This window comes from Thamnophis sirtalis, unplaced genomic scaffold (genome assembly GCF_051295495.1).
Source record: "Thamnophis sirtalis isolate CommonGarterSnake01/CBP01778 unplaced genomic scaffold, rThaSir2_p1.2 scaffold_6, whole genome shotgun sequence".
Classification (NCBI taxonomy): Eukaryota; Metazoa; Chordata; class Lepidosauria; order Squamata; family Natricidae; genus Thamnophis; species Thamnophis sirtalis.
Genome location: NW_028261386.1, coordinates 59,881,635 through 59,953,723, shown reverse-complemented (window position 1 = coordinate 59,953,723; position 72,089 = coordinate 59,881,635). Strand labels below are relative to the sequence as shown.

Genomic DNA, 72,089 nt, shown 5'->3' with positions numbered 1-72,089 from the left:
CCACTGGCAAGGATCTTGTAACTTGACAGCTTTAAGACTTGCATGCTTCAATGCCAGAGTTTCTTTAATAGCTACTTGGACCAACCTAAGTACTAATTCATAATTTCATATCTGGTCACATGGGCAGCAAGCCACTCCCATCTGGTCACATGGGTGGCAAGCCACTCCCACAAAGGAGGCCACACCCACAGAGTAGGTTCCAACAATTTTTGAAAGCCACCACTGTACTTGTAGCAGATGGAATTCATAATCAGCAGAAAGAAGTGTTAAAAAAGACCTTTGCAACAATATTTTGGATTGGAAAGCACACTATGTGCTGCACATGCAGGGCCAAACATCACAATGATTTGATTGAATATTTGTACAAGTATCCTTGACTTACAGCAGTTCATTTAGTAACTGAAAAAAGGAACTTATGACCATTTTTCACACTTATGGCCTTTGTAGCAGCCCAGTGATCATGTGATCAAAATTTAGATACTTGGCAACTTGTTCATATTTATGACTGTTGCCGGGCACAAAGGTCACGTCATCCCCTTTTGCAACCATTTGGCAAGCAAAATCAATGGGGAAGCCAGATTCACTTATCAACCGTGTTACTAAATAATTAACTGCAGTGACTCAGTTAAAAAACATGGCAAGATATGTCGTAAAATGGGGCAAATGTCTCACTTAACAACAGAACAACAGAACATTTTGGGCTCAATTATGGTCATAAGTCGAGGACTATCTGTATATAGTAGGTATTCCCCATTTAAACTTGCCTGGTACCAAATGTCTCATCTCTCTATGGATACATCAATGAGAATTTTTACATCAATAGAACTTTAGTATAAGTAAAGAGTTCTGCTTACAAAAAATATTTCTCAGCTGAGCTGGAGAATACAGGGCTGTGACACTCTACTAAATAAAAACATGTCATTACCCTATTATATCTATTCTTCTGCTACTCAAGGGTTATCTGGTGTTAGTAGAAATGGAAAGGACAAGTTGATGAATTGTCACAAGGTCTGGAGAATTGCATAAATGTGTCTGGCTATCCAACTAGAAAAGCAAATTGGCAGGCTTCATGGTCCCAAGAGGCAAGAAGGAATATCAGCTTCTAAGACCAAAGAGCTTTTCCAGTTCACAGATGCTCCTTCCTGGTGTGCAAAAGAGTATCTTCACAGGATGGTTTCATGTAGTCCAGACATAGTTATTGCCAAAGTATATTGTCAGAATGTAGGACTATTAACATGTGCTTCCTTCTAAATTGGATCTGGAAGCCATCTAATGCAGTTTGGACTCTATTGGCCTTCCCCATTGTCCAGATGTATTGGGACTGCAACTCCCAAAATCCCAGTCAGCGTGTCCTTTGGAAAGTCTTTTAAAAAACCTTTTAGCTAAGAACCACACCTTTACAACTAAGCAGCTATGCCTAATGTCTGTAATGTCTACTACAAGGATAGTGTAGGGTGATTTAATTTTCTTTTTTTTAAATAATTTTTTAATTTTTTATTTTCAAAACAAACACAACACATCCTTCTTTACATACTGTAGAAAGTGTAGTAGTTGGTTACAAAAAGACTTTTGTGCATCTCTTCCACACTCAACAAACATAATTCATATCAACTCAAGTATTTTAACTCCGATATTTATACATGTTACCATCATCATACCTCCATTTTCATTTGACTATAATTGCTTAAACATCCTTCATCATAAAATATACCAAGATTTAATACATAACCACATACTGGCATTTCATTCACTATTTCTAAAATCCTCCATTAACACTGAATCCTTATGTCCTATTCTAGCTAAACATCCATAATATTTAATAACAAAATTTTCTAATCCTCCTTTCCAAATCACTGTTTACAATTTACATACAGTTTCCTTATGTTGTACCCATACCTATATATACGTTGTTATCATTATCCTTCCTTTATTTAGCTATATCCTGTATCATAACATTCCCCTCCTGATAATCAAGACTTTAACTATATCTAATTTAGTTCTTTTTTTAATTAACCTTTATATATAATCCAAAAGGATTTCTAACCTTCCTTTCATGGGTACCATTCAATATTGATATCCAATTATTATAACACTACACATTGTATACATTAGTAACATTATCATTTATTTAACTATATCTATTGTTACTAAATTTCACTAACTAGTTTTAAATTATACTCTTCCATCTATCAACCTGTATCTTTCCAGCAGCAAAACAGTCTCATATCTTCTGCCATTTGTGGTGTCAGTCCTCTAATCCTCTAATCATCTCCTTAATCAACTTTGTATGGACTCCTCTTAGCAACTCCTTGCTTATAAAATCTCTCATGTAATTTCGATGCCCATCTTCTGTTTCCTTATTCAGCTTATCTTTGATTGTCAGTAGTGTTATCAAAGATATTGCTAATAAAATTTCTCTCTTTAAATCCATAAATTCTTTTGTTTTTTCTTCTTCTGTATCTTGCCATCTGGTAATTTAATTTTCTCTTTCTGCCTTCATCCCATTCCTCCTCCAAAGAAAATCTATTTAGAATGTTTAAGCCTACCCAATTACCATTTTATATTTTCATTTTTTTCCTCTTAAAGTCTAGAACAGGGGTGCCAAACTCGCAACTGGTGGGCTGGATGCATCATGTGCTGGCCATCCCCACCCCCAATTTAACAAAGGGGAAAAAGTTGTGATACGTCCCATTATGACAGCGAGATGGCGCGGGTTTGACACTGCTGGTCTAGAAAGTAGATAATACAATCTTACAAGGGTCAGTTTAGAAGACAGTCTCAGATTCTCTAATGCAGAGGTGGGTTCCAGCAGGCACTACTGTCGGTTTGCTCGGCAGTGCTATTAAAATTGTGCTGCGCATGCACAGAACTGAAAAACAAGATGGCGGTGCCTATGGTGCCTCCTGGAGAACTGGCTCAGGGGCATGGCAGGCCTGAGTTGCTGCCGGTTCCAGTGACCCAGGCCACCAAACCACCACTGGCTTGGCTGAACCAGTAGGAATCCACCACTGCTCTAATGATACTTATTCTTAGATAAGTCAACATGAAAACCATGAATTCTAAAAAGAGTCATGCTAGATCAAGCTCCAGGGACCAATCAGATGCATTCAAAAGTATCAAAGAAGGTGAAAAAATGGCCCTCTGATGTCCTGGCAGCAGGACACTGGTTTTGCTGCTGATTTGGTTGTTTGTTCGATAATGCTTTTGATGGATGAAGATATAGAAATAATCAGAAGATCTGGGACAAAAGAAGAGATGGTAAATAACTCTCTACATTTGCAAGCAGAAGAAGTGCTTGCTGACAGCCCTAACTTTGAGAGGGAAGTTGCTGCAAAGGGAAATTCAGGACACTTGAAAAATATAATAAAGATGCTCATAAAATAAAAAAATGAGAGAAAGAAAGACTGGCTTGAGGTCAAAAGAGCCCTGGTGGCACAGTGGTTATAATGCAGTATTGCAGGCTAATTTTGCTTACTTCCAGTAGTTTGATCCTGACTGCCTCAAGGTGGACTCAGCCTTCCATCCTTCCGAGGTTGGTAAAATGAGGACCCAGATTGTTGGGAGCAATAAGTTGACATTCTAAACTGCTCATGGAGGGCTGTAAAGGAGTATGAAGTGCTATATAGGTCTAAGTGCTATTGCTGTTGCTAAATACTAACAAAGAGCATCTGTTAGACATAGTACTCAAAAGCCAGGAAATTTAATGTGGCCCATGGAAAAGCATACTCCAAATATGACAACAACCAGTTAATCAAGCAATTATCATGTTGGGGTTCCTCTCCCCCCATTATGCCAATAAAATATGGCCTCACTTCCCATAATGACGAGGTTTGTCCTATGGAAGACAAATACGTAGCAGTATCTATGACATTGGCCCTTGCCTTTATGTGTGACCAATGGAAGAAACTGGGGTGAAATCTCATTCCTCCCCAACCCTGGAGCTAATCCCTTTAGGAATTCTTTTCTGAGAATTAGCCCATCTGGCTTTACAAATACCTTCTCCTCCCACGCCCCCTCCCTCTTTTTGTTTGCAACAGAACAATGTCATAAAAACAAATGGCTTCTCTGCAGAATTGTCTATAAATAATTAAATAACAGGAATGAGTGGGTGGGTGGGTGGGTGGATCTTCAATATGGATCCTGCTCTGGTGAGATAAGGTAGAAGAAGCCTGCCTAGAAAAAAGAGATCCATGAGAAATCCCCCTTCCACTGTCCTTTTCACATGCCTGGTAAAGCAAAGCCTTTGTCTGATTCAGCTGACTTTAATCATACTATGATTAACTATGAGTTTAATTGCCAGGGACTGTGTGATCCTGGGAGGATATTATTTCACCAAGATGGTCTCTCATAGTTAGGGGTTGCCTGGCAAGAGAGCAATTTTCCTTATGGCTGGTTGTAGAATGAAACTTGAAGCACAGATCTTTGGTGAGGGAAAAGACATTATTACACACATACAAAGTGAGCTGAGCTTTTTTATTTTATTTTATTCTGGTCCCTGTGTTTCCCGTTTGCCATTTAGAATAGTGGAGATCAACTTATGGATATCTTTTCACTTGACCCCCAGAAGCTCCTATTTGGAAGCAGATGAGGTTATCTGGTCCACTCATCAGGGATTTTTGTACACAGGGAATAGTGTTTGTTAGTCTAGGGCACATCTTCTTCCTATCTCTAATATCAACAGCTTCTACATTCCATTTTAAGAGGTCATTATAAACAGGACATGGTCAGTTCATGTGGAGACGTGTAACCACTTGTTCCAAGAAAATAACCTACAGGCAAAGATCCTATGTAGACTTGGAGCACTTGCCAAACAAAAATAAACAGGCAAGCCACCACTCCCATTCTAGGACTGGGCTGTACCTATCTCTCCTTCAATTTTTTTTACTTTCTACTTTTAGTCCAGGCAAAACAACAATCAGAAGCATTCATTAAGCCAATGTAGCCCCAAAACTGATAGTGGACCACCCATTTCTTTTCTTTTTCTTATCTTAGGGCAATCAATTTCATAATAGCATGTGAAATTCTATTTTTTAAAAACCTAAAATGGCACTGGTTTCCCTTTATTTTCCCTGGGATTGCTTCTATGTCTCTGTATAAAGGCCAGCCAGAAGCTGTTCCTAAATGGCTCAAAATGATCTTCCTTGCTTTGTTCCCTTCTCATTGTTGATGTACTTCCACAGTAGCCCATCCTAATGTGTATAGTATTAAAGAAATGGGCAATATGATAGAAAGTCACGTATATTATATATATTGTCCCTGGTACATTGGGAGACACTGGTAGAGGGAAAAACAAAGTTGTGTGAATCTCCTGGGTGTTTTTTTTCTTTATTTGTAATAAGATCAGAACAAATCTGGTGACTTGCTCTGAAAAAGTAATTTATTTTGGCAAAAAATATGCCCATTCCAATCTTTTGGTTCTTTTTAAAGCATAATTCTTAATCTAATTTATAATAGTCATATATACTTTTGTACCATACTCATTAGATACTCTTTTTATTAGCAAGATAGATGTTTAGAGCAAAAAGAGAAACCATTATTTCTCAGTATCTTGAGATGCCTTCAACTATTTAATATGCAGACTTGATGTTGTAATTGAGCTGTCAGTCAGTGACTCTGTATAAATGTTCTTCTATTTAAGACCCAGACTCCATTACTCTTAATAGTTTTGATGATCTTCCATCATATAAAGACCCCACAACCTTTTTCTTTTTCAAATTTAAATCTTTCAAGATTTCAGTATTTGCAAATTGACATAGCTGGAGCTTGGCAACCTAGACACTTTTGCAATTGCATTTTCGCAGAGTAGAACTCATAGCAATAGCACTTAGATTTATATACAGCTTCACAGTGCTTTACATCCCTCTCTAAGCGGTTTACAAAGTCAGCATATTGCCCCCAACAATCTGGGTCCTTATTTTACCAACCTCGTGAAGATGGAAGGCTGAGTCAACCTTGAGCCAGTGAGAATCGAACTGCCAAACTACTGGCAGCTGATGATAGCAGTAGTAGCCTGCAGTATTGCATTCTAACCACTGCGCCACCACAGCTCATCCTGTAAGTCAAGGCTATCAAACCTCTGGCCCGCAGGCTGGATGTGTCACGTGCTGGCCACGTCCACGGCTGGTTTAGAGAAGGGGGAAAAAGTCCTGATACATCACCTGATGCCATTGTGACGATGTCAGTTTGACACCCCTGCTGTAAGTGAACTAGTTTCTCTAATAAATGGGACAAATCTGCAAGCTAAGAACATCACATACTGGGATGAACTGGGAAATGTTTCTATTTCAGATATCACATTTTCTGTAGTATTTAAGTACTTTACAGCAGTGGTCCCCAACCTTTTTATCGCCGCGGACCAGGCACCCTTTGATAATTTTACCGTGGCCCGCTGAGGGCGCGCAGGGGTGGGGGGGCGTTGTTCGCGCGCGCTGTAAAATGTAAAATTTTATTGAATATTAACTAGGTTGCTTCTTTTAAGCTATTTTAATGTTTTAAAAAGTAAAATCTGATTTGACAAAATTCTCAAGAGTAGTACATGAAAATTTGGCATAAACCTGTGTTATTCTTAGGTGAACATTCTGAGTAAGTTCTAAATAGCCGAATTTCTCTATTTCCTTTTGAGCCTGTATCCGCAAGACTCCATGCAACACATTCAAGGAACTCATATCCCTCCATGAAGTATGGAGCATTCCCAGAGTTTACAGAATACGCATCTTGACACCATATTTGACTCTTCACAAGGAGTAGAATACACAGCTATAAAACGGGAAGAAGCAGACTCGGTCGGGGGGCGGCAACGGGCGCTTCACCAGGCGGGTCGAAGGAGCCGCAGTCGGCTTGGCATTCGGGGCTGGGCGGAGGGCCTGGCGCACCGAAGCCTTCACCTCTCGGAAGGGTCAGCGAACCGCCTGGCGACACGGGAGGTCGGCCGCCTGCCCCCTCCCCTCCATGGGAAGCACGAGGCTCCGCGTCCTTTCAGCCCGAGCGGCCGCCAGGCCAAGTGCGCGCCTTCGCTTCGGCGACAAAATGACAGCCCTGGAGAGCTACTGTGGTGCCAGGCTGGGCGAAGGGAGCTGCCGGCGGCGGGCGGGCGCCCTCCCCTCCCTCCCGCAGCGGAGCCTCCCTCGGCCTCTTGGAACGGCGAAGCTCCCCAAGTTCCCCCGAAACGGCCGCGCTGCGCCCCTCCCCCCCGCAACCTTAGTTTCTCCTTGGGAGGAAAATGCAGCGCTGCCGCCCCCTCCTGCCCCCCCTCGTCATTCCACGGGGCAGGCGGGCCGGGCGAGTCCGTGGACAAAGTTTCGCCTCCCAGGCAGCCTCCGCCAGCAGCATCCCAAGTTCGGGCCGAGGCCGCCGCCGCCGCCCCCTCCCTCCCAGGGCAAGCAGAGCAAGAGGGCGGGGGGGGGGAGATCGGGCCTCCCCTCGCCCCCCCAGCCCCGCACATCTGGGACGGCGGGGGGGGGCAGAGAAAGGGCGCGTTCATGAGGACTACAAAGTTGCAAATATGGCCCCCGGCCACTGCAGCTATCATGGCCCCCGGCCGCTGCGCGGCCCGGTGCCAGGTACTCCACGGCCCGGCACCGGTCCACGGACCGGGGGTTGGGGACCACTGCTTTACAGCACTGAATCTATAGTAAAATTCAAAGAGCAGATCAGCTTCAAACAACTGCATCGTTTGTAATATAGAATATATTACAACTTTTATCATTTCCAGTGAGTGTTCATTGTTCATTCATCTTTTAGACAACATGAGTTGTTCTTACTATTTAAGGTTATCAGAATGCTACAGAAGAGAGCAAGCTGGCAGACTCAGCTTGCTGAATTTGATGTTCCTGATCAACAGATCACAATGATCTCAGGCTATAAATATTTGCCAACCCATCAGCTTTGTGCCAAAATAAATATCAATTCCACTATGAGAAAGTAAAAAAAGAAAAGAAAGTACATTGCATGCCTCTTCTCTCTTTATCATGATGACATACGTCCTTGATGATTGCCATTTGGAGTTTTTAAATGCAATTATGCCATCTCTGCCATGGCAGGACATCAGGAGATGTTAGGCGGGGTGAGCCAAGCACACCTTCCAATGGCTGTGCAGATCACCCCTATGTTATGAACTTTGCTTGCAGCAAATGTTGAATATGCTGTTTGCCAAAAATCTTATGATTGCAACAAGAAGAAACTGGGCATAGAACTGTAGTAAATGTTCCGTGACGGCATCAACTTAACACTAGGCATCTGAATCTAATTTCATGTTGCAGCTTCTCCTTTGGCAGAATTTGAAGACTATTCTACACTTCATGCAAAATGAAACAAGAACTATGGAATGTACCTACAAAATGTATGCTTGTGTGTTGTGTGTGGAATAACGTATCCTTTACTAAACAATGTTTTATGCTTTGGAGTATCCAAAAAAGATCTTTCCCGTATATGAAAGGGAAGAGATTTAAATCTTTCAAGATTTCAGTATTTGCAAATTGACATAGCTGGAGCTTGGCAACCTAGATACTTGTGCAATTGCATTTTCAGGATATAGTTATAGTTCTAATAATTATAGAATTATAATTACTGTATATTATAATTATAATATGATTCTGCCCAGATTAATTGCATATATTTATCTGTCAAATTATGTTTGTATGGCAATTTAGTAACTGATAAATAACTATATTCACATAGGAACACCATTTGGTCTCATTTCCTTCTGGATTAAAACACACACACACCTGTGTGGTACAATTAGCTGATTTTCTACATCTTTAAGAATTAGTGGAAGCAAATGAGATTTGTTTAAGAAAATGGCACATTTAAAAATAACAGATTCATTATAAGAAATGAACATGAGTAGGATCCAGTTCAACTTTGGGAGCAAGAGGGCAGTATTTACTAAGGGTTTTTTTCCCTAGCCAAATTCTTTCCAAATGCATATTGCCCTTCTCTGAATTTCCAAAAAGCTGTTGTCTCAATTGTCCTCTCTAACCCCTTTAACTTACCACATTTTCATTATCCCAATGAAACATTCAGTCCATATAAATTGTCTCTCTAGTACTCTCCACATCTGTTCTCAGTACACAGGGAATTAGAAATGGCTCCTTCTGGCTATCCAGATGTGTTTTAAAAGGTCAATGACCCGAAGAAATAAGAAGCTAGGAAGATGAAGCAGTTAATAAGAAAGAAAAGAAAAAGAGATTAATTTCCCAGACTTAAAAAGAGCAAACCACTTCACCCCTCCCCCCCAAGAACACTACATCTGTAAATCACCGTTTGGAACAATGGAAAATAAAAGAAATGTCTTTTCTACCTTATTATCAATGAAATTCTTGAAAGATTAAAAAGAAAAAGGTTTAAATTACAACCTGGAACCTCCTCGATGCCATCATCCCCTAAAAGCGGGGTTCTGCCTGACATTCTTATAAGGACAAAGGAATGTTTAAAAATGCAAAGGAATGTTTACAAAGAAGGATTTAAAAGAGAACAGAACCAGCTAGCCTTCCAGTATGGTTGCCATTGGCTCAAACTACCAGATTAACAGATTTAGTATAATGATACCATTGTAAAAGTATGACCAGAAATCTCATCTTGTCTGAAATAGACCCAATGTGCTCTTCCAGGAAGATGTGCTATAGGAAGCAAATTTTCTTATTCAAATCTTTTATAAATATTTTGTGAAAGTGGACTTGTCAGATTCTCTCTGGCAGAGGTTTTGATTAAGATATTTCTACCCCACTACTATTTAGCTCCTTAATAATTTTGAAATGATACCTTGATTGCCCTTGCTGCAGTTAGCTTAATATGTGAAAAAGTCTGGAGAGATGACCATCAAGTCCTCCAACAAATGGAGGGCCCAAAATTTGGTATCCAGTTCGCACCCCATTCCCTACTCCTCATCCTTGGCTTTATCCTCAGCAATTTCAGAAAAACAAAACTGGTTAACATGAGAGTAAGAAGCAAAAGTGTCACCTGTTCAGTTGACCAATGTGAGGATACCAAGTATGAGCTGTAGAGAAACAAAACAATAACAACAAAAAAAGAGGACAAAGGATGTTTTCTCACTGAGAAGAAAATTTTTCACATTTCAAAACTGGCTTTTAAAAGCCAACCCCTAATCCCTATAAAGAAAGTAGTAGAGAAATATATCGCATCTAAAATTAATCTGGAGAGGGGCCAACAAGAGCCTTGGATGGATCTGGATCATGCCTGTGCAGAGTCACTCTGTTTGTGGATGCTGGAAGGCCCCTAGTTGTCAAAGGAACTATGGGAAATGAAGCAGCAAAAGAGACACCTGGAAGGCTGCTGGAAGAGAGAAAAAAAAAAAAAACCTGAGCATGGGTAAAAGCCTTTACTAAGGATTACTCTGGACAGCAAGATGAAAGGCAGAAAAATGCAATTATTTTTCCAACCTTCTCATATCTGCAGATAGCTGGCTGGTGGTCCTGCTTAAGATGATCTGGTGCCTCCAGGGTAGGGAGGGTTCAGAAGAACATCTGTGGCCTGTTATCAATATTATTTGAGATATCTTTTTGATAGGATAAAGTTGGTTGGATCCAATCTGAGCTGGACTCCAGCTGTGGTGCCTCTGGCTTAGTTACTGGGAAGAGTTTAAGATTGTTAGCCCCTTGGTGCTTTCTAAGCTCGGTTGTTTGTTTGCAGATATTTCATTACCCAACTAGGTAACATCTGTAGGTAAACAACTAAGCTCAGAGAGGACAAAAAAACTTCCCAATTCACCCTTGAGCTATATATAGTCTCTTATCATTCTTTTGCAATATGCTCTACACAGAACTTCCAGAAAAGATTATTAAGAGCATCATATCTGAAGATTATTCAGAAGCTGCAACTAATCCAAACTGCAGCAGCATGGAGAATTAGGGGCATACCATTGCAACACTGGTTTCTACTACTAGTAGGCTTCCAGATGCAATTCATGGTTGCCACCTATACAGCCCTTATACACAGGACAGGCTTACTTTATCTGTCCATCCTATGAGATCTGAGAGGATGGGCATGCTCTAGGTCCCTTCTATAAAATAGTGTCATGTAGCGGGACTCAAGGATTTGCCTTGTCTGCCATGGCACATTCTTTCTGAAGCAGCATACCCCCTGATATTTGGATATTCTTGACTTTATTGGTCAACCATAAAACCTCAAAGACCTACCTTTCCTTCTGGGCAATTGGGGGCAGAGTGCTGCATGCCCCTGGCTGCAACACTTGGAATATTTAATTGTGGGTTAGCCACAATCAAAAGTGCAATTTATTACTTGGATGGCCACATACATTGATTAAATAAATAATATAAACCTGGGAGTAGCATCAAAGTTCCATGGGGGAAATGTCATTATCCTTGATGGAAGGTGCCTTCTCTTTGTTAAATTACATTAAATTTTATGATTTTGAGATCACTCTTCTTTAAAATAACTCTGAGCACTTCACAGAAAAATTAAATTAATTAAAATACAATGAAAAATAAACAACAAACTAAAGGAAAAGAATACAATCAAGCAGAAGACTGACCCCAGAACACAAAAGGATAAAAAAAAACACCCAAACCAATTCCTAAAATTAGATTAACACAATCAGAATCACCAGATCTTTAATGATTTGTGAAAAATTAAGGTGGGAGGTTTGGACTCTCGTTTCAGAAAGCTGGAACCACTGTTTCTGAATCTCACAAGATGACATTAGGATTATGAATCTATCCACACATATTTCACCCATTCAATTTCTAATAATTTTATCAAGCTTCTTTGTCACTGCCAGAGGAAAGGCCTCATTCTTCTTGTGCTAAACTAACATTGTTACTTTGAAGAAAATGGAATTTTGACATTTTCTACTTTATTCCTTTTAAAACTTTGCTGTTGTTCTTGTCAACCAGAGAGCAAAGGCCAATAAGATTGTTTTTTCTATAGTATCTTGCCAGTTATGCAGATTCCCAAACCTCTGCCATTATGAGACTGCCCACATTAACTTTTGGCTACCTACATATCTGATTTTTCCTAATTTCAACAAAAAGCAAAAAATATTGAGGAATCAAGGATCACACTGAAAATATTTGAATGCCAATGGAGGACAGAAAACATGATTACCTCACAAGCCCTTCACACATGCAACTAATATAAGAATTGCCACACTGAGTCAAATTGGAATAGTGAATTTCCCATTAGTAGCTCTTTAATTGGTCTGCATTCATGCACCCAAAATAATTGAGCCAAGGAATTGCTTCACATGTTTGGTTTCCTTAATGATTGGATGTTGCAGTCCCCAAACATCTGAAAGTTGCCAAGTTGGAAGAGTGCATCTTACTTCTGAAGGCTCAACTCTTATCCCGGCAATCTGCTTCTAGCAAAGTCCTAGATCTTTGTGTAACTCTTGTTCCATTTCCAGATTTTCTTGCAGGCAGGATCTTAGACATTTAGAATTATGTGGTTTTAATATAACCTTTCACCGATTGGTTAAAAATCTGAAAAATGAAGCAAGCAGGGTTCACCACCTTTAGCTGTGCAAAAAGGGTTTCTTACTTCAAAGATAAACCATCCTTTCCCAACAAAATACCAGATGTTAAACTGGTATAACTGCTTTTGGCAGAAGAGTAAAAGGAGCCATTAATTGTTTCCATATTGTGAAAACAGTTATTCTGGTGTTTGCAAATACAAGTTGCAGAATACCCAGGTCAATCAGAAATGGCTGTCCAATTTTTCAGGGACTTTTGAAAGGTAAATGAATCACTTGCATTATGCTGGTAAGTACCTAACACCCACCACCTTCTTAAAATAAAGTTTGTTGTCATTAGTGCACTTCCTATATGATATTAAAGTAGGTATACTGTGGTTTTATAATTACATTTATACAAGTGTGTTCTACCATATGATTTCAAGGTAGGCAGACACAATTGTTCAACCCAAAACTCTTATGCCTTGGTAAGGCCACACTTGGAATACTGCATTCAGTTTTGGTCACCACGATGTAAAAAAGATGTGGAGAGTCTACAAAGAGTGCTGAGAAGAGCATCATAGATGATTAGGGGGCTGGACACTAAAACATATGAAGAACGGTTGCAGGAACTAGGTATATCTAGTTTAATGAAAAAGACTAAGGGAGACATGATAGCAATGTTCCAATATCTCAGGGATTGCCACAAAGAAGAGAGAGTCAAACTATTCTCCAAGGCACCTGAGGGTAGAACAAGAAGCAATGGGTGGAAACTAATCAAGGAGAGAAGCAACTTAGAACTGAGGAGAAATTTCCTGATAGTTAGAACAATTAATCAGTGGGAAAGCTTGCCTCCAGAAGTTGTGAATGCTCCAACACTGGAAATCTTTAAAAAGATGTTGGATAGCCATTTATCTGAAATGGTATAGGGTTTCCTGCCTAGGCAGGGGGTTGGACTAGAAGACCTCCAAGGTGCCTTCTAACTCTGCTATTGTATTGTATTGTTCAAAAGGAATTACTATCTTAACTACTTAATCGGATGGATTCTACATCCCCCCCCCCAATTCCACTGCAGTATCACATGGGGTTTATATTTGCATGGCATGCTGTTAAAAAGTTAATAAGCATGTGCTTCTATTTTGTCTTCTCTTGTTTGCTGTATTTTAACCAAGGTTTGAGGCTTGCTGAACTGTAGAGTTTTCCTTTAGAACAATGTTTCTCAACTTTGGAAATTTTAAGATGTGTGGACTTCAACTCCAAGGGGCATTTGGGATGATGTTGGCTGGAGATTTTTGGCAGGTGAAACCCACCCATCTTAAAATTGCTGAGTTGAGAAACGCTAGTCTAGAAGGCATGACTTTTCATGCTGCACCAGATTTCAAATAAAATGACAAATAGGGTCATTTATTCAACTTCCCAAAATATATGAGCTGGTATATGAAATAATTTTTACAAGGTTCTGTTTTCTTGGGGATTCTGGGAATTAAAAGTCCAAGTCACATCCCAAAAGTTCCCAGCTAGGGAAAAGTAATCCCACTATGTCAATACATGAGCCAAATTTTAGGAAGAGTAATATGCACCAATACTTATTGATTGAAGTATTCGTAATAAATTTCTTGGGTTCCCTTTGGCCAGAAAAAAAGCAAATGCTTTCTCAGCTCAAAAGGAGATAAAAAGTACTATTTTTTTTTGCCCCTGGGAAAATGCAGCATAGTCTGTGTCTGGTAACATATTACAGTTTCAGCCCAATGGCTCAGAAATAAAAAGGAAGTAAAGATGCAAGTTAAAGCACTACAGTTTCCGAAACCGGGTGACTTGAAAGCAGATACTTCATTGGCACTCTTTAAAATCAAAACAGATGGGCGATCCTTCTTTTTATTAACAGCAGCCTCTGGGCCAAGAGCAAAACAAAATCCTGTAGAGCGCAGTCATTAAAAAAGAATATTAGCAAAAATTATTTCTCAACACAATATAAAACACAACAGGGGAGCCTATTACTTCATCTATAATGTATTTCCCAAGAGACACAAACTCTGTTTTGCTGTAGATTAACAAGGATATAAATCCATTAGCTGTTAAAAATCTTTTTCAGATCTTAAAGCTCTTGTGTGTTCCGCATTATGAGCTAATTGACAGGATTACTTGTATAATCTGAATTAAATGTATATGTCTCCAACCCCCTAATTTGTATCATGTTTGGTGATATTTGTTACTTAAACAAACTAGAAGATAATTTGATGATAGTGGTTGCTTAGGGTATATGTAGTGACAATGCAACATTCAGATCTCTGCTGAAACTTAGAAGTTTCAGGAATGATTGGTAAAATGCTTATTTTCAATCAGGCCTACTTTTGCAGGTTTTTACTTTTATCTCTACTTCATAGCAAGAACAAACTTAAAGCGGTCAAACTAGAGTGGGAATGCAAATTGAGATTTTTTTCCTGTTTTAAATAGATGTTGGCTACTGTAAATGGTGGAATAGACAAGAATTTTAAAGAAGATAAAGTTGAAAGAGATAGTAGCCTAAGAAGAGCTTCATTTTCAGATGCTGTAATTACCTGGTGGTCACATGTATTAGTGATGTTTTTCCTAGATGTTTGACTCCTACAGGGATTTCTTTGATCCCAAAATTATATTCAGGCTTGGCTAAGTACCATAGAATTTTAAGGGTATGAGGTAGATGGTTATAGCCATTAACATGAATAGGACAATCAGTGCTATTCATGGAAAGGCAGATTAAAAAACTGGAAATGGAATGATATGCAGAATAATACAAGGTTTTTGGGGCAGAACATTTTTTGAAAGTATTTGTTACAAGAGAAAAAATTCAACATAAAACATATTTTAGAGGCAAACCTATGAATATATTTATGTTATTTGGTAATAAATTTGCCTGTGTGTATGTGTGTATCCTGTTATATGTATCAACATTCAACTAATGCAAAACATTTTTTTAGTTTGAATTTCATGTCTAACCACTGTCCACAAGTGTGTTTGTATGAAACACTCAGCATCTCAGATTGGCTGAAAGCATATGTGCTAACCCACAGTAAGGAGGATATGTGCTAACACAAAATCCAAAGGATTTATTGCATAATCTTGCACCACCCATATTTCCATTTCCAGTTAAAACAATTGGAATAATATAAAATGTTAATACAAAGCAATACAATAGTACTTTGAGTCTTTAAGGGTACAAATGTAGATTATAACCTTAAGACTTTGCTTAAAAGACCATATGGTAGGCTAGGCTAACTGATCTTGTTAACCTTATGAATGGCTACCTTCCACCTGGATATATCAAGCAAAGTGAGCAAAATATGCTGCTAACCTTGGATTCAGCTTTTAAAGCTGACTTGAATGGCTGTCAAGATTCTTCTTATCAGATATGTCCACGGTCATCCAAAGATCATCTTGGGTCATTCCTAGTTGCTCCCATTTGAATTTGGGAGTGTGCCACCAAACAAACAGCTTTGGTGGCAAAATCATCTGTTTGTTGGCAGGAGAAAAAGATCAATGTGCCATTCAGCACCTCATTTTCAGAGGACTCCTCCCATTGTTTTGATTAGTAACAGAGACATATTGCATTACCAGCATTCCAAATGACATCTTCCAAATCTCTTTGAAGTATGGCTGTCCTATATTTAATACTTTCTAAATCATGGGCAGCATGTGTATTGGTTGGTGTGAAGCAACCAGTATTATGTAAAGCCCTTAGCTAAACATTTGAGCTTCCCAAATACATCCTGTTGGTGATTCTGTTTTATATTCATTTCCAATAAGTTCCGGAAATAGTTCTTCTAGGAATAATATTGCTCACGCTAAACATGTAATTTTTTTATTCCACCTTTATTGCTTTATAAGTAACTTAAGGTGGTGGACATACATACTTCTTCCTCCTCCTCCTTTCAAATGCATAACATCATTGCAATATTTCTGTTACTTCTAAATATGTCAGTAGATAATGAAAAGACAAAATATAAGGCTTCAGCCACATGTGTTTCCAACAGCTTTGTGTACAGATGTCAGAGTCCCTCCAAAATTTACCTCTAACTTATAATTCTTGTTGAGATTAAAGGGAAGAATCCAGAAAATGAAATCAAATATTGTTTGTGTCCTTATTCTGCCTTTCTTGTCTGAGTTCCAGAAAGGCATTCAACTACTGTCTGCCAAATTCATATTCATGTCAAACTACATGGTAATAGCAATAGCAATAGCAGTTAGACTTATATACCGCTTCATAGGGCTTTCAGCCCTCTCTAAGCGGTTTACAGAGTCAACATATCACCCCCACAGTCTGGGTCCTCATTTCAGCAGCTAAGACATAATGTATGGGAATCTATAAGGCTTCAACATTATGCCAGGAAAAATAGACTTTTATAACTGCAACTGTACAGTTTAAATGGAAGGAGAATTACAAAGTTCACCAACAAATACACAATTCTTCCTACCAAGTTAACTGTGTTGTAGTCATCAACTGGCAAGTTTATTCCAATAACACAATCCTACCATCTACTTGGATTTATAACATGGTAGGCAAGGTTCTCCAACTGTTGCCATTTAGCTAGGTTTTGTTAACCTTTTCAATGATTTATGACCATTGCCTAGAATTATTTGTAAAATAATAAAGGCAAAATACAAATACTTTTTCTACAGTGTATCATCTTGCTAGCATTTCTGGAGAGCACTGTGGGAATTAAATTGATAGCATAATAATTTAGTGCAAAGCAACGTATGTAAGAACAAATTTGTTCAAGTTCTTCTCCCAAGTTTGGAGATTCAAAGTTATGTAATATAGAAAAAGATTCTCATTTAGGTTGCATTTCTATTTTTAGGAGGAAATAGCAAGGAGTTTCTTCTGGGCAGGGCCTCTCCCTTGGCCCATAAAATCTCTGTTTTGTGTACACATTTTCCCATAAGTGTGCCTGTGTCCAGAGTTTCTTCATATGGGTTGAAAAGATTACATTTTTTATGTTTTCCCAAAACAATTCAAGCCAGGTAACATCATGATTTTCATCACTTTTAGAATAGAATAGAAAAGAATAGAATAGAATTCTTTATTGGCCAAGTGCAATTGGATACACAAGGAATTTGTCTTTGGTGCATATGGTCTCAGTTTACATAAAGAAAAATAAAATGGAATACATTCACCAAGTATCATAAGATACAGCACTTAGTGATAGTCATAGGTTACTAATAAGCAATCAAATTATACTAGGAAACCAATGAAACAATATAAATTTTAAAGATACAAGCAACATGGTTATAGTCATAAGTGGAAAGAGATAGGTACTAGGAAAGAAATAGATACTAGGAAGGAAGAGAAGAAGAATAAAAATAAAAGCACAATAAGGTAAAATGAATTAAGAGCCCCAAGCCACCCTGTTCCCCTTTCTGGAAGGGGAGGAAGGAAAAAGTTGCATCAACTCCTGCAGCAAACTATACGCACGAAGCCTCCTCTTGGTGGGTAATTCAAAGACCCGCGTAGTAAGGCAGAAAAAGGCTCGAGCGCATCCCGGAACGCAGGCAGGGCTCATATCTCGCGATAATCGGGAGAAACACGGCGACGCCCTGGACACCGTTGCTCGGCAACGAGACGCTCATAACCGGCCTTGTCGGTAGCCTGCGGCCTGCCAGCGATGGATGCTGAGACGCTGCCTTACGCGCTGGACCTGGTGGCCAGCAGCGGGGTATGCTTGAGCCCGGAAAAGCGAGCCGCCTTGAGGAACTCCCTCCTGCTGGTGCGCAGGGACTACCGTTTCGAGCAGGTCCGCCTCTGGGGCCGCATCCAAGGCATCCGAGGAGCCTACTATATCGCCGAGGGCTTGGGACCAGACAGGGCAGGGCTGAGAAGCCGCCTCTACAGGTGGGCGCCGGCTGCGGCTGGGAGACCCCTATGCCTGTCCACCTCGAGGGTGATCTACAGCAGGGGATCTGGTGGAGATCTAGTGGGTTGGGTTTAGGCTCCCCGCGCTTGAACACTGTACAGGTAGTCCTCGACTTACGACCCCAATAGAGGGATCTCTGAGATTGCTTGTTTTCTTGCAGACGTTTCGTTATCCTAACTTGGTAACATCATCAGTGCTTGTAAGGAGTGAAGGAATGAAGTTTGCTGTCAGTTTATATTCTGGTGTCTTGCCTGTCTGTGTGCTTGGGAGTGGTTTTAGGGATTCTTTGGTTGGGCTGTTTAAAGGTAAAGGGTCGCCTCACACATATGTGCTGGTTGTTCCTGACTCTAGGGGGTGGTGCTCATCAGCGCTCTCTGATGATGTTTCCATGGTCATGTAGCCAGCATGACTAAACACCGAAGGCACACGAAAAGCCCACCAAAGGTGGTCCCTATTTTTCTACTTGCATTTTTACATGCTTTGGAATTGCTAGGTTGGCAGAAGCTGGGACAAGTAACGGGAGCTCACTCCGTTACTTGGTGCTAGGGATTTGAACCGCCGAACTGCTGACCTTTCTGATCAACAAGGTCAGGGTCTTAGCCACTAAGCTATCATGTCCTGATGGGCTATTTACTAATGGCTTATTTGGCTGTTTCTTGATTAAGGTAGTCAAATTGACTAGGTATTGCTAACTTGATTGTTGGTCTGAAATTAACTAATAATCAAGTTAGCAATACCCTAATCAGGAACTGCCAAAGAGCCATCAGCAAACATAAAGAATCTCTTAAGACCGCCCCCAACTACACAGACAGGCAAGACACTATATTCTGGTGAACTGAGAGCAGTTCACTAACACTGATGATGTTACCTAGTTAAGGTAATGAAACATCTGCAAGAAAACAAGCAAACTCAGAGAGCACCAAAGACCCCTCATTGTGACCATGAATTAGAAATATTCTCCTTTATTAGGACCACAGTTGAGCCCAAAATGTATGTTGCTGAGTGAGAAATTAGTATTGCCCCATTTTATGACCTTTCTGTGTTAAGTGAACCACTGCAGTTGTTAAATTAGTAACACTGTTAAGTGGATCTCGTCTCCCCGTTGACTTTGCTTGTTAGAGGGTTGCAGAAAGTGATCACATGACTCTGGGACACTGCAAATCGTCATTGCAAAAAGTCAGCTGTCAAGCATCCAAATGTAAATCCTGTTCCTGGAGATGCTGCAACAGTCATAAGTGTGAAAAAGGGTCATGTCACTTTTTTCAGTGCTGTTGTAACTTTGAATAGTTACTAAATGAAGTCTAGGACTACTTGTACTGAGTTTCCAAGAGGCTGATTCCTTGATAGAAGAAGCAGAACCTGTTGAATTTCTTACGTTCTGGTTACCCAACAGGTAGAGGAGCCTTGTCAGGTGGAGAGAATATTGCCAAGTACAGGTAATCCTCAGCTTATAACAGTTCACTTAGTGACTGTTCAAAGTTACAATGGCACTGAAAACCTATGACCATTCTTCACACTTATGGCCATTGCAGCATTCCCATGATCATGTGATCACAATTCAGATACTTGGCAACTGACTCATATTTATGATGGTTGCAGTGTCCCATGGTCATTTGAGCACCTTTTGCGACCTTCTGACAAGCGAAATCAGCGGGGAAACCAGATTTACTTAACAAGCGTGTCACTAATTTAACAATTGAAGTGATTCACTAACAACTATGACAACAAAGGTCATAAAATGGGACAAAATTCACTTAAAAATAGTCTCACTTAGCAACATAAATTTGGGGTTCAATTGTGGTCGTAAGTCCAGGAGTACCTTTAGCTGATAGGAACAATAATGTACTTCTGGAGCTCCTGCTATCCTAAAAAGCTGAAACCAGTGGACAAAAAAATAAAACAAAATTAAATTAAGATGATTTAAAAAGGAACTATTTAGCATTAATAGCTTTCTTTTTTAATGATGCCTATGTGCAAAACTCAACTTCTCTTCAGGGGCAGGATTTCATTTGCAGTTTTTATTATTGATCTTGGAAGAATCGGGACCATTTTACAAATAATCAAACTATTTAAATGACTGTTAATATGGGCTCAGCAGAGCAATACAATTCATTCTGCAATGTGCAATGACAATACAGGTTTCTCAGCCCAGGAATTGGATTCTGCCAAAAAATATAAAATCCATGATCAGGAATGATTTATTTTTTAAGACCAGACAAATATGAACAAAATTGTGACAATCATAATTTGTCAACACTTCATTTTTTAAGCAGGCAAAATATAAGCATCCTGCAAATCCTTCCAGATTGGGGTTTTGCAATGGGTGGGAATCCATACAAAGAAGCACTCTGTCTGTATCTTTCTTCCACCGTTAAATGGGTGCTTTGTAAGTTACCACGTGTTCATGCTTGCATAATCATTTCATTCCCCCCCTCCCCCAATAATTTAGTCAGGTCTAAAAAGGTACTATAAAAAAGAAAGTGAGGCAGAAGATGGGGAGAGAGAGGCTTACATAATGTTGAAATCTTAAGGTCTGCATAATCTTGGAACAGAAGAAAAGCTATTGAACTAAACAAATTAACAGGAAATGACAATATGGTATTTCTGTGGAAGAACCTTTGTGGATTATAAAAAGAGAACAAAAATAATTAGCAATGTTGGTTTTAGTAAAATAAGATTGATTTTGTTAATGTGTTATATAAATAAAGCCAAATAAAAGCTTCATTGAATTGGTAGAGATATAGAAATAAATACTTGAGGAGTATTTAAAATAAAATTAATGTTTCAATACAAAGCTTTAATGTTCTTTTCAATGTTACAGTTTTGATCTTAATGATTTTATGTGATTATTGAATATGATTGAGACATATTTTATGTGATTATTGAACATGATTGAGATCATGTTAATAAAATAAATACTCATACGGGACATAATTTATACTAAGAAGTTGTAATCCCTACAACTACCATAAGGTCTAATACAATATTAGCGTAATATACTTCTTATGGCAAATGATGAAGAGTGTGGTGTATGAGAATATGTACCTACTTGATTCATGGCACCATTACAGTTGCAATTGGGATTGCTTGGTTTAAAATTCAATCTGTGAGCCATTCATGCTATTCCAAGTCTTTTCTGATGTCCTATTCTCCACTGCAACTCTGCTTGTCAGTTGTTCCTTTGACAATTTTAATGGGATTTTTGATAGACCCCATAAATGTCTATAAAGAAAAGGTTCTGATTTTTTAAAAAAAAAACTTGTTTAGTAACACTAAACCTATTTGTTTTTTTTTGTGGGGTGGATAGCTTGAACTGTGTGGATTGGAGTCTTCTGCCACCCGCCTCAGAGGAAATTATTGCACTGTGTGCAGGATTAAAGGGACGTTTCCAAGGGGATCCGTCTTACGAGTATGAATCCCCTGAGAAAAAAGAAGAAGGTGAAAGACCATATGAAGAAGAAATTGGAGTAAGTCAGTGCGTGATGGTTTGACATTTGTACATAATTGTCTATGAATATTCTTTATTGTTGTTTGTATGTTTTCTTAAAAAAATGTTATAATTTTCTTTTCATCATGATTATTTGCTTTTGGTGCATTTCTGTCTCATCCTTTTTTCTAACCTGGTTAGAGAAGTGGGATTCCCATTGACTTTTCAGATATTTGTTACTGCCTCAATAATGAACTACAGTACTTAATATTGCTGTCTATGTTTTACATTTATTTTGCTATAGATTAAATGTTAATTTTGAATTTGGTTTCAGTGACACTGAGACAGGAATCAACATCCTGTAAATTAAACCAGTATCATAGGCTTAGCCAACAGATTAAATTTTCCGTCCATTCTTTTCTCCCACAGTAACCTTAAGGGAGGGGTACAGAGAGGTCCAAGGGCCACCTTAAAGCTTGAGATGACCCCAGAGCTTATTTTAAAAAAATGTGAGGAGAAAAAGTTATATATATATATATATATATATATATATATATATATATATGTATATGTATATGTATATGTATATGTATATGTATATGTATATGTATATGTATATGTATATGTATATGTATATGTATATGTATATGTATATGTATATGTATATGTATATGTATATGTATATGTATATGTGTATATGTGTATATGTGTATATATGTATATGTATGTATGTATATATATATATGTATATGTATGTATGTATGTATGTATATATATATATATATATATATATATATATATATATATATATATATATATATATATATATATATATATATATATATATATATATATATATATATATATATATATATATAAGCATAGGGAAATCCAGAGAAACTAATCTTTAATAATCTTTTGCCTATCTTCCTTACCCATTTCCAATGTTTAATTTTTTGTTTAATTTAAAAATAGAAAGACATTCTCTTGATTCTTTCTTCAAATCCCAAAGGAAGAAAACTACCTTTAAATTATAAGTTCTAACCTGCTAACCATTTGTTTTCTTCCCTCCAATCTCAAAAACCAACACATGCATAAAGAAAATGTAAAAACTGCAAATCTATTAATTGGGAGCAGGAAATTCAAGATAGGTCTTCCATAATTGAATGCTTGGGTGCTGCTGGCTTTAAAAGAGCTGATTAGAATGAAAACCTACCTAAGTGTTTGAGAAGTTGGAGTGTTCTGTCTGCTGCTTCCTCTTTATTTTTCTCTGCTGATTATTCTTTACACAGTTACAGATGGAAGAAATTAAGAGCAGGCATTGGTAGGCACACTCAGAATTTGGGTATTTTAGACTCCCCCCCCCCACATTTGTCAGAAGTAATTTTGCAGAATAGAATAACAAACAAACAAACAAGCAAACAAACAAACACCACCCTGTTCTAAATGATGTGCTGTTTTTGGAGAAAGAAAAAGATGATAGGCAGAACATGTCCCTCCTTTTCACAAAATGAGAGAAATCCTTTATTTGTATGATTTCTAAATTGCTAAAGATATATTATAATAATAGTTGGTTTACTAGCATGGTTGGCATATAGTCAGCCAGATGTTTAGACTGGTTTTTTTTGTCTTACCGACAGTTGTTAAATCTGGGATTGTTGTTAATACAGTATTCTTCAGATGGTTCATATGTATTGTAAACTTCATAGTGATGAAACCACAAATAGCAGTCTGCTATTTTGGCTAATTATTTAGGATAGAATTGCACAAAAAGATGATTACTAAAATAATGGGAAGTACATTTGTTCTTGGTTTTTTTCCATTGTTAGCAATTTCATGTTGATGTTTACTCCAGAATGACTAATACTAAACACAAGTGGGTGTTGTCCACAAGACTTGAGAATTAAGTTTCTGACTCGATGAATACCATAGCTATTCTTACAAATAGAAGGGATGGAGATCAAAATATGCAATTATTTTGTTCTGGACTGGGGAATCTCTGGCCCATGTAAGTTTTCTACATGGAAATTCTACAATTTACTACTGTAGATTCTTTTTCTTTCCAGGCACAGGTTTTTCACCTCAGATCAGCAGCAAAGACAATATTTTCTTCAAAGTTCTCAGAAAGAAAGATACCTTTTGATTGCTGAGTAGGGAAAATGAGACTTGTATTTTTGGAGCAGCAATGAAATAATTATTCCTTATTGATTTTCTTTGCATTTGGAAAAAGAATCCCGAATGTGGTTGTTTTAAGGCTGCAAGAGGTTTTAAACTCCAGTCCTCACATCATTTGGCAGTGTAGAATTTCTTCCCCACCCTGAGTTATTCTTAATAGTCACTAAGATATTAATCAGATATGGGAAAACATGTTGAAAGGAGTGAATGTGAATGGAAACTTGACACTTTCAATACAAACATGTTCAAGCTGACTTTAGCTCATAGTCCCCCCCCCCCCCCGGCTTAAAGCGTAATGATGAATACTAGATAACTAAGTAAAAATCTTAAAATCTTGTTCACTGAGCTTACAGTTACATAACATGAATAGAAAAGTACTGAAGAAAAATACAGATTATGAGGTATACGATATACTACCATTAGTCTGAATATTAATTTCTCAATGCTTTCCTAGGATTGTCACATTCATCAGATTAAACCAAGATCAGTTTAAATGAAGACCAACAGTTAACCAGGCCTTTGAATCTCCTATTCCTGCCAAGTTTGCTTCTATTGGTCCCTACTTTCTCTACATTAAAAAAAACCTAGTCATGTTCTTATAGAAAATTGATCTTTTATATAGGCTGATCCCAAGGCTGTGGGATTTTACAGGTAATCCTCAATTTAGGACCACAATTAAGCCCCAAATTTCTAAGAGAAACAGTTGTTAAGTGAATTTTGTCTCATTTTACAACCTTTCTTGCCATAGCTATTAAGTGAATCACTGCAGTTGTTGCTCTGTGAATATGGCCTCCCTATTGACTTTGCTAATACTAAGTACTGTTTGTAATCTCAGAGAATATTTTTGTTCATAATTCTCCATAATTGTATTTTCCTTTCCATTTTTAATAGAAGCAAGGCATTTAAGCAGAAACAGAGTTACTTCCTCTTCACCATTTTTTTAAAATGAAAACATATTAAATACAATGAATATATCTGAATATATTTACCTCAAAGTTCATCAAGAGAGAAATATACTAATTATATAAAGGAATTAATATGATTACTCTAATTTTTTCATTAATGTAGTAGTAATAACAATTTATTAAAGTTTTATGCTGTCTGATCTCCAGTGATTCTAAGCATTAGAATATTAGATGGAAGGAATATTATTCTGTCCCAAGTCTCATTCTTATGAAATATAGGAAATAGATTTTAATTTGCTTTTTCTTATAGCCCTTGGTCAAGGAGGAGATGCGCCTGGTATCCATAATACATCAGATAGATCAAGAAGTGGGTATTGTTCCACGGGGCGCATATGTAAAATCTCCACTTGGACCTGTGCATGTGAACAGGAGCTTTGAAGGTAAAGTTGTGCGAGGACAGCTTTGTTGTCTTTGAACTCTAAAATGACTATAATTACATTACAAAATTAGGTTTTGTAATTCTGCTCAACAATCAGTCACAACTCATATATGACAGTGCTCATGGCAGATGCCTAAGTTATGTGTTGTGCATATAAGGAAGCAGGATGCGTGTAAAGCACACATAAAATTTTCAGAATAGGAGAGGGTAAGTTATTGCTGCTGCTCAATTTTTTGCTGTAGGTACTGCATAATGGAAATAGAAAAGTTAGCTTTTAGAGTTTTTCCACATAGTTCTTCACTTTTAGTGCACCAGAGCAAAGTGGAAAGATGTGAATATCAACCCATGCAGTTAGTTTCCAACTTCTGCTTCATGATTTATAAGTTCATGTCTAACATATTTATTGGTTCGAAATCTTGGTGGCTGTTGTATGGAACCCTCATGGGGAAAGGGCACTTTCTTCTTTAAGCCACGTTGACCTTCTCATTTAACAGTTTGAAGGCATGCAGGACTGTTTTCTTTGTTCTTGCAAAATGCACACAAACGCACACACAAACACAAATGCTCAGCCTTTTTCACCATCTCAGTTGCAGAGTCTATGTATTGTGCAAATACACACACAAAAAAATGAAGCGATCTAGATGGAAGCTCCTCTTTCACCCCAGTGTTGTAAGTGCTGCTGTGAGGGAAAGGGGGGGGGGAGGGACATGCCGTTTGAACTCCTAGTTTATTATCTGGCAACCGTAGCTGTAAAATAAGGGGGAAAAGGCATCTTTCTCCAAGTTCATATTTTTGCTCAAGACATTCTAGCTATTCTAAGAAGTGCTGTTACCATGCTGACTAGGTTACACTAGTGCATAGGGAAACACTGAAGTTTCTTCTATACAAGAGTATAAAGCAGGGGTATGTATGCAGCACTTTTTGGATATTTTGTACTACATAGCTCCAGCTGATGAGAAGAACCATGGAATTTGTTCCAAACATCTGGAGGGCAGTAAGCTCCCTCTCTTTGCAGAATATAGTCTCATCTGTCATGAGCTATCCTATGCTGATGAGTACTATTTTCCATCTAGCAACATACGGGCTTAGCTGAATGTTCACATTTGCTGTACTGACATAAACCTAACAGGGGAATATGTGTCTTCTCCCCTCACCTCTTTTATGACATGGGTTAGCAGGGTCTCTTCTTAACTTTTACGGATGGCGATTAGGGATGCAGAGTGATATCATTAGTAGGTCAGGATGGCTTTTTAGCAAAAATGTTTGGGAATATCTTTATTTTTAGTGATTATATGCCTATTTTACAGTTAATATAGTTTTCATATTTTCCCATGTCAAAATGATGGGAAGTAGTCCAATTTGAATTTTCACAGCCAGAGAGATCTCTGAGGCTCAGAAATGTCCTCTGAATTTAGTATCGCAACACTTTGTGTTAATATGCTCTAGAATTCTATTGGACTTTACCACTGAAAGATTTTCTTTGATCAACTCCTGGTTTCTTATTGTTAGTGTTAATAAAATTACTTAATACTTCTCACTACCCATTACTAATGTATTTGTCCATTTACCATCAGTGCCCTGGTATATTGTGGAAAAAAAAAGAGAGGTAGAAACCTTATGTATATTATCTTCAGGTGTACAAGTAAAGGTGGGATATCAATCAGTCAAATAAATAACATGTCTAAATTGTTCATAGTTCAATTAAGAAAGTGAACTCTCATTAATTGAAGAATGGTAATATATTAAAAGAGGCTACTGAGCAGTTCTGATTTTCTTTTTTCACTTTCATCAACAGGTTTGTCCCTGACAGAAGCAAAAAAGTTAAGCTCCTATTTCCATTTTACTGAGCCTGTAAAATTGAAGAATAAAACTCTTCTGGAAAAAGCTGACTTGGATCCAGCCATTGACTTTTTGGATTCTCTTGAACATGATATCCCTAAAGGTAGGAAAAAGTACTATCCCACATGCAAAATGAAAAAGGCAGAGGGTGGCATTTAGGGCCTAGTAAAGAAGAAGTATTTGGCTTTTGTTGTGTAAAAGAAACAATTGTTAATTTCATATGTTTCACTCAGCATGTTTTAACCATTCTGCTTTTGGATTAACCTTCATTTCTCTTATCCTTAAACTGAAATTGGGAAAGATTATAGAGATGCATATAAATGAATTAATTCTTTGACTCGAGCTTAATTGAGTGGGAATTTGTGTATGATGTTTCCATTTTTAAAATTTATTCACCTCTGATTATATGAGTTTATTTTGAAGAGGCGTAACTGTTTTTCATTACAGCAATTCTCAAAATAGAAAACAAAATCAAATAATATATTTTATGCTATACGAAACTTTGTAGAAGAGCCTGCATGCTTTGTGGAAGACTCTCTTTGAATTGTTAAAGCAGCTTCAGAAGATTCACCAGTTGTCTTAATATTCATCTGTACACACAGACAACACTTTTACTAGCAAAGTTTTTGAAATTACTGAGCCTTTCACAAGACATGTCTGTTTTAGCACTTTGAGAAAAGGTGCTATAAAGTGCCAGTATGTTTTGTGAAATACCTTTTTCAAATGCTTTCTGTAGTCCTAAGATAAATGCATGCAGCCATTCAGCTCTGGCATACATTTTTCCTAAATAAGACAACTAAATAATAACCAGTAAATCAGATTCCACAGACAAAAGCATGTAACACATGCAAAAACTAAAATTCTGCACCAGTCTTCATTAAGGATGTAAAAAATTAACACAATTTCTTTTTTAAATGAAATGATTTGATGAAGTGAAAACCATCAGGACATCAATGGGCTTATATTGTCATTTTTGAAATAATTTGTAACTTGAAAAAGTGGAAAGCTGGGTCCATAAAGTACAGATACTCTTCAACTTACAACCACAATTGAGTCCAACATTCATGTTGCTAAGTGAGACATTTGTTAAATGAGTGTTGTCCCATTTTACATATTTTGCTTGATTTGTTAAGTGAATCACAGCAGTTGTTAAGTGAGTAACGCAGTTGTTAAGTGAATTGACTTACCCATTGACATTGCTTATCAGAAAGTCACAAAAAGTGATTGCATGGCTCCAAAACACTGGGGTGGTCATAAATAGGAGTCAGTTGCCAAGCAACTGAATTTTGATCACATGACCATGGGGGCCCTGCAATGTTGTGTGAAAAATGGTCATGACTCCCTTTTTTAGTGTCGTAACTGTGAACAGTCATTAAATGAACTGTTGTAAGTTGAGGACTGCCTGCATATGTTATAGGTAGTAGTGTACAAAAATATGCACCTTGAAAAATCAGGTATAATCTTAGGAAAATTAGATACAGTACCAATTTTATAGAAAACTGGAGAGAATCTGCTTAAGGATTGAATTTAAATGGAACTGCCACATTCCTTTTTTATATAATAACAAAATAATTTTTCGGTGTTGTGCTTTTTTAAACAAGAGCCATACAAAGCCTGTCACATCTTTTCAGTGGGCAGTTTTGTCTGCTTCATGTGTCAACACCCTGAGCTGTTTAAACTCTTCTGTTTCCTCCTAATTAGGAAGGGTTTGTAGCAGCCGATGTCCTGCTGTGTGAGATAAGACTTTCAGTGATAGAGGAGCTTTTATGAGCATTTTACATGCCCCTTCCATCCACTCTTGCTTTGTCTTATCTAAATGTGGCCTTGTTAACTCTAACCTTCTGTCTTGGGGAGGTTTGGTTCAAACTTTTCTTTGATGAACTATTGCACTTAAGCTACATAGTAATCTGCAGCAGTCTGAGCTGTGCAGAATGGTGACCATACACTTGTTATGGTATGCAAAATGTTTAGCTCCTAAGGCAATGTATATCCATGGTTATTTAACTGATGCCATTTCTTCTGCTTCCTTGACTTGTATTTAATAAGATGTTAAAGCAAGATGCTCACAGAGTGGAATTATGAAAACTAGGTTTAGGGTAGGAACTGATTTGTAGCAAAGATTTTGCCTTGTATCTGAATTTTTGTTTCATTCTTTTTACTTGGCAACTGCATTAGATTTAGCACAATTATGCCAAAGTATGTTTGAAACCATTGTTTTTATTTCAGGTTGTTTGTTTATGAGCTGAGATTGGTAAATTGAAATTAGGGACAATTTTAAATTTTAAAATACTTTTAAGGGATAGATTTCTGCCTTTAGAATATCATTGCAAAAAAGCAGAAAGAGAAATAAAAGTTATCATATCAGTGAATCATTGTCTCTTTTAAAATATTTAGATTGTCCCTTTCTTGACCATAGTGATTTTTTCATCCCACCATTCTTTTTATTATCACAAACTTGTCTGCCTCATGAGGAGGGATTAGTATAGTGAATTATGTAATGTAATACACTATGTTATGAAATATGATATGATATAGGATGGACAGTACTACCAGCAGATGGATTTGCAGTTGGCTGACCAACCGCAGCATATGATCCTCAATGGAACTGCATCTACATGGAAGGAAGCATGCAGTGGAATATCTCAAGGTTCTGTCCTGGACCCAATGCTCTTCAACATCTTCATAAACTTAGATGAGGAGATTGAAGGCGTATTCATCAAGTTTGCAGATGATACCAAACTAGGGGGAATTGCTAACCCTTTGGAAAACAGACTCAAGCTTCAGAAGGATCTTGACCAACTTGAGCGTTGGGCCTTATCCAACAAGAATTAGTTCATTGATGAGGGGGGGAAAAGTGACTTTTCTCACCACTGAACTGCACCTTTGGAAGACAGGCTTAAGATTCAGAAGGATTTTGACAGACTTGAACATTGGACTGTATCCAACAAGATAAAGTTCAGCGGTGAGAAAAGCAAGTTTGTGCACTTGGGCAGGAAAAACCAAATGCACAGAAGAGGCAGCACCTGGCCCAACAGTAATAACTGTAAGAGGGATCTAGGTGTCCTAGTGCACCACCACTTACATATGAGCCAGCAGTGTGCTGCAGCTGCCAGAAAAGTCAATGCAGTCCTAAGCTGCTTCAATACAGAGAGAGAGCATCAGGAACATGAGAATTGATAGAACCACTCAATACTCCATTAGTAAGGCCACACTTAGAATTCTGCATCCAGTTCTGGTCCCTGTGATAGAAAGATTCTGAGACCTCAGAAAGAGTTTAGAGAAGAGCAACAAAGATGAGAAGAGGTCTGGAGGCTAAACTGAATGATGAACAGCTAAGGCAATTAGATATGTTTAGCTTAACAAAGAAAATGCGTAGTAGTGACATGATAGCTGTCTTCCAATATTTGAAAGGCTGTCACAGAGAAGAGTGGGTTGATTTATTCTCCAAAGCACCTGATGGCAGGGCAAGAAGCAGTGGGTGGAAGTTAGAGATACAACTTAGAACTAAGGAGAAACTCCCTGACAGAGAGAACAATTATTTAATGGAACAGAGGAACTTCTGGAGTTGTGGATGCTCCATCAGTTGTGGTTTCAAGAAAAGATTGGATAACAATTTCTCTGGGATGGAATAAAGATTCCTGCCTGGGGCAGGGGGCTGGACTAGAAGACCTCTGAGGTCCCTGCCAGCCCTATGATTCTACAAAAAACTAATCCAATCCAATCTATTGCAATCCAATATAATCTTCCATTCAGTATAAAGCTCATCACGTTAAATCATAATATAGTTTATTTGCTTGTGCATATCTTATGACATAACAGGAATTGCGTTTTACATGACCTAGTCATTGTTTAGTTGATGATGAAGTATACAGATTTTGGAAGCAAAATGTTGGAGTGAAAAAGGAAAATATTTCCACAGCAATCTATATGGCTTGAAGCAAGACTTCCATCATTCATATTGTTCTGTATAGATGATGTTGCTATATAGCCTGGAGTTTGTAAAATTATATAACATTCATTCATGTTACCATAAATACATAATCAAAGATATATTCAGATTGCTGGGGAAAGAACTATTTTTTTTAAAAAAAAGGCAAATTGTGTGAAAGCAAATTTTTCTTCTCTTTATTTTCCTCAAAGAAAGCTTTTGCAGGAAGATACAGGAAAAAAATCGCACAGAAATGATCATGGAATGATGACTCTTGTGTCTGGGAGAATGTAAACATGTCTCACTACAGAGCTGTGAAATCTGAAATATGAGAAGCAGATTCAGCAAATGTAGGCTTCCTATGGATGTTTTGTTTCTCAAATGTAGCAGATGTGAGAATCACTTCTCGATGCTAAACATATGGTGTAATTTTGTATTGTACAAATTGCTGACCTGGATTTTGTCTACAATTACAGTAAGTTGGCATGCTTTTAGAGTTAGTCTCGGGATATAGATCTTCCTAACATACATGTGGCAGTAGTTCAATACAGTACTATATTTTAATAATAGTCTCTTTGAACTACATGTGACTTGTGCATATGCCAGCTTTTTCCACACTAGGTAAAGATGATGGACATACTGTAGCTCATTACTAAAACTGAATTCTGGTTTCAGATTGGCATTAATCTTTTTTTCCAGGCCACTGAGAGTTAGTTGAATTGTATAATATTGAATTACTGACAGGAGGGGCCAAGGATTATCTGGCATGGTCTCAGGAAGAGGGTCTTTCTGTCATAGTGCTCGCCCTTTGGAACATCATTCCCTCCAGAAATTAGAATGGGCCCAATCCCATTGGCCTTTTGTAAAGGCCTTTAAAGGCATGGTTTCATCACTGGGCCTGAGGATCTGAATGTGTGGTAAACCTGTGCAATGTGTTTGTTTATCATTAGTAATTTTGTTTATCATTAGTAATTTTGTTTTTTCACTTGTAATCTTTTGGCTGCTGATTACATGTCTGTTCTTGTATTTATTATTTAACTTCTCCACCCCTACCCCCACCCCATGCTGATAGCTACCCAAAATAATAAATTTGAGATAGGTGGCTATAGAAACTGAGAAAATAATAAACAGATAAATTAATTTACATTCATGTATCTAGCAATGAATGGACTGTTGGTGGAATTTGTCCAAATATTTGCAGTCTTTGTGATATTGTTTTTCTGGGTCTTGAAAAAGCTACAAGTACTGGGAGGACTGAGGCTGAAAAACATGAACCTGCTTTATCTCTAAGCATTAGCACAGCTAATTAATTCCCCTTCAAAGCCCCCCTCCTAAAGTGATTAATCCCCTATCGAGCTCTGTCTCCAGCCCTTCAAGAGGCCTAAGTCTGCCAAGGTATTTACGGCCCCTTAGCCAGCAAGCAGACGGCAAGGCAGCTTGTTATCGGGATAGGATGGAAGTGGTTCCAAGACAAATGGCCGCCTATCTCCCAAGTGGCCTTGCAAAACCCAACAAAGTGCTGTGCTGTGCTGGCCACCTACTTTCCTCGTCCTCCTCTCTCCCCTAACGTTTCACAGATGTGACCCGAGCCTTCCCCCTTCATAGTTTAACACTAAGCAGCACCTCCACAGTCCTGTGAAAGATGGGAGCCAAAGCACTTTACTTTTGAGTCTGCCAAAAGCCACATGGGGACAAGACCCTTTCAAGCTGTTTTATGAAACTAAAAGGGCGGTTAATGGATGTGGGTGAAATAATGGTGTTGGAGAAAATAATAGGACTGGGAGTGGGAATGAATCTGGAAAGATGGAATGGAACAGGGTCAAAGGAAAAGTGAGTCTGGTGCATTTGTCAGTAGAGAAGGGCAGCATTCAGAATCTCTACTTTCCAAACTTGGAAATGGTACAACGCTCAACAAAAAAGAAAAATCCATGAAGCAATGCCAGGATCCACGGATATGAGTTGCTGAAGTAGCAAACTCATTTGACGGTTGAGAAAATAAATTATTCCCCAGACTGGAGGGATATAATAATCTGGCTGCCAGCCAAGATAGCAGGTAAATGGACTTTGTCTTTCCTTGTCTTCAAACTGTTTAAACTTTGGGGTGCTATGCCAACCAACTCCAGTAGGGGGCACTGTGGTGCCAGGCTCAATAGCACTGCAGGAACAAACCCTAATGAAGTAATATGAGAAAGTTTTGGACTCTTTTAGTGAGGTGAAGACAGAGGAACCAGACTGTGTGTGGTATATATTGACCTCTTGAACTATGGATATGGAGAGGAGACTGTCAGCTCCGCTGGAGCTCACACAATTTTCAAAAAGGCATATTGGCCTTTTCAGTAGATTTCTTTAGTACCACCATTTTATGTGTTCAGACCAAGATCTCCCATGATTTTTCTTATCAAAGGCCGCACACTCAGCCTCTTCATGCCAAGAATTTTATCTGACATTTTGCTATTCCTACACTGATCAGGGTGTTCCCTGGAAGTATGTTTTTTTTCCTAGAATCAATCCTTATGGAACATAGTAACACGAACAGAATCATTCGGAATTACTGCTTTTCATTTTTTCAACCACCCATATTTTCCCTGTACTACTGAATATTTGAGGACACAGACACAGCATTTTAGCATTTCAAGAATATAGTTGCAGATTATTTTTCATATTTTAACTAAAGGGATTTAACTGACCCTCTGCCAGATATATATCATGATTCCTGATTCACCTTTTCTTTCAATGTTGTTATACAGTTGAAGTGTCTCTTCAAACATTAGGTAAATCTAACATTTGCCATTGTTTCTGTTTCAAATTGATATTATAAGCAGATGTACTGAAAAATGACTCCATCATCATTCAATATTGGTTTGCTAACTAGAGATGATGGACAAAATAGTTCAGTAACATTTGGAGGACACAGGTTGATCACCTTTGTATTTAGGGCAATGTTAGCTTGATTATTTAAAAATATATCAAGTATAGTTATTAGCTGGTTTCTGTGTGATCTTTTTATTTTTTTTAAAAGTAATTTATTATTTATTATTATACCACCTAATAGAGATAATAACTAACATTAAAAACAGAGATGGAGAAAAGTATATGGGATGTAATGCTAAAGAAAGACTTAATATGACTCAGTGAATTATTTTTATATGGAAGGCATTCAAGACCAATTTTATCCATATGTTTTATTGAGTAGGACAAACAAAAATAGGATTCACTCATTTTTTTAAATGAGAATTTTTAAAACCCCATTATGACATAGTTATTCAATGGTCTTGCTTTTAGTCTTGGCAGTATATTCACAAAATTTCAAGAATAGCTATAAGAGGATTGCTGTGAAAATAAATGTTCTGGTAGTAAGTCATATCTGAAATTCATGTTTACAATTTATTATATTTTCTGATATGATGTAATAGAAATGAAAGAACCAATACCTTATCATCCCAGATTTAGAGATTCTTTAAAAGAAAAAGGCTACCACAATATTTGGTGTAATAAAAGAGAGATTAAGATCAAGTTTATATACATGATATAGAGAGCTGTAATGAAATTCCCATTAAATATCCAAGCAACAGGCTGCCATAAAATGGACATTGTTTGAACTGATAATTTGCAGGTTTTTTTCTTAAAAGGATTACATCATGTAATCCTAGAATTGCTGAGAATCTATACCTAATTTAAATAGATTAGTTCTCTTTTTTTTTAGATGACATGGGGAGCTGTGATTTATTTCAAATAGGAAGGAAACATTTCCATTCATTTTCTTATAGTTGAAAGTAATATAGCGAAGCCTATTTATTGCTGTATATTCATGGTTTGGGAAAAAAAGCAGATAAGGGATGAAAAGAACAAAAAGTTCAGCAACCTATGACCCAAAGGGTGGATCTTTATTGCTACCCTAAATCATCTGGCTCATAGTTCCAAAAGAAATAGCATATCTACCTGGTCCATTGTAGTCCTTAAAAAGAATTCAAGTTTGTAACTTTGTCTCAGGCTTGATATAGACCTGTATTATTTTAATAAATTGTAATGATTTGGATCATGTTAAGAGTATTTTTTTCCCCATTTTTTCATTTTTCCTTTATTTGTATGCCGCCCTTTTCCCTGGGGGGACTCAGGGCGGCTCACAGTTCAAAAAAAAGGGGGGGGGGGAAGGACAAACAATTTTCCAACATGAAGACAATACAACATATTAAAAAAAAAACACAACAGTCACACAATTCGAGTGGGGTTAGAATCTTAACCCCAGGCCAGCCGGGACAGCCAGATCTTTAGAGCGGCGCGGAAGGACTGGAGGGTGGTGAGGGTCCGGATCTCCATGGGGAGTTCGTTCGAGAGGGTCGGAGCAGCCACCGAGAAGGCTCTCCTCCGGGTAGTTGCCAGTCTACACTGGCTGGATGATGGAATTCGGAGGAGGCCTAATCTATGCGATCGTATCGGTCTAGTGGAGGTAATTGGCAGTAGGCGGTCTCTCAAGTACCCAGGTCCAGTACCATGAAGGGCTTTGTAGGTGATAAGTAGCACCTTGAAGCGCACCCGGAGACCAACAGTCAGCCAGTGCAGCTCGCGGAGGATAGGTGTTACGTGGGTGAAGCGAGGTGCACCCACGATCGCTCGCGCGGCCGCATTCTGGACTAGCTGAAGTCGCCGAATGCTCTTCAAGGGCAGCCCCATGTAGAGCACATTGCAGTATGCTTACACTGTAAATACATGTATGTATTTTGTAACATAGCTTTGGTTATTCATCTCTTTCTCCGGGAGGAAGGGAGAGAGGGCAGGAGGGAGGGAGGCAGTGGTGGATTCTGGATCCTGTTGCAACCGGTACGGTTGCAACTGGGCCCTGCGTCCTCCACATGAACACGTGTGGCACATGCGCACATGCGCCCAGCGCACGCATGCAACTTACCATCCAGTGACGCCTCTTCAAGCCTCCATGATGCTCCAGCTGCTTGGCGGAGCATCACACAGATGCTGTATGTACCATGCGTGTGTGCGGAAGTGCAAAGGGTTTAAAGACAGCTAAGGAGCGTGGCTGGTTGGGTGGGCCCTCCGGAGCACTGTACTGGAATGGTATATGGTGCTCCGGGCAGGCTCCGGTACGCCTCTACCAGGCGTACTGCCTGCAACCCACTACTGGATAGAAGGTGAGAGGGAGGGAGGGAGAGAGAAGAGGAGAGAGATGGGCCCATCATCTACTCACAGACATGGCCTCTGGCCCCACATTAGCAAGATCTCTATGTACAGTTATAGTAATATAGATTTATTGGAGTGTAAGGCTATCAGAAATGGAAAAGGATGAATAGCAGTCAGAAAGAAGGATAACAAACTCTAATATAATGCAAATACCACTTTGGTTTTGACATTGATTGGCACCTGGGAATCCTCAGATCATCCACTTCAAATAAATCCTACTTTTCTAATGTATGAGTTTTACGCAGAGATGTGTAGAGTTACTTTCATATCTTGGATCTTGAGGAATGCGAGAAACTTTTGTCATCCGGGGGTCTTATCCTTATATCAACCAGACATCAGAATAACTCTACCATGACTGATCTTTAGGAATGCTTTAAAAACAAACCTGTTCAGAAGGGCATTAATTTAAAACCTATTATCAATATACCTATTATTATCTGTTATAGTAATTTATGACACGGTTTCTATATTTATTATCAATATATTTATTTTGTTTTTTGTATATGTGGATCCATTTAGAAATTGACAACATATTATGTAATATGCCATAATGTGAGGCTTAGATTCAAACCAATGATAGAGAAACTTAGATGTCTTTAATTAGTTACAAGATTTAGCATATGAAAAGCAGAGAAGTGGAAAATTATCCAAGTTAGTCAATGATTTTTGTAGATTAGAATATTCCTTTTTATTGGACAGTTAGCAGATTACCGTATATACTCGAGTATAGGCCGACCCGAATATAAGCCGAGGCACCTAATTTTACCACAAAAAACTGGAAAAGTTATTGACTCGAGTATAAGCCTAGGGTGGGAAATGCAGCAGCTACCGGTAAATTTCAAAAATAAAAATAGATACCAATAATGTTTTTGAATATTTATTTCAAAGAAAAACAGTAAACTAGCGGTGTATTCAATGAAATACTTCACTCACCTCATGATGCTGATGTCCCGCTGTGATGATGATGTCCCGTGCAGCCGTGGGAGCAATGTCCCGCCTCCTATGACACACGGCACAGTGATTCCTATCATTGGATCACTGTACCAGAGGAGGTGGGACATCGCTATGTGGCTGCTTGCCATAACAAGGAGGAGGTGGGACATCGTTGCAGAGCGGCAGGAGGGGGAGGAAGGGGAATCGTAAGACAGCCCTGCATTACATTAGAACGTGAGGAGGGGGGATGGTGCGGTGCGCGCTGCGCGGCAAACTGACACAGAGGGAGGGGAAACTCACAGGGGCACTGGGCCATTCACGAGTGTCACCCAGTGGCATGGCCCCGCCCCTTTTTCTCCTCCATTTCGGGCAAATTTTTCACTGACTCGAGTATAAGCCGAGGCGGCTTTTTTCAGCCCAAAAAGTGGGCTGAAAAACTAGGCTTATACTCGAGTATATACAGTATTTGATGGGGTAAAATATTTGCCAGACTGATACACTCTTAGAGTATCTTATTTTAGTTTGGGATAGACTATTCAGAACAGTCTTTTAATCATAATGGAACAGCCAATTACTGTTTTTCTTAAGTCAAAACCAATAATCAAATCAAGACATGAGGTGGCTATAACATTTGTAAAAGATAAATATTTTAATTTGATTTAAGAAATGCCAAAAATACAAAAAGCCCTCTATTATTATTGTTGCTGAAATAACTATTATTGTAAAAGAAAAGAATATCTAAAAACCAGAAAAAGTAGAAGAATCATAATGCTGAAACAAAGCAAGTCATTGTTTCTTTGATCATCTGATGAATCTTCTAACCAAGGGTACAAATTTGAAAAATTTACTTCAGTTTGGAAACTAACAATAATGTTTAAAAGAGGCCCAATTTCATTTGATATGAAGAATGAGGCAAAAGACTATTTCCACTATCTTCTGCTTGATCAATAGGATTTGAAGAACTGTGAAGATGATATATTAATCCAGGGGCTTTTCAGGTAGATGCTACGTGCTGCCTAGCATGTTCCAAAGTTGTTTCTATAGCAACTGCCTTTGCTGTCTCTATTAAAATCCTGCAGAAGCATATAACTAAGAAGAAAGGTTCCATGTAATTTAAGGGCCCTCAGAACTTATGATTGGAATCTTAGTGATTACTTGGAAAACTTTTTGTTCTGAATACCTTTTAAAAATAATATACTTGGACGTGAACGGAAGAATTAATAGACTAGAATCTGTACTGTTTTATTAGCACAGACTGCTCCAAGACTCCATCTTTTAATAATGTTATGTCCCCCCCCCCCGAATTAGATAAACAGTCACAAAATTGTAACTCAGGGTTCATAGTTTGTAAGTCATGAACCTTAAAAGACTTGCAAAATATGTACAACTAGGCTGTATTCATTATCTAAAAATTTACAGGATAGGATGTGATAAGGCTCAGAGTTAAGCTCCAAATTGAATACGTTTTAGCAAGAAATATTGGGAACTACCTTCGCCATACATCAGTTACTACTGTTATGTAAATGGGGAAATATGATTTTAGTCAGCTGTCCATTTTGATAATGAAAGCATGCAGTACTTTTGTGGCTCCTTTCTCTTTTCTGATATTAACACTAGAAGCTGGAGAGGGATATTCTGCTAGCTGGTGAAGTTCAGTACTTATCCATCAAGTCCCTTCTCCATAAGTGCTACATCTCAGGACTGCATTTTCAGTTCTGCTACAGTTCATGTTGTGAGTACAAGGATAGGTACTGGCTATGATTTATCACTTCTCAAGGACAAGCACAATTTGTCCCTTGGGGATAATTTAGAGAAAAGTTCACAGTAGATCTTCATAGATTAAAAAAGTTATTAGATGAATGCTTTCCTATCATGGCAGTTAAGAGGCTGAAATATTTATCCAAGAACTTCTCTTGGAAGCATTTTTATAGATTGGTACTAGTTTATTTAGTGGTCCATGGTGATATGCACAATGAATACAAAATAGATTTAAGTAGCTTGTTTTTAACTAAGAATTATAATAGAAAATGAGATTTTTGCTGTTATATGAAGTGACTTTTAAGAATGTGATTATTAAATTAAGCTTTTCATTTCACTACTGATAATCAAATGTAAAAATATGTTCAGATATGTTTTGAAAGGCATACATAATTTTAATTATATGATATTATTTATATCATACTTATATACCCATCTCACAAATGTGACTCTGGGTGGCATACAATAAGACAGCCAATTAAAACAAAGCAGTTAAGCACAAATATAAATATAATATGGAGAATACCCTACATCCAAGGTTAACAATCTTGTGGGCTCCCCTTTTCCTGGGATCACCAAATGTACTGGAAGAACCATGTTTGCAGGGCTTTTCTAAATGCCATTTTCCCTTTTCTGTGGGAAAATGATGTTAATAATGCATCATATTAAACACCATTAAATGGATAGTATGGATTGCCCTTCCAGATAAATCTGTACAAAGTGCATAAGCTTTGGGAAAACTATACTAGTTGTATAATATTGATACTATATTTGACACTATAATGATATCTATAGAGCCGTGGTGGTGGAGTGGTTAGAATGCAGAGCTGCCAGCAGTTCAATCCTGACCGCCTCAAGGTTGACTCAGCTTTCCATCCTTCTGAGGTCGGTAAGATGAAGATCCAAATTGTTGGGAGCAATATGCTGACTCTGTAAGCTGCTTAGAGAGGGCTGTAAAACACTATGAACGGTATATAAATCTAAGTGCTATTGCTATGCTAGATATATAGGGAAAGATACAAACAGTATAAAATCTAAATTGAACTTCACAGATGAACGCTACCAAAATAAACTAATGTAGTTCTGTTGAAATTCTAACATCTGTGAAGTGATGACCAAATGTTTATGAACTTAGCCAATTTTATATGCATCATATATGTGCGTTAATATAATTCTGCTACTCTCTTAATTATAATAACTTCTGAGTCAGGTGTTCCTGTTTTTATTATCCTGATACTACCTTTTGGGACCATCAGATTTTACTAAATGATGACTTACTTTCCCGCCAAGCACCGCACCAGAACATAAACTTTGAAATATATCCAAAGCAGAAGTGTTATGGAAGAATGGGTTTGGAGTAGATCAGCTCTCTGTTGTTTCAAGTGCTTTCCAGTTTAACATTAGTTTTTAAAATAATCTCCATAACTAACTTACAGTAGATATTTCAGGCTGGAGATCAGGCAGGCATGAGGGTGAAATACGAATTTGGTGATAGACTAGACAAAAAGCAGAAGCCGAGAGGGAGGTAGATGGTTTCTGACAGATGGTCCATCAAAAAGACAGTGGTTGGTTGAGCAAAAAAACATTCCAAGCAATGTCTTGTTTGAAAAATTGTAGGCACCTCCCTAGCATTCCCACCCATATTTGGCCGGGTGAAGAGTAGCCTGCTCCAGAAGGGAATCGGAAGTTCACAATCTTCATCCAAAGGATAATTTTCCCAGGCTCTTTCCTCCCTCACCGCTTTCCCCTTTTGGAGCTCAGTCAGGCCATTTTTTTTAAAAGTGAGGCAACATTAGGTTTGGGTATCTCTGCCAAGTGCAGCTTGAAAAGCAAATTTTCTTTATTATTTAAAAAAATGTTTAAGAAGTAATTCTGCAAAGCCTTTTCCATGAATGTATTATACATTTGATCTTCATCATAGCTGACATAATGCAGCTGGGGGTCCCATCAGCTACTTGAAGATTTGTCTATTTACTACTGCTTTCCTCTATCCACCGAAGATAAAAACTTCAGTACTGACAATTGAGGTAGGAAGTGCCCGTTTTACTTATAAGCATATCAGAATTGTCTAATTAACTAAGCTAGTAATTAAAAGAGATTAGCAGGCATTAATATTTGCCACAGTACAAGGAAAGCAAGTTTGTTGTAGTGGTTAAGGCATCAGGCTAGAAACTGGGAGACTGTGAATTCTAGTCTCATCTTAGGCACAAAGCTAGCGGGGTGATCTTGAGCCAGTCACTTTCTCTCATCCCTATCAGTTGTAGTGGGATGGACAGATATTCTTAGGAAAAGGTAGCTCTGCAAATAACCAGGTCCTTTAAAGGTGATAACCAGTATCCTAAAGAAGAAAACTGGCGGCAAGTTCAGCTTTTGCAAATAGAGGTGTAACATGGATGAACCAATGGGCACCTAATACTATGTGTGCTGTTGCATTCTGGACCACTTACAATTCCCGAGTGATCTTCAAGGAAAGCCCATATAAAACACATTGCAATAATCCAATTGGGAGGTGACTAAGGCATGAGTGACCACAAGCAGGGCCTCCCAGTTGAGGAAAAGGCACAGTTGGCATAGAAGACCTGCAGATCAGTGCATCTGTGAAACCCCACTCAGAGTCAAAGATGACAAATCAGCAGCCTTTGGGGGACCAAAACCTTAGAGCCATTCCATCTTGTCTAGATTGAGCCAAAGACAGTTTATCAGCGGCTTCATGCAGATGTTAAGAGGAGAGGGGAGAGACCCAAGCTCTGAGGCACCCTGTACTGCAGGGGCCTATGGCTTGATCTCCCTTTCCCCACTAACATCTCCTGGAATCAATCACAGAGAAAGGAGGAGGATCATCTCAAAATAGTACCTCCCATGCCCAACACAAAGTAATCATGCTCATAATTCAACACATTTTAAAGGATTTTCTCTCCCTATGAGAATTTATGAGTATCGAAGAAATTATTAAATGAATAGTATAATTCTTTATTCTTCATGTGATAAATTTGACATTTGGATGGCTTACCTACACTGAAACAAAACAGTTGAATAAAAGAGCAGCAACAATAACAGCCCTTTACCCTAGAGCAGTGTTTCTCAACCTTGGTGACTTTAAGTCCCGTGGGCTTCAACTCCCAGAATTCCCCAGCCAGCTGGCTGGGGGATTCTGGGAGTTGAAGTCCACAGGACTTAAAATCGCCAAGGTTGGGGAGCACTGCCCTAGAGTATTCTATGTGGCAAAAACCAGGTTGGTTTTTAGCAAGATTTACAGCCTTCATAGATCTCTAGTATTTCTTTTGTTTTCAGTCATGGTTTATCAATGTTATGAAAAAGTTTTTCCTCCTTTAATGCTTCTTGTCATTTGCTTCCTGATCATGGTTAGATGCTGGCAACAATCAACTCGAAAGCACCTATGAAAAATACCTATGAAAATTACCTTTCTCTGTAGACAATTTGAATTTAAATTGAATGACCGATCTTTTAAAGGAACCTTTAAAGAAACCACATCTCCTTATTTGATAAAATACTTAGTTAAAATTTCATTAAATTCTGCCTTGAACTTGATTGTGTGATTTGTTTGTGTTGATTGTTAAGAAAAAAAAGGTAATGCTCAGTCTTGGATTAGGTGAGGCTTTGATTTTGCTGCTTCAAGTTTAACAAAGGAGAAACAGTGGATCTGACAGTTGTTTGGCAGGAATCGGGTAAAAAGTTATGCTTGTTATGTAGTTTTCTTCTTATAAAGGAAGCAGCTGCTCTATTCACCAGCTGTAATTTGTGAATGTCCTTTAATGGCAGTCCCAAAGAGGATATCCCAAGGAGAGTATGTGATGGAAATTAAATAGGGTGGGGGAAGGCACAGATCATTATTGTAGGTTGAATTGGAGGGACTGGTCAGCTCAACTTTCAGAAAATAATAGTGTGTGTCACTGAAGTATTCAAAAGAGCACCATTGAGTAAATGATTATCTTAACACCAGAGTTACAGTATAGTGATGTATTGTTTATGTATTCAGTATTGTGGTATCTAATATAGATTCTTGAACATTCATTTTGATATGGAATTCAGAAAGCACAAAGAATTTGCCACAAGAATAACATTGTATTAAGATATTCATAGTCCTTTTCCTAGGAACTACTGAATATTTCCATCTGTGAATATATCTATTTAATATTTATTGGAAACATTCTCCAATTTTGGCAAGTTTCTTTGGATGAAGCATATCCAAAAAGTACCCCTTTTTTCACTCCCATAGTTCTCTGATTATTAGTTCAGAACCCATTGATCAGTCTTGGTTTGAATTATACTTTAATATTCTTGGCATCACCAAAGCATAAATTAACATTGAAACTAATCCTTTTACTACCTTAATACTCCTTTTCTTCAAAGTTGGAACCACAAAAGACACCAAGGAAAATGAATTGCTCTGTAAACTAATGGAGGCATTGTGACTCTCTCTCTGCTGTTTCTTTTTCTTACTTTTACTTTCCGGGAACCAAAGCACTAATTTTACCCTTAGAATACCTTATCACAGTTCAAAACACAGTAGTATGATATTTCATACATATGAATTCTTGCTTTAGGGGGAAAAGACCACTTCTCTCTTCCTTACACCTTGCTATAAATTTAAGAAGGGATTGCCGTTATTAGAAAAGGAGAAGATAACTAATTTTTCACAGTGAAACAATATATCCTTTGCAATATATCCTGCAAAATATCCCTAAAGAAGCAAATTATTATTGTTGGAGTAGAGTAGACATTTGTAGATAATTTATTTTAGGAGATAGATTTTGTTGCATACATGATGTACAATGACAATAAAGGCAATACTATAGATGAACATTATTGTTCACAGTAGTTTATATATACATAATACTGGTAGGTATTTTTAAAGGCTTAAATCCAGTAGGAAGAACTGCATGAGGATTAAGATGACTCACAGGAATATTGTATTTTTCTCCATTTCCAATATGTGAACAATGCATAGGAATAACGTTGTTGCAGATGTTGCATTTTATACAGGAAAGATTACTGCAGTTTCCCAAGAGATTACTGTACATAGATTGTGTGGAACAAAGTATACGTGTTTGCTGCTCCCAATTCCTCTATTGCTGTTTTTCTGTTAAAGAATCTGTGATCTCATTGTATATGGTGATATTTGTAAATATTTGTTTTTTCCATAGGGTCTTGGAGCATTCAAGTAGAGAGAGGAGGCAGAGTAGTAGTGCTGCGAAGTCTACTCTGGCCTGGACTCACATTCTACCATATTCCTAATACTAAACAGCATGGTTATATCTATTTTGGCCATGGAGAGAAGAACATAGATTTACCCTTCATGTTGTGAAGTTCACAAACACAAGAAAATTAAGGAAGTTATGTCCTAATGTTGCAATTATTTTGTATTTATAATGTCTATATTTTTGATTAAATAAATCAGGGTGAAATCAGGCTACTTCTTTGTGATCCATATTTTAAAAACATGTACAGTTTCTGAGAGTAGTTGAATCTTCTCACACCCACTTGCACTATTCAGGTGACCTTGAGGGCACAGATAAACCTCCAGGTGGCCCCAATGACTCTCAGAAAGAGTGCCAATGACCAGACAACTGCAAGGAATATAAATCCTTCCATCCTCCACCATTCAGTCAGAACTGAAGAAGCTTCTTGGATGAGAAATGAAATGTCTTCAAGGAAAAACCTTTGGGACAACCATGACTGGATAAGAGGATATTTATAGACACACAACAAATCAAAGATCTGGACATAGAGTTGAGGGTAGAAAAGTAAATGGGGCAGGGGTATATGCAAGAAGAATCAGAATCCTGCAGAAGCGTTACAAAAAAACCCGAAATGCAATCCTTAGCTGCATCCACAAAAGTATAGAGAGTCAAAATAGCTTTGTCAGGCCATACTGAGGATATTGCACCCAATTTTTGATGTGTATTTTAGGAATGACAAAGTAGAGTGTCCAGAGGAGAGTAACCAGATAATAAACTGTAAGGAAGGAAAATCTTAGATGAGATGAAAAACAATTACTTAAATTACAAGGAAGCAGATTGTGATTGGACAGGAAAATGTAATGCTACACTATTCAACAATAGGCTACTTAAGGAGATAGTGGACATTTTCTGGAGATATTTTAGCACTGGTATTCCTTGTACTGGGCAGGGATCTGGACTGTATGATTTTTTTAAAAAGAACTCTTCCAAATCTTACATATTCTTCAGCAATTGTTTAGGGTAGTATAGGATGCAAATTGTAAAGGTATTGAAATAACTGGAAAAAACTGATCACAAAAAATTCATCTCAAGTGTTTAATTGGAATATACACAAAAATGAGATATGCCTCCATAGAGGCGACAAATTGGTTGTTCATCTAGCCCTCCCAGGCTCCAGCAAAACAACAACACCAACTGCAACCATTTTGTTTCTTCCAGTCTCTACAAAACATCTATAATGCACACAGGATGGTTTGAATGAGTGTCATCTACCGTCAACTAAAGCTGCACTCTCCTTCAGTGGTTAAAACGAAGGGGCTTTGATCCATAAGTAATATTATCTTTAAGTAGTGGATGAGATATAGGCATAGGAACTTTGCACCATTTTCTCCCCTTCTTGTAAATGGGTTTCACACATTCGATAGGATATCTGGTATGGTACCTGTGAAGAGAAGCAGAAAACCATGCCATGAATAAAACTCAAAATCACAGTTTAAAATGTTTAAACTGCAATAAATACTTATGTTTAAAATGCAATACTTATAAAAGGCATCCTCATTTGATTTTTATTAGCACAGAAATGGCAACTAGGGCCCCATGTGCCTCTGTGAAATGATCTAAGCATCTTAAATGATCTAAGCATCTTGAAATGATCTAAGCATCCAAGGTGGCGCAGTGGTTAAAATGCAGCACTGCAGGCTACTGCTAGATCAGCAGGTCAGCGGTTCAAATCTCACCGGCTCAGGGTTGACTCAGCCTTCCATCCTTCCGAGGTGGGTAAAATGAGGACCCAGATTGTTGGGGGCAATATGCTGACTCTCTGTAAACCGCTTAGAGAGGCCTGGAAGGCCTATGAAGCGGTATATAAGTCTACTGCTATTAACTGTGGGCTCTACCTCTTCAGTTTCAATAGCGGGAGTACTTAATTATAATGCTCCTGCCTTGTGCTGCTTTAGATTAGGAATCAGGCAAGAAATAAGAAACTCTGTTCTGTTTCCATATCCTATTAGGTATTGTTCTGAAATTCAGTCAATGGCCATTAATTTCTCATTCATTCATTCCACAATTTCATCATTCCAAAATAAAACCAGGCATGTACTGCTCCTTCAGCAAGGTCCAATTCTGACTGGCAACATCTGTGTATCAGGTTATTCCCTGGCCAACTTCAATCTTATTATTTCTATTTCATCCTTTTCAAACGGTTATCTGGTGAATCTTGGCTGTGTTCACAAGACAGGCACAAGGCAGCTCTATTAAAGTTGAGAAGAATTTGAATTGCCAAAGGAATTAATGTCTGTTTTGTTAAAAAACTTGGTTAAGTTTTCTTAATACAAGAGAATAAGAATTGGCAGGACCATTCTTTTTCACACATTCTGATAAGAAAGTGCAGTGAAGTTCTTTTTTTAAAGTGATTTTTATTGCTTGTAATATAAAAATATATAAAAGAAAGAAAAAACATTAAAACATAATAGAAACTAAATAAATGAGAGAAAAGAAAAAGGAATGAGTTAAGTTGCTTGTGCAATAGGATTCAAAGAATTTTTTTCCTATGAGAACCAAGGAGCTAAGGAAAGTGGATTGGTTATACTGTATCCACTAGCTTCTGAAGGCAAGATTAACCAGAAATACATAGAATCGTCATAGCATTTTGCTCTCAAGGTTTTTTTCCCCCTGCAGAATTTTCAATTTAGTTTAACAAAACTCTCTTTATAAATTCAACAGTGCAGACAAGGAAGTTATCAATAAAATTGCACATATGCATCTCTGGTGGGGAATAATATGCATACACGAATGTTAAGGGCTTTTGATGGAGCTGTGTAAAACTGATTTGCGTCTTTGCTCATTTAGGATGTGCAAAATGGTAATAAAATCCCAATAGCCTCAAGCAGTTGTGAGCATATAAATATGTTCCTATTGCTCCAACCCTTTTCAAAATGAAAGATTCCATAGAAGGTTTTGCTCTCTGGTGCTGTCAAATAAATAATAGCTTAAGATGTAAGCACATTGTAATAGCTACAAAGTTCAGAAATGTAAAAAAATAGACATCAAGGAATTGAAGAAATAATATTGTTCATGTTGAAAATATTAGTAAAGTTTGATTTTTTAATTCACATAATACATTTAGCACAACTGAACTCATGCTTCATTCTAGATATAAAAAAGAGAAACCTGTTGAGAATCATTTGGGAAAAAACAGTTGGAGTTAATAATAGTTAATGGCTCAGTAGATTTTATTAGGGAGCGAGCCTGGAAGAGCAGTTAAGGCATCAGGCTAGGAACCAGCAGACACTGAGTTCTAGTCGGCCCAAAATCAATGGGTCACTTTGGGCCAGTCAATCCTCTCAGCCCTAGGAAGAAAACAATGGCAAACCACTTCTGAAATCTTGCCAAGAAAATTGCAGGGACTGGTCCAGGCAGTCACTAGAAACTAACCCAAAGATATCCCCCACCAAAATATTTCATTACACAGGACAAATCAAAGCCTAAAATTTCTTTATAAATTAAACTTCATAGAGAAACTACAGGAATTTCTACAGGCTTCACTTAAATACATCATAATCTGCCAATCTAATTTTACAGATATTTAAAATGGCAGTGTGAAGTATGGAATATATGCCAATTCCAGGAGGCCTTTCTAAATTGTATTGTGTAGACTGTAGTTATAACTTTCGTTTGTCTCTGTCTGCTTTACTAAAGATTAGAACCGAACTCCCCCTCCCCATTCGAAACCTGATCTATTATCTTGCAAAAAGTGAACTGAACCAAGTTTGCTTATGAAAATGGCAAAATTTCAGAACAGCAGTCAAGTCTAGACTGAAATCTGAAGAGCAGATAAGAATAGAGACGAACATGCTGGATGCTACCTTAGGCTTAATAAAGCCAAAAGCAGTAGATGAAATGTAAAGTATTAAAGTGTGTAAATTAAGTCCAGATCTTTTCCTTATAGTCTTATTTATAATGGCCATTAATGTCTTAAAAACTGGTATGAGGGACAATTCACTAAGTATTGTTTAGATTCCTATGTAATTTTCAATAGTCCTTGTAGTAAAAATAAAACATATTAAATCTTTCATTAGCTTCAGGTAAAGTATTCACTATATAAGCTTTCCTTATTATATTTTCATATGACCATGAATTTGTAATGCATGGATTCAGATTAACATCCCTATTACAGCATATACACAAATTACCATATTATTTTTATGATGTAATTTACCAGGTGCTGATCTTCTCTATATAGTCTAGACATAATTTTATTGCAGCTTTAGGAAACAGATGTTGGAAATGATATGACATATAATAAAATCTAAAAATTATACAACTGGGAGAACAGATAAAGTTCTTAAATTACTTTTAAAGAAAAACTAAATAGATAGAGATAAATAGAAAGAAAGAAAGAAAAACCTGTCATTTTTTACTGTGGGCACACTGGCACACGTTAAAAATGAAATTATGTTTCATGCTCTCAAAAGTACACATACACATTGTACACACACACATTCCTAGAATAGTGCAATGATGGCACAGAAAAACTCCTGTACAGTAAATATGGGACACTGACAGAAAAAGATAGGGGTGGCTGGAAAAACAACAGGCAGAAGAATGTGAACCTGAGATGAAAGCTCTGCTACTTTGATGTACAACTCTTTCTCTTTGTATATCTTATAACAGTGATGGCTAACCTTTTTGTTGTTGCTTTTTTTTGGCTTCCAGGTTAGTGCAGGAGGCTTGCCAGGCCAAAAATGGGGGACAGGGTGCCTGAGAGCCCAAAATGCAATGTTAGCACCCCCCCTGCGCATGCCCCCCACATATGTGCGGCAGGGACCTGAAGACTGGCTCGCCAGCGGGAGGCACATGCGCATGTGTGGTGGAGCTGGGCTCTGAGTGCCATAGGCTGGCCACCATGGTCTGGACAGGGGAAACTTTTACTTTTACCTTTAATTAGTAATTACCAATAGTAATTGGTAAGTGAAGACTACCTGAATTCCTCTAAATCTTGGAAAGCAGTCCCCAATTGTGCCTCTCCTGCCGCACATGGCAATTTCAGGGCCTTGGATGATAGTTGATATATTTAATATTTTTCAAACTACCCCTCTCCCCCCCCCCCAAATCCCAGAAAAGATATTAAAAATAGAAAAATCCCTGCTAAAATCTGAAATTTAGCCAATTTGCTGTCAAACTTCAGTGGTGTGATTTTCAGATTCTGGAGTCAAGGAGTGTTGAGACAAGGTTTCATGCAGTCATCCTCTCATCTGCTACCAGTGGAGAGAGCCAGAACTCTACACCTTCATCAAGGCAGGGCACTGGGCCAAGATATTCAAAGGGTTACTTGTCTCTTTGCTCATGGGAATAATGAGAAGAATTTCTAGGGGAAATGAGCACAGAGAACGGCCTTCAGGTTAAGGCAAAGATTTAATTATTACACGTAAAGCAAAATTTCCCATGAAGTCACGCACTCTGTATGCATGACCTGTCCTTCAATTCGGGGAAAGTTTTAGAACAAAATTCTTGTTTTCATCCTATTCAGGGGAGGGCAATGCTCAACATTTTGAAAATAGCTGGTATGGCACTGGGTTTTGAGTTCAGCTATTACTGTTGAGAACTGGATTAAAATCTTTACTTGGCTATGAGTCTGTCCGGGTGACCCTGTCTTGTTGCCAACTCTCTATCCCTACATGGGGGAAGGACTCTGTCCAGCCATGTTGCAGAAAAGCTGGGAAATCAAAATTGGTTCTGTAGTAACAATAATAACAATTATATTCTGTAATATTTTTAGACCACTAATTCTTGCAACCATTGCTAGTATTTCAGTTTAGCAATGCCTTTCTCTCTTAAAAATGAAGAAATGGAAGAAGAAATGTATACAGGGAATAATGTATTCCTCGCTCACAATATGCTTCCTAAATGTAATTGAAATAAAATGCATCTTGCCATTATTTTTAAATGAGAGGGCATGAAATGTTAGCGCTCTGATTTACACAGTTTTACCATGTCAAGAACCAATGTACTTTCCCTCCAATTACCTTAAAAGGTATATTGTGCATGTGGGAGCAGAGAGCAGAAAGACAGATGCTTAAACACAATCATAACAAAGTTGGAAACAAATTTCCAAACACGAGTCCTGTGCCTTGAAGACCATTGCTTCTTCTGAGACGGCTCTGAATATAGGATGTGGCAGTTTGAGCAGTGTGTTACAACTTAACCCCTAAGAGTTGTGGAAAAAATAAATGTTTAAAAAACATCCACTTTCTCTGCCTTGCTGGCTGTCCCAGAAATCAATGTGGGAGGCACAGGTGGGGGGTAGGCACACAGCCAAATCCACAACTTTCTTGTCCTGGTTGAGATATGGCAATTGTCCAAGAATGAAACATTTTCTCTCTGCAGTCAACAGAGACAAAATCCCAATGAGTTGGAGAAGCGTTCCTAAAAATGCCTCAGCAAAGACAGCTAGCTGTTCTACTAGTTCTACTTACTGTTCCAAAAACTTGCATTTCATTAATGCTCTATCACTTTCAAATACAATTCCTTGTTTTATCCTGTTACCAAAGTTATTCCAACCTGGCTTCCTTACCCACCCTCCAGTTCTGTGAGCTCTACACTGGGAAAGCAAAGGAAAGACAAACATAAGAGCTACCAAAATGAAATCTCTCTTTAGGAACTATACAGCAGTTTGTTAAATTGTTTGGCTTAAATTCTATTTTTGTTCCACGGGGAAAGGAATAGAATTGATCACTGCTGCCTTCATCAAGTAGGCTGAATTCAGACTGTGAAGTTAATGCTAGAGTTAATAAATCATCTCATGAAAGTCCAGAAAGAAGATTTGATAAAAGGAATCCTAGGGAGTAGTAGGTATCCTGTTTCTTTTTAAAGTTTTAAACAGGATCTATACATATACAAATATTCTCTACACACATAAAACATGTTCCTAAAAATACTGTAATTTTCGCACTAGAAGACGCACCGGACCATACAATGCGCATTAAGTTTAGAGGAGGAAAACAAGAAAAAAAATCTGCCTCTGCCTCCCAGCATCCATCTGGTATTCATCTGGCTAGCATCCTTGCAGCAAACTGCCTGGTCAGCTTTAGCACATTATCTCAGCCCCAGCACATTGGTCAACTGAACTGAGCTGCTGCTTACGCCGGGAAATGCTGGAGCCTTCGCTGCTGAGCAGTTGATTGGTAGTTGCATCGGCCTTCCGGAATACTGCAAACAGCTGTTCTAGGCGGTGGGGATCGCCACCGCTCATCGTCATTCAGTAGCAGCAATCCCCGCCACCTAGAACAGCTGATTGGTGGTATTCTGGGGGGGGGGCGGCGGCGGCATTCAACCGGAAATCAGCTGCTCGGCAGCGAAGACTCCAGCATTCCCTGGCAGTGGTGAATGGTGATAGCAGTGACCGGTGGCGGCATTTGCCGCCAGCATCCCTGCTGTAATATTTGCTCTATAAGACGCACAGATATTTCCACCCACTTTTTGGGGGGGCGGGGGAAGTGCGTCTTATAGCACGAAAAAATACCATATATTCTTGTAAAAACATAAAGGCCGCCCAAGAAATAAAAATAACAGAAGCACTTCCAAAATTTATTCAGAATACAATCAACAGAAAAAGAGATTGAGCTATGACCACCACATCCCTGGAAAAGGACAAGGATGCAACCTCAGAGTTTCTGATTTTTCCTAAAGAACAGTGACCCTGGCATTTGGTAACCCCTGCCTTCATAAAGTGCTTTGACATCTCCATGGGAACAAAAATCAAGGTCATAAATAAGGGATTAGCTCCTCTGAACAGACAGCAAAGAACACACACACCAAAAAAAAAAAAAAAAAAAAGGCAATAGGAGGGTAAAGTTTCCCCATTAAGGAACTAGGTGTGAAAGCAGGATGGAGAGGAGAAAAAAGGCTGGAAGATTGGAAGAGAGAAGGAACAAAATTTAGGTAAACTACGAAATGCAGGCAAAGAAAAAAATATTAAAATAAAAAGGGAGAGACAGAATAAGTGCCATTTCGTGTTCTTTTTGTCACCCATTGATGCTAATAAGCTTGCTTATCTATTCTGTAGCTCACAATTGCCAAATGATTAAAAGTAGACAAGATAATAGAAAATTAAAGGGGTGGGGGGGTGGGGGAATGGAAAATAATGAAAGCATGAGGACTAAAAAAGAACAAGATGGTTTGTATGATACGTGGCTCTTTCCTTTTACAGATTCATTATATGTAGGAAAATTTTCCAACTGAACACAGTTTATCAACTAAAAGATCAGTGGGGATACCCATATATTAGGCTTCTACTGAAATTAGAGCATGGGTGTCAAACTTGCAACATCATGTCACCACGTGACGTATCACGACTTTCCTCCCTTCACCAGCATGGGGGTGGGCGTGGCCAGCAGGTGACGCATCTGGCCCATAGGCCGCGAATGTGACACCGCTGAATTAGAGGGATGTTATAGTCCACAAACTGGATCATGGATCTATTTGTTGTCTTCACCCCCTTTAGGCTCAAATACTACTGGAAAGAACATCCCACTGGGATCTGAATCACATATTATCTTATCCCCTCATTTTATTTTATCAATTTTTAGTACTCCCATTGGATCCTTTTTTATTTAACTAATATTTTTCGGAAACTATACAGGTAGTCCTCAACTTACAACCATTTATTTAGCAACTATTTGAAGGAACAATGGCACTGAAAAAAGTGACTTATGACTTGGTTTTCACACTTACGACCATGGCAGTATCCCCATGGTCAGGTGATCAAATTTTGTACGCTTGCAACTGGCATATATTTATGACACTTGCACTGCCCTGGAGTCACATGACCACCATTTATAATCTTCCCCTGGTTTCCGACAGGCAAAGTCAATGGGGGAAGCCAAATTTGTTTAATCACTGAATGACCCACTCAACAACTGCCATGATTCATTTAGCAACGGTGGCAAGAAAGGTTGTAGAATGGGGCAATTCTTCTCTAACAACTGCCTTGCTTAGTGATGGAAATTTTGGGCTCGACTGTGATCATAGGTTGAGGACTACCTGAACTGTTGATTTCGGCCTGCTTCTAAGGATTCTAAAAATTTCCCCTCCCTCACCCACTTAGTAGTCAAAGAGCACCTGACCTGTTGAGCTTAGGTTTGGAAACAAAACCTTCAGGATGTTTAGGTTTATGATCTGGCAGCAAACCTAAAAAGGGGAGTATCGGGGTGGGAGGAGAGAGAAAAAGGGAGAAAAATTAAGCAATTTCCTAAATACACATCCAATCCTAGTATATAAGTTATGTTACGAACTCAAATACAGTTACCCATTCATCTCCAATAAATGGAAATCTTGTTATCTTGTTTATTTTCAAAGCATACGAATCAGCTGCAAATGATTATTTAAAGTGTCTAAAATCATATGGGATAGTAGGTTGATCCCATTGTAGCACTTTGATTTTACACAGAATCTTGGTATACATGCTACAATCCACCAGATTTGTAGCTTCCATTTATTATTAAAATATTATATTTTATGCTGACTTTTAGTTCCATACCTTGATTCCTAAAACGTTGCTGACCCTTAGTACCTAACTTTTTCCCTCCTTATATTTTGTACAATGAAAAAAGATCAAAGAGATCAGAAACTGCTCTGCCTGAGTTTGCTTTGTAACACTGGAGCTAACAGGATTAATGGGATCTTTTGCACAGGGTCTACATTGTTAACCCATTTGCTGATGTATCTTGCTATGGATTGTTAAATGTATCATAAAGCACAACAAAGACTACAAAGTTCTATCACAGTTTAACCGTAAACAGTAAAACTGAAACTTGCTGCGGGGATGTTTGCAAGCAGCGCAAGCACGGTTAGTAAATATAATTGAGAACGATGTTTTAGAGAAACTAGGATTCATTTTTCCCCAGCTGGTTCTTATACACACAAAAGAGAAACAAGGAAACTGAAAGTAGTTACCTGCTCGGTGAGCCATTTCCACGCACATTGCAATCTTTCTGTGCTCTTCGTCACAAAGGCCCGTGATCTTACGAGATATCATCCCTCCTGTAGAGGTTATGAACTGACTTAGCAGTAGGACGTCCTAAGGAAGCAAAACAAACAAATCCAGAAGTACCATTATCAGTTAAGCTCGCACGTAATGGGGACGCAAAAGCTTCCGAAAAGCATTATGAAATTAGCCATCTGAATGTTTCTGCATAAACCACATGTGCATCACTACCAAATATTTTGTAAATTATTCCCTGATGGTGCTTAGAAATGCAAAGGGTGATACATGAAGCCATGAACGGCCAAAAGTTAAAGGGTATTACTATGAGCAAGACCTTTAGTTTTCACTGTATTATTTTTAGATTAATAACATTCTCTTGAATTGCATGCCTAGTGCATAGAATTTTATAACTGCATATCGTAAATGGATTCTCCATGCCCTTACAACAGCTAAAAGATGGATATTGCAACATTAGAAAGATAAATACAGTATACGGCCAATTTATTCAAAGGATTGAAGATCTTGCTTACCCTTGCTATTTATGAGTAGATTGCCTACAGATGTAGATTTTGTATGGATAAATAAAATATGAGACTCATTTATACAAAATTCAGCAAAAAGGATGATCATCATCTAAGTGCATTAAAAATGAATACATTTGCCTGTTTGCATTAGATAATTATATGTAGACTTATAATTGTTTACTATTGTAATGACATACTCTATATTTTATTTTATTTTGATGTATTTTTTCACTTAATTTTTAAGCACTTATTATAACAGAAGTTGGAAGGGAGTTAGAGGTCTTCTAGTCCAACCCCCTACTTAGGCAGGAAACCCTATACCATTTCAGACAACTGGTTGTCCAATGGTTGTCTTAAAAACTTCCAGTTAGAACAGTTATAACTTCTGGAGACAAGTTGTTCCACTGATTAATTCATCAGGACATTTCTCCTTCGTTCTAGGTTGCTTCTCTCCTTGATTAGTTTCCATCCATTGCTCCTTGTCCTTTGAAGAACAGATGGATTACCTCTTCTTTGTGGCAACCTGAGATATTGGAACACTGCTATCATGTCACCTCTATTCCTTTTCATTAAACTAGATATACCCAGTTCCTGAAGCTGTTCTTCATGTTTTAACCTCCAGTCCCCACATCTTTTTTACGTCGTGGCGACCAAAACGGAATGCACTATTCCAAGTGTGGCCTTACCAAGGCATTATAAAGTGGTATCAACACTTTATGTTCTCTTCATTCTCTTCCTCTGTTAACACCTTTTGTTTTGCCTATTTTTTTTGATGATGTACATATCTTTGTGTTTTGTTTCTTTTTTGGGTTTAACTTTATAGAGATAAAATTGATTTAAAAAAAATAACTTGAGAATGCTCTAATTTTCTAGATACTTTTAATTTTTCCCAACTAATAAAAATATGATTTTAAACTGGGGTTTTCTTCAGAAAGAGAAGGCATACAACACTGCAACCTGTCTTGGAATGCATTCCTGGGCATTCAACAAATGTTCTCAGGCAATGATTATAAGTCAAAGCAAGCCACAAGAAGCATTTCTAGATGTTCTTGGGTGAAAGTATAACTAGAATATTTAAAGTTACTAAATTACTATTACAAATTTATACAGAACTAAGACAAGACATGGAGTAATCTAATACTAAACTTAAAAAAACACATTAACATGAAAACGTCGCTCTATACTGTTCTAAGATTGTTCTCCACTGTATCTAAGAAATATAAAATTCAAACATAGCAGATACCTGTTCTGGAAATGTATCTATTACCTACTTATTTGTCATGATTACTGAGTTTGGAATCAAGCAGCCACAATTTAGAAGAATTACAAGCAGAATTATTAATAACGTAAACTAATCACAGGACAGATTAGTTTACTCAGCCAAAAATAACCTTTGAGCAATGCTAAATCTCTCCTTTTTGCCTCAGATGAACTAATATTTGAAATGTATAGTACACATGGATCACATTAGGAGAACGCCCAGCTTGCGTACACACAGCTTGTCTGGGGTAATGCAAAGCCCATCTAGAACTAAGGTTGATAAACATACAGATCCTGAGGCTTCTTAAACTCACAGCCATTTTATCTTACCAAGGTTCAGCTGAAGCCTCAAGTCCTTTGTACATGATAACTGCAGAAAGATTATTATATGCAAAAGGCGGAAATGTTGGACACCACCCACAATGGAGGAATGGATGGTGAGGGTGATGGAATTTGCTGAGAGGGTCAAACTGATCCCTTTGATCAGAGAGAAGCCATACTTATTTATTATTGACTGGAAACTCTTATAAACTTTGTGCGTAAAACACAAACAAGTGAATTTAGGATTTCGATGAAAAAACCAGTTTACAAAAAAAAGACTGCTATGTGGTAACCATAGAATATGTATAAGTAAAATGCACATTTATATTTAGAACTGTGGTAAAAAAAAATAAGAAGCTGCTGTTTTATACATCTTTCTTTTGCACTTTTGGCTTTGTCTTTCTCCCACCTCCCTTACCTTTATTCTATATTACGTAGTTTGTTAGTTTTTAATCTTTTTAACATTTTTAGTACACAGACTCCGAGTCCAACAATGTAATATTTCTCACTTAGAGAAATGCTACAAGGCAATGCAAAGATACAGTGTTTTAGGGTAACAGAGAAACAAGTGCAAAAGGGTTAAAAGAAAAAAAAAGTATTCTGGCAGAGATTAGCACTGCCGTCATGTTCCATGAAATTAACACCGTGTGCTAATGGGCAGCCAAGACTGCAACTACAGCTTGACTTTAATCACTGGGCAGCTCCTGGGAGAGGCTGAACCCAGATTCCCACCCCTGTAATCTGTAGGATCTGATGAAAACAACTTGGATTGAATTAATTTGGAACTCGCAAAGCCTGGAGTCCGGTCTCCATTCTCCACTGCCAAAGTGAGATGACATTTACTCATGGTCAGACTAATTGTGTTCCAAGCAAGAGAAGAGGAAATAAAAGTTTTGCCTTCATCTGGACAGAGTATTTGATTTCTGCTGCTAGGTAAACAAAATCCATCATGAACAATGTATTCTCTGGAAGCAGAAATCTGGCTGCAATTGTGGGCAGGACCAATACCCAAGGCCACCTGGATTCCTGACAAGTGCTAATAATTTGACTAAACGACCTTCGGGATTTGTTTGTACAACCAGCACACTCTTCTCATCCCATGCTATTATTTTGGGTTGCACAAGAGCTGCTGCTTATTGTAGCGATCGTTTGGCAATTCTAACCACCTCTGTTTCAAACCAAGCCATCTTTAAAAAAAAAAAACTTCTAAACATAATTAAGTAACTAGGATATTATTAAACTTAAAAAACTCCAATAAAAACAAAAGTTCTTTTTTATCTTCAAAAAATAATGAACTTCTTTTAATTCTTTCGATGCCATAAACTTTTCAAATTGTCTAAAGTCTCCTGGTGTGCTGTTACTTAGGGAAAAAAGAAGATGGTGAGGTTTTAATTGCAGGACAAAGCAGAGAATGAGTTCAGGGCCAGGTTCTGAATGGAAAAATCACTTTGTCTTCAAAAATCACTTCAGAAGCTCTGTTTCAAGGGCCCCATGGACAGGGTCTCACTCACATTCGCCAAAAGAGGAAGGAGAAAGCAGCTGGAATAGAAGCGGTTCTCCTTGTTCATGTGCAGGCTAGATTACGCCAGAAAATCACATGTTCCTTGTCCTTGCATTAAAGCACCTTCATAAGAATTTCCAATGATCCAACAACTATTATGGAGGAGGTATGTATTCCGTTAAAAAGCTGACACAAATAGCTATGGAATACTTACTTCAAAGTATTCAAATCTCCAGTGCTAGGTGAACAGTGCCCAGAGAAAGAGAGTCTTGCAAGAAATGTTTTCTGCCCATAACTGTTCAAAAATTCAGGATTTCAAAACTGGTGTGTGTGTGACCATTTATAATATTTTGAAGTCGAGTTTTATTTTGCAATCTGATGTTTTATGCCAGTCGCCTAGTTTGCTATTTTTTTAAAGTGCAATATACTTGGCTGGGAGTGGGGGGGGGGGGGACAAATGTTGCAAAATTGTTTGGGGCAGCCCAACTATCTATTATAAAAATGAAGGATTTCTGATATAACATTTGTGTGGAGTTAAAAGCAGGGCTGCAAATTCTCTTTCCTCCTATTTGATGGGCATAATTTATCCTCTTTTGGAATAAGACTCGCTGTTAGGAAAGCTTGATGCTTGGCTGCTTGGAAACTATGCTTCCCCATGCACAGTAAAGAGTTGCATTGCCAAAATATCCAGTTATCTTTTTTTTGTGATACTGAGGCTGCAGAATCATGGGATGGATTATAAACTAAATAAAGTGACACTGCACATTAAAAAAAAAAGATTTGTATTCAGCCTTCCTTAAACAATGTTGCTAAAACTATTTAATAACTTTCCCTGAACTGCCTTTTAATCAGCCAGGGACACAGCTGTCTAGTTTGGATTAAATGTCAATTTCTTTTTCTTCATCCAGTCCATGATTAATATGGGTCTTCAACAGTTTATGGTATTTTACTCTTGAGAATTTTAACTACAGCTGGAAAGATCTAGATTGTCTAGATCCAAGACTTATTCACTGGAAAATAGAAGGGTAGACCTATAATACTACTTTTTATTTATTTATCTTGGAAACCTTATTGCCCACTCACCAAAAATTGCTGGAAATAGTACACCTCCAATCCTAATTAGGACTTCATTTTCTTAAATGTGTAATCAGTCACAAAATCAATGATTTCATGAAATAAATTATATAGTTCCAAGAATGCTTGTTCAGTATGAAATCCAAAACATGCACAAGTCATATTACATTCAACAACATTGCTGGTTAGCAATGTGAAAATAAATGGAGCTCCAACAATCAACAGATTTTAATTCTGCTACGTACATAATTGTTCACCAATGTTCCAAGAAGAAATTAAAAAAACTATTATTCCTTGGTCTTTCTAGGTAAGATTGGGGTAGATTTCAGTTTTAAGATGTTGGAAGTCAGTTAATGTAAATAACTTTATAAATGTCCTAGATTCCCATTCTAGAAGATGCAAACCTTTTCCTGTCATATCATGTTACTATATTTATGAAAGAGATCATTTTGCCAGCAAACTTGAGTAGAGAGTTTAACTTATACATGCTGATCTGTGGACAGTACAGTTAGAGGTATATTAACATTGCGAATACTACATATACACATTATGAACATATCCTTTACTGCAATTCTCTCCCTCTGAAAAATTCCTGCCAACTACCATGATTACAAAAGAGCTGGCATTTTGCTTGCTAATTTAGTTTTTCTTTTCTTTTCTTTTCCTTTTGTGTGATGCCTCAAAGAATGTAAATTATTATTTTCAACTAAAAACAATGTTCTAGGCATTAGGTTTTGCTGGTATGTAATTTAGTAGTAACAAAGCCTACACATGTAATTTTGCTTCTCAGCAATCCTGACATTTTGTGCAAAGAGTTGACCTCTAAGACAGTTGATTATTTCATTAGACAATACCAGACATACAATTATGAGAATGATTTAGAAATAACTGGACACACACACACACACACACACTCTTAGTGTCACAACCCCTGGTATGCCCCAATTATGGGAGGAAGCTAACTGCTTCCATTATCTGTCAATCGGCTCGTCACAAGAGTCCATCACGACAGAAACCCAATATTTTACTGTTGCCTTTTGTACATTTGTGTTGTATTTTTGCTGATAAATAAATAAAGGGAGACTAGTATAGATCTATTTCAAGCTATTTAGCTCTCATCAGCTAGCCATACCCTTACTGGGATTCAATGTATATGTATGTATATATGTATATGTATGTATATATATATACATACATACATATACATACATACATACATATATGTATATATATATATATATATATAACTTTATCTTCAGCAGGAGGATGTCAGCATGGCTATATTTTAGCAAGTAATAGAATAAAAACTCACCATATAATCGTACTTGTGTTTCAAGTTCCAGCGACAAATAGGACAATTACCAGAAGGATTTGGAGGGCTTGGGATTTCCACATTGTCTATCATTTTGCCTTCGATCTAAAATATTAAGAGCAAACTGATGAGGGAAATTTTGAGTCCAAGTTTCAAAAACTGCTGTTTGATTTTCTACATTAATTAATTCAGCACATACAACATCAATACATTGAACTGCAGAAAAGGATAATTAGACTTAGCTGTTACCAACTTACATTTCAGAGAATGAACTTGAAAAAAAGGGAAAAAATACTTTGAATTTTAAGTAGCAGTTTGCAAGTATCACTTTGTTCTGGAATACTAGAAACAGATACTAGTGATCCTGTCTTAGAAAGGAGACACATTCTGTCTAGTTAATTAACTCCTCTTCAAAGCAATAGAGCCCACAGTCCCACCTAATCATGCTCTAACTTATCTCATAATTGCTTCTTGAATTACTAGAATGTTGCACATTTCCCAAAGCTGTTCCACTAACTTTAAAATATCTAAAGTTATGGGAATTCATAACATGTTCTTTGAGGTAGTATTTTAACAAAAAGTTTAATTGACAAAAGGCATTTTCTGTCAACTAGGTTCCTATTCGTATTCTAAAAGAAGGTCTCAGGACATATTTGCAAATTATCATGGACATAATCACGAAGTATTTGACTTGGAAATCTGCTGCAAAAGATATTTAATCATTTTCTGGGGAAGATTTAAAGGCAGAAGTTGGGTTTAAGATCCAAATGCTAAATCCCTTATTTTTATTTTATCTTCAGTCCAATAGGGTATTTCGATAAATAAAACTCGTCTTCTGAAAGTGCTTTAAATTTTGTTCTTGACCTTTTTTGATACCAGCAAACCAGTCTTGAACATTATTTAGTACTGCTAATTAAAAAAAAATAGAGATAGAGTTGTAGGAATACTAATCCACACATACATAGACAAGGCTGTCACCTCGAAATGACTTATTCATAAAGTGGGTAAATAAAATGAGTTATTAGTTAAAGCCTCAAATTGATTTAATGTGGTTATTAGTACACAAGAACTATATTCAAATGAATCAATTAATCAGAATAGAACTGGAAGGAGTATTCTAGTCCGGCCCCCTGCTTAAGCAGGAGACCCTATACCATTTCAGACAAGTGACTATTCAATCTCTTCTTAAAAATGTCCAGTGATGAATGTTAGTGTCACTTAGCCCAAAAAATTGTATTGCAATTTAGACAGCAAAAGTCTTTATTAAACAACTCCATATGAAGCATAATTACTTTGGAAAGGTCCTGAAAATTAAAGTGTATGACCATGACTTCACCACAAGTGTTTTCACAAAACGATGCTAAGTGCTGGATGGGAAAGCAATGCACTTTTCTCACAAAAGAATTTTCTTTTTGCCTTTGTTTTCAACTTGACATTTATGACACCAAGAAAAGAAGCAAACTATCCAGGCAAACATTTTCAGATTACAGTAATAAACCAGAAGAGAAATAAAAATAAACATTTGCAAAGCACATTTAATGTTATCTGTGTTATGTTCTTAACATCACAGAGTATTATTTTTCTTGTGAGTACATTCAATCAACAGCAATACTGTTTCAGTAGAAACAAAGAGGGTCCTAGAAGTTCATAATCTTTATTCAGACTTGCAGACATCCCTATCCTGTAAAAAACTGTGGTTTTTACTGAAGTAACAAGGAATTATAATAACAAGTTCTGAGGACATATTCAGAAGGTTAAAATAAGGAGTTAGGTAAGCTTTGTTCATAACCATATCAAGATTTAAATGCATATTTATTATTCATTGAAGGTTACTGTTCCATTTTTCAGTTGAAAGTTAATGGTTTATAAAAGTTAATATTTGCAATTCAGAAAATACAGCACGCTTACCGTTGTGACGTTCCCTTCAGTAGTTTCTACAACTGCAAACACAAAAATGTGAAGAAAATATTAGATATATTTAAATACAATAAAAAACTGGGGTGATGAAGAATATTTTAAAATTGCTGTGATCTAGTAATAAATATAGTATTAGAAAATGAAATGATATTTGAAGAAGTTAATATGAAATCCAATACTCCAAATATGTTTTCTAATATTACTCCACAAAACTGCCAGAGTGGGCAACAAATTCAATATATATGAAAGGGAAGAAAGTCTGCCTATTTTCCAGATTACTGAAACATTATACATACAGTAATCATCAGCAATAATTATGTGAAAATAACCTGAACCAATTAGCCTATCAAGTATTTTCAGGGTGAAAATAATAGGTAGCATGTACTCTTCTAAATAGCTTGCCATTCTGGGGAATGTGGGGATGATCCTTTCCTAAGTGGAACAACTTGATATTCTGGGGAACAGAGAGAAATAAACAAGCTGAAAAGTGTCTATGACACAAGCGATGGAAGAGTCATCACAAGGTACAGTCTCTTGTCAAAGTTTCTTATCATTATGGCTGTGGGGGCAGCAAAATTTATCCTCTTTTTCGACATCTCAGAGAATACTTCCTAACAGTTCAGCACTTTTCATACTATAAAGGATTCTTCTTTTATGATGCATATTCACAAATAGTGAAAACATATTAATTAATAAAATAATTATTAGCTGCATAATTCAGAAATGGTTATTTAATCACCTACAAAAATGGGAAGTTATTTATTTTGTCCTAGTCAATGAATGAATTTCAAATCCTGAAGTTAAATACACAAAAAGCTGGGTGGTTAAGTATAATCCATTTTATGTGTGTCTTTTTTTGCTCTTGTCTAATAGTTTCAAGTACCCAGAGTGTGTATTCCTGTCTCCTTTAGAAAAGGTAACAGCTCAATTTCAGGAATGTTTCTTTGAAAAATCTCCCTCTCCGCCCCAACGGTTGAAAAGAATTAAAGCCATGCATTCTGGAGTAAAGGGGAACGGTGAAACTTCTCCTGTATCCAGTGTTTTCCTTATGTGCTGATGGCAGGGATTTCTTCTTGCCCTTGTTTTCAGCTAGGATGGGGTCAATTGTTTCCCCTAACAGATTCTTTTCTCTGTACATTTTGTCCACAGACTATACTGACTGAGGGTCTTTGATGCTCCCTGAACTTGATTGTTTTCTTGCAGACATTTCATTACCCAAACTAGTGTAGGTTTTATTATGAACTCAGCAATTACACTTTGTGATGTGAGTAGTGTCAGCTAGATTCTGTGAACAAGAAGATGTAGCAGAAAGTTTACTAAAAATCGGAGGAGGGGGAGAGATGGAGTAATTTCAAGATGTGAAAATGCTGTTGTAAAGTAGCACTGTTAAAAGATACAAAAATGTCTGCATATAAGAGTGAACTCCTGCCCACTTGGTTATATGAAATTGAGAGGCTGGTATGTTGGGAAAACACACATACTGACTCTAGGGAGAATAGAATGCTTAGGAGACGGTATGATAAAGAACAGATTGGGTAGAAAATGAATACTGCAGTAAGTTCATTAAGACGGTTTTGATCACATAAAAAGCATGAATGAGAATTCAATGGTAAAACAAAGGAGGATTAAATGGGTTGAGAAGAAGTGGGACACTGGTACATTATTGTTAATTAGACTTAATGAGATCCTCAATCAAAACAAAACAACACAATAAAAATGGGAGAAACAGCCAAAGAGAATATATGAAACATGTGGACATGACAGAAGCAAAGATAACAGGCCTAAGGCTCTTACTATTTGCAGGGGAACTCTCTAGAAATCAAAGTGGAACGAATCAATGTGATACGGGAGAAGCTGCCATGAAAAAGATAGAATTTGAAAATGAATCAAATCCCTTTAGCTATGGAACAAAATAAATAAAATCTCACATGTGAGATGCAGCTTAAAAAAACCCCAGCCTTTAGAGCAGACCTGGGCATTTTATGGCCTGCAAGTCACATCGAGTACTTTGGCTGTCCCTGTCCAGCCCACACTGTTGGTGTAATTGGCAGGGGGGGGGGCATTGGTGGCAGGGCATCAGTGGAGAGTGAGGCAGCATCAGGGGCTCCCCACAATTGCCTCAATTTCACATGTGGCCCCTTGGGAAAATTAATTACCCACCCCTGCTCCACAGCAATCAATGATATCAGGATTCCTGCATAGATTACAGACTTACTGCATTCTTACACCGAAAAGCTAAAGTTGTGCAGTGCAACATCATAATATGGAAAGAAAAAACACAAAAAACCCCACTATGCTTAATAGGAATAAATGAAACATATTAAATCAATGGAAAATATGTAGGACAAGAAAATGGGACAAGCACATCCTTATGCTGAGTCAGATCATGAACCCCAGTGTGTCTTTCAATGGTAGCAGTTTTCTGGGTTGCAGTAAATGTTTTTTTTAGCCTTAATCTGGAGAAGCAGGGATTCTCTCTCTCTCTCCCCCTCCCTCTCTCTCTTTTTCTCTGTATATACACACACATACAAACAAACGTATGGTCTACTATTAAACAATCTCCCTCCCTTAAGAAAATCTTGGATCCTTTTAATGGACCCAATGAATTCTAGCACCACATCTGAATTAACACTGATCTAGACATTTGATACTATTTAAAGACTATTAATTCCACATTCTTACCATGGCAGCTTTCCCCAACTTATACGCGCTGCCCGCCCCCAATCATCATCCACAAGGGCCAATCCATTGCACTGTCTCTATTATTTGCATCTATGTTTACACCTGAACATTTTAATTACAGGTAGTTCTCGATTTATGACAATTGAGGCCAAAATTTCTGTTGCTAAGTGAAACATCTGTTAAGTGAGATTTGCCTCATATTACAACTTTTCTTGTCACAGTTGTTAAGTAAGTAACACAGGTTGTTAAGTGAATTGGTTTCCCCATTGACTCTGCTTGTCAGAGCCAATGTTATGATCTTGGAACACTGCAATTGTCATAAATATGAGTCAACTGCCAAACATCTGAATTTTGATCAGGTAACCACGGGGATGCCGCAACGGTTAAGTTTAAACATTGCTGAAACCTTGAATGGTCACTAAACAAACTGTTGTAAGTAGAGGACTACCTGTAGTTTCAAATGCATTTGCTACAACAGGGTGAATTCTCCGACTATACAGACCCCGGAGGAGAAGGAGAAAGAAAAAAGATGGTGAAGATAACCCCAATAGCTGTACAGGCATAGGAATTTTACAGATTTGTGCACTTGGTAGGGTAGTCTTGCCTTTCTACCTTGCATTAGCCGTGCATCCCAGGGATTACTAGTACGCGCACCGACCAATCCACCCACGGGCTCTAAGACCGTAAAAACTGCACTTTTGTTTCAGCGGCTGCCAGGCATCCTCACCTTGGAGGAAGGCGCCCGGATGCTCAACCCTTCCGTCCTCGGCCAGCGCTGCACCCCGGACGTTGGTTTTGAAGCATTTTACGTGTAGAAAGGAAACATCAGCACTCACCCTGCCGGAGTCCGCGAAAGGGAGGGCGGGTCCAAGCGTTCCCCAACAAGCGAGGCAGAAGCGGTGTAAACCGAGAGAGAAGCCCCACGGGAGCCGCCATCTTTAAAGTACGGAGGCGCTTCCTCTTCCGTTTTCAGAGTCCTCTCCGATTGGACAAAGGCGGTATCCGACTCCGCCCCCCCCCCCCCCCCCGGAACGCTCCCGGGTAGAAAAGCGTGGCTGGTGTTTCGCTCACACCGGCGGGAAGCCTTAAAGCAAAGGTCTTCAAATTTGGCGACTTTAAGACTTGTGGACTTCAACTCCCAGAATTCTCTAGCCAGCTGGCTGGAGAATTCTGGGAATTGAAGTCTACAAGCCTTAAAGTTGCCAAGTTTGGGGACCCCTGCCTTAAAGTCCCCCCCCTCTCTTAGAGGCAACTGGACTTTGTTTCTCTTTGAAGATGTTTCTGATCAGCTTCTTGGATGAGAAGCGAAATGTCTTCAGGCAAAAACAAAGAAAGTCCAGTTGCCTTTTGAAAAAAGCACCTTTGGGAACCCATGACCTGGGAATCTGCATAGAAACCCGGCGGGAAGCTTTCTTTGGGGGTTTGAAATACGTTTGTGGAAGTTTAGCCTTTTCCGATACGACAGACCAGGATCTCATCCATGAAATGCGTTTGCTCTAACAATGGGGTTAGGAAGCCCCCTTTCCCTCATTGGAAGGAAGGATGGGGCAGCTTTTGGATTTTACTTCCCACGTGGATTTTGTGGATTTTTCTGCGTGGATTTCATATTTTGTAAATACGATCTCAAGTTTAAACACCGAGATGCTGCTGTTTGTTAAGCATCAACGGTTTTAATTCTTAACATCGCTAATTTTATTTTCCCACACAATTTTGAGGAGGGATAGGAAAAAGCCAGTTAGCAGATATTTAGACAGGCAAAGGAGAACGCAAACTTTTTTGGAATTCATCACAAAAACTGCAAAAAAATGTACTTAGGCCTACATGTATGTGAAATTACCATTTCCAGCTTTGAAAAAATTGCATTTTTTTTCAATTGCGATATTTCCCCAACAAATCTGTCCAGTATTTTCAAGAACGTGTTAGTAATACTATACAATCAGCAATGCAGTTTTCAAATTTTACTATAGAAACACGGCCAATTGTGATCTACAGACTTCAATGATCAGAGATTTGAAATGAGTGAATCAAACCTGATTGCTAGAATCAGGAAATAACCAAATCTAGACTGTTGAATCTTATCAATGGATGAGAGAAAGAAAACAATTTACAGAATCACAATAACATGAAAGTTTGAATAACTTGTTGGAAAACAGTCAACACTCCCCCCCCCCCCCCCAAATACTCCAAAAGCCAGGCAATACTTATTTTAATGCTATGCCTACTGGACACAAGGTAAAAAAAGGAAGACATATTTCCCTTTGCTGGACACTTGGTAACCCTAGGAAAGGCTAAAAATACTACATAAGAGCTCATTCACACATCCCCCTAAAACAGTTTGCTAATGGTTTTTCTAGGGCAGGTCCTTGTGATGCTGACTTCCCTCTCCAGCTGCTTAACTAATTATCTTGTTCTTAATCTCCATAGCAGTCTATGAAAAGAGGGATCTCAGTTGATGCTCCCTCTGAGGCCTTCCTGCTTTGTTGCATAGCCCTCCAGCACAGATAGGGGCTGCACAGCCCACCAGCACAGAAATGGTTAGACACATGTCTGCCATTTTTGGATAACCCAAGGCACAGCTTCAGGACTATCCCAACTCTGAAATGCTAGCGGAGTATGTTAAGGGATATTAGCATGATGTGTGGGGGCAAGACTGGCAAGAAGAATTACTTGGTGTTTCACTGTCAAGTGATCTGTAACCAAAAGATGCTTTAGATCAATATATTCAGCCTCAGCAACTTTAATAGTCTAATAGTCTAGTCTGGATTTTTGCAATTCTAATAGCATAAAAATTTAGATAACAAGTTGAATACCTGGACATCTATCCCTATTTGCTTTTTGAAAACCACCTTTTGTAATGTTTTAAAAATATATTTGATCAGAAACAATTTGGACAATTTGGAAATATATATAAAGAGGATGGGTCTTACTCCATCTATCTACAATTCTTTAACAATGATTTTGACTCTTGGCCTTAGTTTTCCAACTGTATCAGGATAGATGCATCTGCAGCCTAGAAATGTAATTTCTGAAGATTCCTGTTTAGAGTTTGAACCAAAGGAATATCTCTTCATATAAACAGCTTAACATTTTACCTGCCCAAATGACAAAGTCAGTGTTCTAGGAATTCATATCAAAATATAACTCTTTTCCTGGTAAACTGGAATAGATGGAGTTTTTGGAAACAAGCACACCATTAGATTTCTACATGGGAGAATTTCTATATGCAGTACCTAATCATAAATATTCAAGCTGAGCAAACAGTTTAGCTTCATGTGTAATTCAGTAAAGAAGGGAGAGGTAATTCCTTTTAGAGTAATGGAAAGAGAAAAGAAAAGCATGTCACACAGACAATATAAAATGGAAGGGAAATATTACTGGTTTTGCTTATGAGCAGCTCTCACCATCACCAATAGAACAACAGTGATGATACTGTTTTTTTTATTATTTGGATAATGAAGCAAGATGTACCCATTATTTGAATAAAGATGGGGAATAGTAAGGCAGCAACTCTCATCTAGATTTAATTCCTGTTAGAGAGCTGGGTTAATATCTCGTGTTTCCAGTAAATCTAGTTTTCCTGCAGATGAAGCTCTGGGAGAGCTATCTCATGCTCCTTTGCTCAGCTATTAACATTGCTCCATGTTGGATACCTCAGATTGCCTTCAATCTAGGGGACTAACAGGTGTGTCTCAATGTGTCTCTTGTTTATTTCTGCAGGTAAGTGTGCATAAGCCTGCCTTTTATCATCTTAGCAGAGGTAAAATGTGTTATTCTTCAGGTGTTCAGCACATTCCGCCCAGCTTAGTTGAATGGTCCATTGGAAATTTTCCCTTAGGCCCATCCTTTTTCTTTACACTTTAGAAAGTTTGTTTTCTCTTATGTAAAACCACTGTTGCTTGAAGTCACAAGTATCATCTTGCAATTGACTCATGGCAGAGATTAGTTTGTATTACAGTATGACAACAATTCATTTCCACCACTGTTGACAAGGCAAGTAGCTACTTACGAGCCTAGTTTAATACATTTTTCATGGTTGTTGTTACACTTTCCTCTTAATGGTGATATAATTAAAAGGGATTGTGCATAGAATTACACTTAATTGAATGCAAATTAACTGTTCTTGTAGCAAATTGGAACCAGGAGAGAGCCTGAAACTTTATTTATTTTTCCTTATCTGATTGGAGTGGATTTTCTTTGATTGTTAAGTATAAGTAATTTAGTCCTCAGGGTAAAAACTCTATGCCAACTTGAGCAAAAAGCCCTTTAAAATGTAAGCTTATTGTATTCAGATCCCCCTCTCCTAGTTCTGAATTTGGAAAGATTATATCTTTAATCTTCCCCTGAAGAAGAGAAGAAAGAGAATGCTTGAACTATTCCTTGTACATTGGAAGGAAGAAAAAAAGTGTGCAGTTTTCTACAGTTATCGCCATCAGTCGTGACTTGAGGGTATAGAGCCAGTGAAAACTCCTGTTTTTCTTAAAATAGGAACCTTAAGATGAATCCTGGAGAAATTCCATGACTCAACATTTTGGAAACAGGGGATACAAAACATGCCATATCCTAATATTTTTTTTCAAGGCTTTCTAGGAGAGTTCACTTTTCTCTAATCTTGTTTTGCTGAGAAAAAAAAATGTTTTTGTAATATGAATGTTCAGGAAACCAGTTTTTATTTTTGTTAAGGAGCTTTGGAATGGGAGCAATGACTATTACAATTATAGTCAGCTATAGCTTGAAGCTTTATTTTTTGTGACAAAAAGCGATACATTGACTAGGTTTGATGGAAATCCAATACTTGAAAGATCATAGATTCCCTTATTTTGATCTAGATTATGGAAATCTATTGGCATTTAACAAGAGAAATAAAAATAAAATCAATTATATAAAATATCTGAAAAGCTGTCATAGCTTTTCATAGCTTTTCACGACCCTGTGATGTCATAGCACAGGGTAAAATTATTTTAGTTGGATACCTGAAAAGGTTTTAGTTGGATACCAGAGAAAAACAAGTCCTAATGATAAAAACTGTCTTAACTAATTTAGTTAAGCATTGTAGTTTAAAAACTATTTTGGTGATAGATATCCCATAGTCAGATCACTTCAGCTTGCATTATTTAAAAACTGTTCTGGAGCTTATTCAACCTGAGAATCATGTGAATCAACAGTTCATGGTGGCGCAGTGGTTAGAATGCAGTACTGCAGGCTACTTCTGCTGACAGCCGGCTGCCTACAATTTGGCAGTTCGGTTCTCAGCAGCTCAAGTTGACTCAGCCTTCCATCCTTCCCAGGTGGGTAAAATGAGAACCCAGATGGTTGGGGGCAATATGCTGACTCTATAAATGGCTTAGAGAGAGCTGTAAAGCAGTATATAAATCTAAGTGCTAGTGCTAGTTTCACCAAATTAGCTAAACTTTTAAAATATCCCACTATTTAGACTAAGGTATCATATTTCTGATTCAAATCCAGAAATTTCTAATTGAAATAATACATCCAAGGGTTTTATCTTGTTGTTCTAAACACTTTTATATTATGGGAATATTTGTAATAAACAATTAAGTTTGACTTTTTTCATATTCCTTTTTTTCCTCTTTAATCCTTTTAAAACAGGAAAAGAGCCTCCCACTCCAGCAAATATTCCTGCTTAGAGGCAGAAGAGGATCCTTGTTTTCTCTGTTTCCTTGATTTTAGATCAATTATAAATAAAATGAAAAGTACCACCAATAATTTAGATAAAGTGAATCTTTTTTTCTATTTAGCAATTTAGCAATAAAGTTTAAAGAAAAATAAAGCATAACATGAAAGAAACTTAACGCTCTACAGTTAGCTCATAACCAATTACAACTGGAAATTTACCCCTTCTGGTACTGTATAGTATAGCACATATATTTATTTATTGGATTTATAAGGCTGCCCAATTCAAACTCTTCCAGAGAAGGAAAAAGAGTGACAAGAACAAATGGTATGGAAACTGAAGTTAAGATGTGTCTAGAAAGTGCAGGGGATGAATTTGAAAATCAGAAGGGAGAGAAAATGTCTGGAATATAGTGAAGGCACCAAGATAAAGAAAGGAGAACAAAACATTCCTCCTTTGATCTTGGCTATGGAAATAAAAGATGGACACATAAAGATGCTTGTGCTCACCCTGTTCCTGCTGGACAAAAATGCTTCTTGGCTTTTGATAGCACAGGACATGTTAGTAGGAAAAGAAGCCCATCTGCTAGAACCAACGAAGCCCTCAAATTCCTTGGTGAAGCTCCTGGCCCTCCAGCAATTGTGAGTGCAATTTGTAGCACATTGGTATGTTACAAAAATACAAGTACAATGACTGCAAAGACTCCATGGTTTGCATCAAAAACTCACTGGTCTAAGAAATTTTGAAAGTTCAACCTTCTTGGCAATGTGCTATTCCCTTATTTCTCCTCAGATCTTGGAACTCCAAGAGGATGCTAATTAAGGAATGCACTGCACAAAAAGGCAGAGCTACCTTGAAATTTTCCTTCTAGATATTATCTTTCTCTGCTAAGAAAAAGAAAGGGACAGACAATGTTTGTAGACTGATTTAGTGTGCATAGTTTCACACAGAAAGAATGTTAGAAAAGTGACCCTGATTATATATTTAGAATGTGTAACAGAAAATGTTTGCTGCCAGTTTGATTTAGTAGAGTAACTAAAGAGCACACAATGAATATTAATAGTGGAAAAATATAAATAACAGTGAATGATGATATATACTGGATAAAGAAACAGGAGAATAGGTTCCAGGGTGACAAAGTGGAGAAGATACGCTTGAAAACATGTTTATATTTTCAGGGTTCCCGGCTTTTTCCACTGGATTTGATCATTTTTCATAGTAAATTAGTTATCATAATTTTATTAGGGTTCTTTCAGACTAAACAAGTCAGCTCCAGTGGGGAAAATAATTGAAGTTTGCAACCAAGTTCGTGTTTAAAATGATTGATTTCTGCTCAAGTATACACTCAGAAAGGAAAAAAAATGTTAGTACAGATTTAAAGACTGAAAATCATGCAATTTCCTTTTTCTTTACCAAATCTTAATTGTAACAGGACAGACACGAAGCAAAAATAATTGTGAACAGTGATTTTTGCTCCTGTTTTTTTAAATCAACCTCCAAGAGTGTAATGATGACACAGTGAAGTAAATTGGAAAGGACAGGACCAAACATTTTGTTGCATAATCTGATTTTTGTGTGTGCACACAATGTACCATTTGTTTCTTATTGGATGTGCATGCAGGGGGTAAGGAGACTGCCAATATTTAATAAAATATTCTAGGCGCTCCAGTAGCCATAAAAAAGATTTGGGAATGAAGCATGCTCAGTGGGCTATGAGCTGCCACATGAAAAGCAAGAGGTCTTTAAGTTAATTTTTTTATATTATAAAAAAGTTTTTATT

The 72,089-nt window shown here is 37.7% G+C and overlaps 2 protein-coding genes across 2 annotated transcripts; one reads left to right on the top strand and one right to left on the bottom strand.

The window, feature by feature from the left end:
* The first annotated feature begins 18,037 nt into the window (after positions 1-18,037).
* On the top strand, positions 18,038-44,337 carry RSPH9 (radial spoke head component 9). The gene is made up of 5 exons (XM_014074912.2): positions 18,038-18,290; positions 21,620-21,779; positions 25,130-25,259; positions 27,054-27,200; positions 44,072-44,337. Exons 1-5 carry the CDS (start codon positions 18,064-18,066, stop codon positions 44,230-44,232), a joined length of 825 nt encoding a protein of 274 aa, XP_013930387.1. The 5' UTR covers positions 18,038-18,063; the 3' UTR covers positions 44,233-44,337.
* An 851-nt stretch (positions 44,338-45,188) lies between these two features.
* MRPS18A (mitochondrial ribosomal protein S18A) lies at positions 45,189-65,656 on the bottom strand. The gene is made up of 6 exons (XM_087717947.1): positions 65,517-65,656; positions 61,990-62,021; positions 60,082-60,186; positions 54,059-54,182; positions 53,230-53,293; positions 45,189-45,548 (listed from the first exon to the last, which is right to left on the bottom strand). Exons 1-6 carry the CDS (start codon positions 65,614-65,616, stop codon positions 45,404-45,406), a joined length of 570 nt encoding a protein of 189 aa, XP_087574073.1. The 5' UTR covers positions 65,617-65,656; the 3' UTR covers positions 45,189-45,403.
* Between the last annotated feature and the right edge of the window lie 6,433 nt (positions 65,657-72,089).

Coding starts and splice junctions, on each gene's coding strand:
- RSPH9 (XM_014074912.2), top strand. CDS start 18,064: ATGGATGCTGAGACGCTGCCTTACGCGCTGGACCTGGTGGCCAGCAGC. Junction 18,291..21,619: donor CTGAGAAGCCGCCTCTACAG/GTGGGCGCCGGC, acceptor TGGGGTGGATAG/CTTGAACTGTGTGGATTGGA. Junction 25,260..27,053: donor TGTGAACAGGAGCTTTGAAG/GTAAAGTTGTGC, acceptor TTTCATCAACAG/GTTTGTCCCTGACAGAAGCA.
- MRPS18A (XM_087717947.1), bottom strand. CDS start 65,616: ATGGCGGCTCCCGTGGGGCTTCTCTCTCGGTTTACACCGCTTCTGCCT. Junction 60,187..61,989: donor CTGAAGGGAACGTCACAACG/GTAAGCGTGCTG, acceptor TTAATATTTTAG/ATCGAAGGCAAAATGATAGA. Junction 53,294..54,058: donor GGAAATGGCTCACCGAGCAG/GTAACTACTTTC, acceptor TCCCCTTTTTAG/GTTTGCTGCCAGATCATAAA.